The sequence below is a fragment of the Salvelinus namaycush genome, chromosome 2 (genome assembly GCF_016432855.1).
Source record: "Salvelinus namaycush isolate Seneca chromosome 2, SaNama_1.0, whole genome shotgun sequence".
In the NCBI taxonomy this organism is placed as follows: domain Eukaryota; kingdom Metazoa; phylum Chordata; class Actinopteri; order Salmoniformes; family Salmonidae; genus Salvelinus; species Salvelinus namaycush.
In genome coordinates this window covers 21,130,501-21,193,597 of record NC_052308.1, presented here as the reverse complement: position 1 = coordinate 21,193,597, position 63,097 = coordinate 21,130,501, and the positions used below count along the sequence as shown (strand labels likewise).

The following is a 63,097-nucleotide window of genomic DNA, read 5'->3' as shown; positions in this document are numbered from 1 at the left end:
AAAAAATGTGGCAAAGTAATTAACTTCATGTCCTGAATACAAAGCATTGTGTTTGGGGAAAATCCAACACATCACTGAGTACCACTCTTCATATTTTCAAGCATGGTGGTGGCTGCATCATGTTATGGGTATGCTTGTCATCGGCAAGGACCAGGGAGTTTATGATAAAAATAAATGGAATAGAGCTAAGCATAGGCCAAAGCCTAGAGGAAAACCTGTTTTAGTCTGCTTTCCACCAGACACTGGGAGACAAATTCACCTTTCAGCAGGACAATTACCTAAAGCACAAGGCCAAATATACACTGGAGTACCAAGATGACATTGAATGTTCCCGAGTGGCCTAGTTACAGTATTGCTTTAAAATCGGCTTGAAAATCCATGGTAAGACTTGAAAATTTATGTCTAGTTATGATCAAAAACCAACTTCAGAGCTTAAATCATTTTTTAAAGAATCATGTGCAAATATTGTACAATACAGGTGTGCAACGCTCTTAGAGACGTACCCAGAAAGACTCACAGCTGTAATCGTTGCCAAAGCTGATTCTACTATTTAATATATTTTGAATTCAGGCTGTAACACAACAAAATGTGGAATAAGTTAAGGGGTAAAAAACAAATACTAAACTTGGAAACTTTCTAAAGGCAATGTAAATGCCTACTGCCTCAAATATAAAAAATTATGTACCTTTGGAGGATTCTTTTCAGTCCTGACTTTCAAGATTGTCTGAATTGCTTCAAATTGCTTTTCTGATAGGCTGAATGCAAGTTTCACCATTCAATTATTTCAGTCTACAGGAGTGCAAGTTTCCCTATGGCACAGATCATGGCGATACGTTGGCACATGATAATTATTAGAATATGGCAAATAGAAGTTAATTCTTGCATTCTATCCATGTTGGCTTTCACGAGCAACCTGAGACAAGGAAGCATGGTGGTGGCAGCATCATGCTGTGGAGACGTTTTTCCGGACTTGAACCCGATCAAACATCTCTGCAAAGACCTGAAAATAGCTGTGCAGCAACGCTCCCCATCCAAACTGACAAAGCTTGAGGGGATCTGCAGAGAAGCATGGGAGAAACTCTCCAAATACAGGTGTGCCAAGCTTGTAGCGTCATACCCAAGAAGACGATATGCTGTAATCGCTGCCAAAGGTGCCTCAACAAAGTAATGAGTGAAGGGTCTGAATACTTATGTATTTTTAAGTAAATTAGCAAAAATGAGAAAAAAATACTGTTTTTGCTTTGTCATTATGGGATATTGTGTGTATATTGAGGGGAAAAAAACGTTAAATCAATTTTAGAATAAGGCTGTAACGTAACAAAATGTGGAAAAAGTCAAGGGGTCTGAATACTTTCCGAAGGCACTCTATATTAACATGTCTAGTTAGACACTTTGCTTTGAAGTAGCCTACCTTATCCATTTAATCCCTGAGTCATTGAATGAGGGAATAATTTTATAAAGACAAAGATTGTTACGCACGCCTCTAAGAAGAGGGAATGCAACACCCTGCTACAACTCAACTCCCCGTGAAGTGAAAGAGGTATGGGACTGTAGGTGCGAGTAAGGATGGCAAAAGGCAGAGAATTTACCGTTTACTAGGAATTTATTCAATCACACGGTAATATGGGGAAAAGGGGCTGGACAGAACCAAAGCAAAGAAAGTAAATATAAAGCCCCCTCTCCTACCTTACCTGCCTACCCACTACTTACCTAACTTAGCAGACGCTCTTATCCAGAGTAACTAGGGTTAAGTGCCTTGCTCAAGAGCACATCATCAGATTTTTCACCTAGTTGGCTCTGGGATTCAAACCAGCAACCATTCGGTTACCTGCCCAATGCTCTTAACCGCTAGGTTACCTGCCACCCAATGACCTGACAGTATTCATAAAACATAAAGGAAAGTTATATTTACAGCTTGTGCCAGCATAAGGGCTATGAAAGGAATGACAAAAACAGTAGCTAGCTAAAAACAAGGAAAGGGACACTCTACTTCCTGTTTTGTATTTTTCTGCGGTCACAAAAAGCCTGTGTCATCTGGCTGTAGTGTTGTGATACATATTTACTACCAACATCAAATGGTAAAAATCTCTACCTGATTACAACTGGAAACACTACTGTTTTCCTACTGAACACTACAAAACTCTACTTGTGTATATTGAGTAACACTTCAACCACTACAGTTTTCTACAAGTTTTTTAGATTTAAAATGTTTCTTTAGGTGTGAAATGATTACATCCAGCATCCTAGCAGGCAATCATCACATCTATTTTCTATGCAAACTTTTTTTTAAATGTTGACAAAAAAAATCACTGGACAAGTTAAAGCTGCAATATGTCACTTTTTGGGCAACCTGACCAAATTCACATAGATCTGTCATTCTCATTGACAGCAAGTCTAAGAAGTTGTAGATCTGTTTTATGTGCTCTATGCTTCCCGTTCTTAAGTTTCGTTTGTGTATCTTTTACTTTCGGTTTTGTACACCAGCTTCAAACAGCTGAAAATACAATATGTTTGGTATTTCAAACATATTTCACCACGGTTTAGATGGTACAATGATTCTCTACACTAAAAATGGTTTGTTTTGTCACATAAACTTAGATTAGACGAACTATTACAATTTTAGCAACCAGGAAATGGCGGAGCGATTTCTGCATGTTGCAGCTTTAATGTAAACATAGCTACTGATGCATTGTGATGGATGAGTTCACGTTGTGATGTCAAACAAAACTCTTGCACTTCTCTTCTAAAGATTACGGTAAGAGAATATAGAAACTCCCACTGTGATGTTCATGGACGTGGAAAGCTCCTCCTCTTCGCTCTGGGTCATCTGCGGCGCAATGCAACGGAGTAGTAACAGAATGTCAACTCTAGCTGTAATTACGTATTCACAGACATGAAAGAGGAATATTGTGCTCCTCCAAATCATCAGAACAATTTTTCACGATGAGAATTCATTGTAAAATTGTTGTGATCGCTGTCTGTTTTGGAGTTTTTTTACTTTTGTACTTTTTTGGGGGAAATGCTGCAGACGATCCGCCTTTGAAAGAAGTTGAGGAGGATAACTATTTTCCGAAGTTCTCGGGGCTTCGAAACAATGTTGCATCAAAGTTAACAAAAAAAACTCTCGATGAACTTCACATTCCACACAAACAACCACTCACGTACCGAAAAGTATCGAAAGTATCCAGTAGAGGAGGCAATGCGATCGCAAAGAGGTAAGGAATTATCGCACCATTACTCGCTTGCTAATGTTGATGTGATTCATGTTTTTTTTTCTCCACGCCTATTTTTTTCATCAACGTTTTGGAACACATTTAAAGACGCAAGATGTCTCAAAGGTTAGATGGGGATTTTTTTGCGCCTTTATACGGATTGCATGACTATCTGCTTACAGAGGTAGATGGGTTTTATTCCCTGTGGAAGTAATGGAATGAGTCCACACGTATCCTGTCTTTCTCTTTATTCATTCAGGAAGACGTGCCCCCCCCATCAAAAATATACATAGGCTCAATTATGTTCAAGGACGTTGGCACCAAACAATGGCTTGATCAGTCATGAGAGGACCAAACATGCTTTTGTCATTCAAATCCTATTTTTATTATCACATGTATTTTTCTAAATGACTGATGGATGTATGACATTTATTGCAAAGTTATCACCTATTCAGTAAATTGTGTGCCAATTTAATCCCAACATCAGCTCAAAGAAGTGTCTTGGGGTTGTAAAAATATTCTAATTGTGTAGCTTTGTAAACAACGGAATCAATTTGATAGTTTAATCTGACCTTTGTACCCCATGGTCTCTGGGGTTTATCCCTTTTTTAAGTCCTGTGGTTAACAGGTTTAAAGGTCACCTTCAGAGAGTTTAAGATGATGGAACATACATTAGTCCAAGGAGACCCAGTCATTACACTACTGGGGATTGAGGAGCATACATTTTACATATCTTTTAGAACTCTCCACCTTCAAGTCAAGAGGCTGAACTTGTCAATGTGTATAATATGATGTGTGATGCCATGTCCCTTCGAAGTAGACCAATACAGACCAGTATAGATGACCTCAACTGATGGCCATCATCCCCTCTTTCCTGTGCCTTGCAGACAATAGCTAGACAATGGTTTGTCATCATTCACTATTTCTGTCCAGGTGTGTACATTTTGTTATGTCTCCTATTATACTAATTTGGGCCCTGCTCAAATTCTTGCCCAAAACATAACATCCTTCTATTCCCTCTGTCATGGCTGTCACTGATATGATAATAGCCCAGATTTGATAGTCTAAAGGCAATGTTCTAAAGGCAATGCTTTCTGTTGTAAAGCTTGCTTTCACCTACAATGTCCTGTTTGATCAGTGGTCTGGTTGGAAGCATTTATAAAGCATTCAGACTGGACCATAGTGTCCTGGCAGTGACCACACCCACACGCATGTGCTCTCTACTGATAAGAGAAATGGGGTGGAGGCCAATGGTGATGGAGGAAAATAACCAAAGTAGGTTTAGCAAACAAAGCAGTAAGCGCTCTGATAAAAAAAATTAAAAAAACACTGCACATCTCCCTTAGCTTCAGGTACTTTACCATTGGTTCTGGTCAAGGGGAGGGCTGAAAGGGAGGCATAGAATTACCATAAAATATAAGATATGATGTTGTCTTGGTTACTCTTTCCTCTTTTTATCAAACCATTTCCTCTTGATGTATCACTCTGCTTCCTGTGGATAAAAGTAGGGAGAAGAGCTGCTTCCCTAACATATACCATCAGCTGTCCCAGCTCACACTAAATTCTACAGTCATAATATCTTGTTGTAGACAATTACACTGTAATAACACTTACTTTTGGTCAATGTATTCCACTGCTGATGGATGTTTCACATCCAGGCTCAATGTAGCATGTATTTTTCAGTCTGTCTCACACAGTGTGTAAGGAAAGGTCATGCATGATACTGTCGCCATTAAAAAAAAAAAACTTTCCTACCAATGGTTACATCTGATTTAATAAGCCTTTTTAAACTAATTCCTTGCCCCATCATCTGGAATACTGTAAAACAGTGTCCCCCCGAGGCCAACAAGGTATTCCGTTGCACTGACATTATGTAAAGCTATAAAAATGTCATCTTGGATGACTGGAGACTGCTCTCTCTCTTTCTGCAGGGCTTTGAAATCTCCCTGCTTATCCGAGCATCCTGACAAGGTTTGAGAGACTTCTTACGTGGGCCTCATCAGGTGGAAAAAGCTCTCTTTTTGGTAGCTCACTCACTTAAGTACCTCCTGACAGAGGTTGGCGTTGAGTAACTGGGAAATCTGTTAAACAGAATGCATGTAGCTAGGGGTGATGATTCACTCAAAGATAGTTACTTTATTGAAATCAGAGGAGGCTGGTGGGAGGGGCTATAGGAGGACAGGCTCATTGTAATGGCTGGAATGGGGCCTCCCGGGTGGCGCAGTGGTCTAGGGCACTGCATCGCAGTGCTAACTGCGCCACCAGAGTCTCTGGGTTCGCGCCCAGGCTCTGTCGCAGCCGGCCGTGACCGGGAGGTCCGTGGGGCGACGCACAATTGGCATAGTGTCGTCCGGGTTAGGGAGGGTTTGGCCGATAGGGATATCCTTGTCTCATCGCGCTCCAGCGACTCCTGTGGCGGGCCGGGCGCAGTGCGCGCTAACCAAGGGGGCCAGGTACACGGTGTTTCCTCCGACACATTGGTGCGGCTGGCTTCCGGGTTGGAGGCGCGCTGTGTTAAGAAGCAGTGCGGCTTGGTTGGGTTGTGCTTCGGAGGACACATGGCTTTCGACCTTCGTCTCTCCCGAGCCCGTACGGGAGTTGTAGCGATGAGACAAGATAGTAATTACTAGCGATTGGATACCACAAAAATTGGGGAGAAAATGGGATTACATTTTTTTTTTTTTAAAGTAATGGCTGGAATGGAACAGAGTCAAACGTGGTTTCCACATGTTTGATACCGTTCCATTACAGACATAAGCCCATCCTCCTATAACTTTTCCCACCAGCCTCCTCTGTTTGAAATCCATTATGCATAGGGAGGACACATTTTCAGATTTTTCTAAAACTTCTGATAGCATTCCCTTCACACAGGTTTCATCCAAGCCTTCAGCGCATTGCAGTAGTGGCTCGTATCTGATGGAATTTCTAAATAGTTGAAGTAATGTTTGATAGATTTGTTGATTAAGGTAAGCTGTATTGTCACTGTGCTCTTCTAAGCTGTTTTCTCTTTCTTCATGATTTGAAAGAGATTGTTGCGTGCCCAAGGCCACGTAGGCACAGTACTCTCTGTTGTCAATAATTAGTGCAGTCCTTGTATCCCTTTAGAGCTAGTCTTGAGTTTGTCAAAATGTTTCCAGATGGGTGGAAAATAGTTCTAACACTATGTAAGATTACCTCACATGAGCAGCATGTTCTTCTTACAATAAATAATGGGGCTTTGTTTGGTCTAACTAACTGTGTTCACAACATTAATTTCACTGATCCAGGCCATCTATAACGCAATGCAGTATGTATCATAGAACAACACATTTTCTGAGCATTTATGGTTAGGTTGCAGGTTAAAAGACAATATGCCTCTCCCTCAGTATTTTTTTGGTGTATCATTTTCCCCCTAGTAATAATGTACACAGTACATGTTCATAAACACAAATTGTTCTTGAAAGAGCCTCTGCCATCAAAGCCTAGAGGACAGGTTTCTCTGAGCTCTGCCATCCGTTGTAATCTGTGTTGCATGATTGTCCCTCAGCCATGCAGAAAACCAAGTGTCACGCTTGGAGACTGTCCTGCAACCCACCTGTCACATTTCAGTTTCCCCCTTCAGATTGTTAGACTAAAAGACACATTCTTTGCCTACATGAAGCTCTTGGGTAGATGTTGCACTTTCCTCTGGCAGAATAGTATGTTTCCTTTCCAAAATCCTCACACAAATGAGGGATACTTTGGTCCCAAAATCCTTCTTTAGAACATTCTTCCTTTGCGTATGCTAATGTTTACATTTACACGCATCATAAAAACCATCCCATACGGTGTGTACATAAAATGCAACTTGAGGATTTAGGTCTAGTTCTACGTTGAGCTATATGCATTTTTCTTCTTCAGCGTGTGATTTATTCTGCTCTGCTGAATCCATTTGAATTCATTGGCAGTCTCTGTTGCTGTGCAGAGAGCATTTTTATGTCAGCTATAGAAACGACTTGGCCTTGAACATGAGAGAACAAAGCCCAGTGGGTATATACAGACCTACACTACAGGACAGAGAGAAGGGTATAGAGGGAGTGCTGCTCACCCTGAGCATATGACAGGGATGTCTTGTAGGAGGCCTTGAATATGAACATGTTGGTTAGCTGTCTGTCAGTAGAAACAGTGTGATTATGTACTGTCTGGAATATGTGTCTAAGCCATGTCCTGTCATGTTCAGATCTGTTCTCATGGCCGTTGACATGTCCATGAAGAAGTATCAGCGTTGCTATGCAGCGGCACGGCTCTGCCATTCTGTTGATGAGCAAGCCTGAGGAGCCTTCTGTAAGCTGAGAGTCTCATACTTGTTGCCCCTGTGTGTATCCCTGTAGCAGACAGAGGAGTGACATGGGAGTGGGTCGGCCCGCATCGAAGCGCGCCCGTGCTGAGGAGGTCATGCACCTGGCCGTGGTGGCCTGTGGGAACCGCCTGGATGAGACGCTCACCATGGTCAAGTCAGCCCTCCTCTTCAGCATCAAGAGTATCAAATTCCACATCTTTGCAGAGGACCCCTTGACCTCACAGTTTGAAAAGGGGGTAAGTATCCCCTTAACAATGTGCATGATCTAGGCTTTAGGTACGGTATGTTTCTAGAAAAGGACCACTGTAATTCTCAATGAAATATAGGACTATTTGAATATTTTCAAAGACTCTCATGCTTTTCATACTGACAGTATCTTGTTTAATGTTCTTCCATGCTCAGTAATAGATGACATTCACTGCCAGATCGAGGTATTGGCATGTTAAAAAAAAAAACCCAGATCTAACCTTTTTTGATCTCCCTCTCACTTGCCCTCTAACGCCTTACAGGCATCAGACCCTTTTATCTCAAGGTCGGATCATATATCCCCCAGACGTTTGCCTCACCGCATTAACCATGCAAGTTTTCAGTCAATGTTAGTTTATTCACGACTCAAGCTTTACGAAAGTCAATGTCTTATGCTACTGTGTAGCTGTAAACCTGAAGGTATATAGCCTACATTCAGGGCTCTCCAGCCCTGTTCCTGGAGAGCTACCGTGCTGTAGGTTTTAGCTCCAACCCTAATCTAGCACACCCGATTCTAATAATTAGCTGCTTGATAAGCTGAATCAGGTTAGGTAAAACTGGGGTTGGAGTGAACCTACAGGAGGGTAGCTCTCCATAAACAGGGTTGGAGAGCCCTGGCCTACATAAATGAAAACACGGTGCATGCATGGGGCTACATACCCTTTGTGTGTTTATGGGTTATGGTATGTTTACCATCTGAGAACCTCCCCTTTGTAATTGACTTCATGCTAGGCAGGAAGTTGAGTTGGTTAAACCCAAAGGTTAGTCGCATGTGAGCAGGAGATGGAATGCTTCACATCCGGCCTGTGCTGGTGAAAAAGGAATTAGAAGCAAGCTAAAAAGGTTTCTGACCTCTTTGATCTGTGCACCTCGTCAGCAGAAATCCTGCCTGCTCCTCACACTGATCTTTGTCTCATGGCCAAATTGTTTAATAATGTTGATGATTATGGAGGGCTTGAGGGTCTAACAGAGCAGAAAAACGTAGGCTTCTATGTGTGACAGCAGTGTTGACTTTAAGGGGGTAACCCTCAGGCTTGGACAGAATGGGATTCATATTTTCTACCTCCTTTTGTTTAGGTTAGTTTAACTGGGAGTTGGGCGTAGTTATAACAATAACTGGCAGCATTATGGTCAATGTACAACACCGCTGCACTTACTGTAAAGACATTACTTAATTGGTTTACAAGAACTTCCTTAGGTGTTTATGTAGACTTGAACTCTCAGGAGTGTATCATGTGTCATAATAATGAATATTTCCATCAGCTCTCTCAGTGATCCCGTTCCTCTACACCTCTTGACTCAACCTTTTGAAAATGCGCTCAAGTTGTGCTTTTGTTTCTTTGGAAATTAAATGAGACTTCCTGTGATTGCATCTAAAAATGGCTGTGCGACCTCTCACAGCAAATGATGATGTTTAGTAACTTTGTGTAGTTTCTCTTTCAGCTGAGCCAGTGGCCCCATGCTATCACAAACAAGTTCCAGTACAGTATCTACCCAATCACGTTCTCTGTGGGGAATGCAGAGGAATGGAAAAAGCTGTTCAAGCCCTGCGCTGCCCAGAGGCTGTTTCTCCCTGTAAGGCTGCAGCACATCGTCTCTCTTATCGCTCTGTGTACCTAATCATAATTACTACGCTGTTGGAGCTAGAAACATAGGCCTTTCGCTACACCTGCGACATCATCTGCAAATCTGTGTGCGCGACCAATAAACTTTGATTTGAATCATATCTATCAAACATATAAACTGATAAAGCTATATTCATTAGAAAATGTGTTAAGGGAATTGCCCATGTCATCAGTTTTCTTAGTACCATGCCACTCTGGGCTGCATCCCGACCCCAATGCATTTTCTATTAGATACGTTTAGCTTAATTTACGCAGGCAGAAGAATGATATACCCAGGTAATAATAGTATGAATACTTTATGATGGGTTTTACTTGTTGGTATATAATCAGTTACCTCAGTATGATAATATATGGCTTTATTCATACCCATTGACCGTTACTTAACAAACAAGCAATCCCCGGAGATTTAATTCAATAACTTAATTAAAGCATTGCCGTGGCCATTCATTGACTTTTTAATGGACAGTCTTTAAATCATCAAACCGTGTGCACACATTGCTTTGTTTTTGTACACATTGCACCGTTGTAAAAAGTGGTAAGCAATCCATGTCTGCAACTTTATTGATTGGCAGATGATGCAACACAAACCCTATACTTTGCAGGAGCCGAGTGCTATTTGATTCTCATCAGGAACAGATTGCTTTGTGATTAATCTTCCGTCAAGCCATTCTGGCGCAGTGGTCTAAGGCACTGCATCACAGTGCTAGAGGACTACAATAAGAACAAATTCTTATTTACAATGACGGCCTACACCGGCCAAACCCGGACGACGCAAGGCCAACTGTGCGCAGCCCTATGGGACTCCCAATCATGGCAGGTTGTGATACAGCCTTCGACTCCAGGGTGTCTGTAGTCATTGTAAATAAGAATTTGTTCTTAGCTGACTTGCCTAGTTAAATCAAATAAATAATCCCATATACACTACCGTTCAAAAGTTTGGGGTCACTTATAAATGTCAGATTCAAAAAAGTCAATTTAAAATAACATCAAATTTATGATAAATACAGTATAGACATTGTTAATGTTGTAAATGACTATTGTAGATGGAAACGGAATTTAAAAAAAATACACTGCTCAAAAAAATAAAGGGAACACTTAAACAACACAATGTAACTCCAAGTCAATCACACTTCTGTGAAATCAAACTGTCCACTTAGGAAGCAACACTGATTGACAATACATTTCACATGCTGTTGTGCAAATGGAATAGACAACAGGTGGAAATTATAGGCAATTAGCAAGACACCCCCAATAAAGGAGTGGTTCTGCAGGTGGTGACCACAGACCACTTCTCAGTTCCTATGCTTCCTGGCTGATGTTTTGGTTACTTTTGAATGCTGGCGGTGCTTTCACTCTAGTGGTAGCATGAGACGGAGTCTACAACCCACACAAGTGGCTCAGGTAGTGCAGCTCATCCAGGATGGCACATCAATGCGAGCTGTGGCAAGAAGGTTTGCTGTGTCTGTCAGCGTAGTGTCCAGAGCATGGAGGCGCTACCAGGAGACAGGCCAGTACATCAGGAGACGTGGAGGAGGCCGTAGGAGGGCAACAACCCAGCAGCAGGACCGCTACCTCCGCCTTTGTGCAAGGAGGAGCAGGAGGAGCACTGCCAGAGCCCTGCAAAATGACCTCCAGCAGGCCACAAATGTGCATGTGTCTGCTCAAACGGTCAGAAACAGACTCCATGAGGGTGGTATGAGGGCCCGACATCCACAGGTGGGGGTTGTGCTTACAGCCCAACACCGTGCAGGACGTTTGGCATTTGCCAGAGAACACCAAGATTGGCAAATTTGCCACTGGCGCCCTGTGCTCTTCACAGATGAAAGCAGGTTCACACTGAGCACATGTGACAGACGTGACAGAGTCTGGAGACGCCGTGGAGAACGTTCTGCTGCCTGCAACATCCTCCAGCATGACCGGTTTGGCGGTGGGTCAGTCATGGTGTGGGGTGGCATTTCTTTGGGGGGCCGCACAGCCCTCCATGTGCTCGCCAGAGGTAGCCTGACTGCCATTAGGTACCGAGATGAGATCCTCAGACCCCTTGTGAGACCATATGCTGGTGCGGTTGGCCCTGGGTTCCTCCTAATGCAAGACAATGCTAGACCTCATGTGGCTGGAGTGTGTCAGCAGTTCCTGCAAGAGGAAGGCATTGATGCTATGGACTGGCCCGCCCGTTCCCCAGACCTGAATCCAATTGAGCACATCTGGGACAACATGTCTCGCTCCATCCACCAACGCCACGTTTCACCACAGACTGTCCAGGAGTTGGCGGATGCTTTAGTCCAGGTCTGGGAGGAGATCCCTATAGAGACCATCCGCCACCTCATCAGGAGCATGCCCAGGCGTTGTAGGGAGGTCATACAGGCACGTGGCCACACACACTACTGAGCCTCATTTTGACTTGTTTTAAGGACATTACATCAAAGTTGGATCAGCCTGTAGTGTGGTTTTCCACTTTAATTTTGAGTGTGACTCCAAATCCAGACCTCCATGGGTTGATAAATTTGATTTCCATTGATAATTTTTGTGTGATTTTGTTGTCAGCACATTCAACTATGTAAAGAAAAAAGTATTTAATAAGAATATTTAATTCATTCAGATCTAGGATGTGTTATTTTAGTGTTCCCTTTATTTTTTTGAGCAGTGTATATATCTACATGGGCGTACAGAGGCTCATTATCAGCAACCATCACTCCTGTGTTCCAATGTTGTGTTAGCTAATCCAAGTTTATACTTTTAAAAGGCTAATTGAAAACCCTTTTGCAGTTATGTTAGCACAACTGAAAACTGTTGTGCTGATTAAAGAATAAATAAAACTGTCCTTCTTTAGACTAGTTGAGTATCTGGAGCATCAGCATTTGTGGGTTCGATTACAGGCTCAAAATGGCCAGAAACAAAGAACTTTCTTCTGAAACTCATCAGTATATTCTTGTTCTAAGAAATAAAGGCTATTCCACTGGCAGCTTCATTAAATAGTACCCACAAAACACCAGTCTCAATGTCAAGAGTGAGGAGGTGACTCTGGGATGTTGGCCTTCTAGGCAGAGTTGCAGAGAAAAAGCCATATCTCAGACTGGCCAATAAAAAGAAAAGATTAAGATGGGCAAAATAACACAGACACTGGACAGAGGAAGATTGGAAAAAAAGTGTTATGGACAGACAAATCCAAGTTTGATGTGTTCAGATCACAAAGAAGAACATTTGTGAGATGCAGAAAAGATGCTGGAGGAGTGCTTGATGCCATCTGTCAAGCATGATGGAGGCAATGTGATGGTCTGGGGGTGGTAAAGTGGGAGATTTGTACAGGGTTAAAGGGATATTGAAGAAGGAAGGCTGTCACTCCATTTTGCAACGCCAGCCATACCCTGTGGACGGCGCTTAATTGGAGACAATTTCCTCCTCCAACAGGACAATGCCCCAAAGCACAGCTCCAAACAATACAATAACTATTTAGGGTAGAAGCAGTCTGCTGGTATTCTGTCTATAATGGGGTGGCCAGCACAGCCACCGGATCTCAACCCTATTGAGCTGTTGTGGGAGCAGCTTGACCGTATGGTACGTAAGAAGTTCCCATCAAGCCAATCCAACTTGTGGGAGGTGCTTCAGGAAGCATGGGGTGAAATCTTTTCAGATTACCTCAACAAATTGACAACTAGAATGCCGAAGGTCTGCAAGGCTGTAATTGCTGAAAATTGGGGATTCTTTAACAAAAGCAAAGTTTGAAGGACACAATTATTATTTAAATAAAAAATCATTATTTATAACCTTGTCAACGTCTTGACTATATTTCCTATTCATTTTGCAACTCATTTCATAGCCTCCCGGGTGGCGCAGTGGTCTAGAGCACTGCATCGCAGTGCTAGCTGCGCTGCCAGAGTCTCTGGGTTCGCGCCCAGGCTCTGTCGCAGCCGGCCGCAACCGGGAGGTCCGTGGGGCGACGCACAATTGGCATAGCGTCGTCCGGGTTAGGGAGGGTTTGGCCGGTAGGGATATCCTTGTCTCAGTATGTAAAATGTAATAAAATGTATGCACTCTACTGTAAGTCGCTCTGGATAAGAGCGTCTGCTAAATTACTAAAATGTAAAATGTAAATTTCATGTATGTTTTCATGGAAAACAAGGACATTTCTAAGTGACCCCAAACTTTTGAATGGTAATGTGTATGCATTATGTACTATCACTGGAATAAGAGGACATTAATTATTCTGATAGTAACCTACACATGATTATTGTCCTAACAGGTGATCCTAAAGGATGTAGACTCTTTACTCTACGTGGATACAGATGTGCTGTTCCTCAGGCCCATGGATGATATGTGGAGTTTCCTCAAGGCCTTCAACACCACCCAGCTGGCTGCTATGGCCCCAGAGCATGAGATCCCTAAGATAGGCTGGTATAGCCGCTTTGCACGTCATCCCTTCTACGGGGTCACCGGGGTCAACTCAGGAGTCATGCTGATGAACCTCACAAGGATACGAAGCACTCTGTTCAAAGTAAGGAACATCATCAATCATTAAGCCTTTTGGTCATCTCCGTTTGGTATTTTGGTCATGCCTTCCCTGTTTTCCACCTGAAAGCTGCAAGGAGATTGGTTTTATCAATCAATCGTATCTATCTGAACCCAACCAGCAACAGATGTGTCACTTATTGGCAGTCAGCGTCAATAATCTGAGTGCTCAGAGTAGAGTAGACTGAGGCTCTGCGATCGCCACACTCCCTAAGCGGTGGAGTAAAACAGTCCTTGTTCCTATTCCAGAACAGCATGATACCCAGTGGCCTGTCATGGGAGGACCTCCTCCACCCACTCTACCAGAAGTACAAGAATCACATCACCTGGGGTGACCAAGATCTCTTAAATATCATCTTCCACTACAACTCAGGTATACTCGTCCTCCCTCTCTCTTCCACTACAACTCAGGCACACTCTTCCTCCCTCTCTCTTCCACTACAACTCAGGCACACTCTTCCTCCCTCTCTCTTCCACTACAACTCAGGCACACTCTTCCTCCCTCTCTCTTCCACTACAAATCTTGGCCCGGTTCCCCGATAGCGATGGAACTTAGGCTTACGAGTGTTTTTAACGATACATCTTTCCTACAGCTGTAGGTGTAACATGCCTTTCCCAGAACACCATGCAGAGAGAACAGTCGCTAAGTGCGTCATTGGAGCATTTGTCCATACTGATAGGATCGAAAGAAAGGCACCGCTGCTCTCGGGTCAGCTTTCTCAATTCAAATCTTACCTTAACATTCCAATTATTTCACAATACTGACGACGGATCAGCTCCTAGAGAGAGATTTTACCACCTATGGCTGCAAATATTGAGGTGGCTTATTCTAATGCTTAACCAATAAAAATGCATTAAATCACTGATTTGCCACATCATTGCACACACATTATAAAATATGAGACAAATTACAGTCAGTAGCCTACAAGTAGGAAAATAGAACTCAATTTATTGAACATGAAATGTACAGTTGAAGTCGGAAGTTTACATACACCTTAGCCAAATACATTTCAACTCAATTTTTCACAATTCCTGACATTTAATCCAAGTAAAAATTCCCTGTCTTAGGTCAGTTAGGATCACCACTTTATTTTAAGAATGTGAAATGTCAGAATAATAGTAGAGAGAAGGATTTATTTCAGCTTTTATTTCTTTCATCACATTCCCAGTGGGTCAGAAGTTTACATACACTCAATTAGTATTTGGTAGCGTTGCCTTTAAATTGTTTAACTTGTGTCAAACATTTCGGGGCGCCTTCCAAAAGCTTCCCACAATAAGTTGGGTGAATTTTGGCCCATTCCTCCTGACAGAGCTGGTGTAACTGAGTCAGGTTTGTAGGCCTCCTTGCTCACACACGCTTTTTCAGTTCTGCATACAAATTTTCTATAGGATTGAGGTTAGGGCTTTGTGATGGCCACTCCAATACCTTGACTTTGTTGTCCTTAATCCATTTTGCCACAACTTTGGAAGTATACTTGGGGTCATTGTCCATTTGGAAGACCCATTTGCGACCAAGCTTTAACTTCCTGACTGATGTCTTGAGACCAGAGGACATTTCTCCAAAAAGTGCGATCTTTGTCCCCATGTGCAGTTGCAAACCGTTGTCTGGCTTTTTTATTGTGGTTTTGGAGCAGTGGGTTCTTCCTTGCTGAGAGGCCTTTCAGGTTATGTCGATATAGGACTCGTTTTACTGTGGATATAGATATTTTTGTACCTGTTTCCTCCAGCATCTTCACAAGGTCCTTTACTGTTGTTCTGGGATTGATTTGCACTTTTCGCACCAAAGTACGTTCATCTCTAGGAGACAGAACGCGTCTCCTTCCTGAGCGGTATGACGGCTGCATGGTCCCATGGTGTTTATACTTGCGTACTATTGTTTGTACAGATGAACGTGGTACCTTCAGGTGTCTGAAAATTGCTCCCAAGGATGAACCAGACTTCTGAGGTCTTGGCTGATTTTCTCTTGATTTTCACATGATGTCAAGCGAAGAGGCACTGAGTTTGAAGGTAGGCCTTGAAATACACTGCTCAAAAAAATAAAGGGAACACTTAAACAACACAATGTAACTCCAAGTCAATCACACTTCTGTGAAATCAAACTGTACACTTAGGAAGCAACACTGATTGACAATAAATTTCACATGCTGTTGTGCAAATGGAATAGACAAAAGGTGGAAATTATAGGCAATTAGCAAGACACCCCCAAAAAAGGAGTGATTCTGCAGGTGGTGACCACAGACCACTTCTCAGTTCCTATGCTTCCTGGCTGATGTTTTGGTCACTTTTGAATGCTGGCGGTGCTCTCACTCTAGTGGTAGCATGAGACGGAGTCTACAACCCACACAAGTGGCTCAGGTAGTGCAGTTCATCCAGGATGGCACATCAATGCGAGCTGTGGCAAAAAGGTTTGCTGTGTCTGTCAGCGTAGTGTCCAGAGCATGGAGGCGCTACCAGGAGACAGGCCAGTACATCAGGAGACGTGGAGGAGGCCGTAGGAGGGCAACAACCCAGCAGCAGGACCGCTACCTCCGCCTTTGTGCAAGGAGGTGCACTGCCAGCGCCCTGCAAAATGACCTCCAGCAGGCCACAAATGTGCATGTGTCTGCTCAAACGGTCAGAAACAGACTCCATGAGGGTGGTATGAGGGCCCGACGTCCACAGGTGGGGGTTGTGCTTACAGCCCAACACCGTGCAGGACGTTTGGCATTTGCCAGAGAACACCAAGATTGGCAAATTCGCCACTGTGCTCTTCACAGATGAAAGCAGGTTCACACTGAGCACATGAGCACATGTGACAGACGTGACAGAGTCTGGAGACGCCGTGGAGAACGTTCTGCTGCCTGCAACATCCTCCAGCATGACCGGTTTGGCGATGGGTCAGTCATGGTGTGGGGTGGCATTTCTTTGTGGGGCCGCACAGCCCTCCATGTGCTCGCCAGAGGTAGCCTGACTGCCATTAGGTACCGAGATGAGATCCTCAGACCCCTTGTGAGACCATATGCTGACACATGCACATTTGTGGCCTGCTGGAGGTCATTTTGCAGGGCGCTGGCAGTGCACCTCCTTGCACAAAGGCGGAGGTAGCGGTCCTGCTGCTGGGTTGTTGCCCTCCTACGGCCTCCTCCACGTCTCCTGATGTACTGGCCTGTCTCCTGGTAGCGCCTCCATGCTCTGGACACTACGCTGACAGACACAGCAAACCTTTTTGCCACAGCTCGCATTGATGTGCCATCCTGGATGAACTGCACTACCTGAGCCACTTGTGTGGGTTGTAGACTCCGTCTCATGCTACCACTAGAGTGAGAGCACCGCCAGCATTCAAAAGTGACCAAAACATCAGCCAGGAAGCATAGGAACTGAGAAGTGGTCTGTGGTCACCACCTGCAGAATCACTCCTTTTTTGGGGGTGTCTTGCTAATTGCCTATAATTTCCACCTTTTGTCTATTCCATTTGCACAACAGCATGTGAAATTTATTGTCAATCAGTGTTGCTTCCTAAGTGTACAGTTTGATTTCACAGAAGTGTGATTGACTTGGAGTTACATTGTGTTGTTTAAGTGTTCCCTTTATTTTTTTGAGCAGTGTACATCCACAGGTACACCTCCAATTGACTCAAATTATGTCAATTAGCCTATCAGAAGCTTCTAAAGCCGTGACATTTTCTGGAATTTTCCAAGCTGTTTAAAGGCACATTCAACTTAGTGTATGTAAACTCCTGACCCACTGGAATTGTGATACAGTGAATAATAAGTGAAATAATCTCTCTGTAAACAATTGTTGGAAAAATGACTTGCACAAAATAGATGTCCTAACCGACTTGCCAAAACTATAGTTTGTTAACAAGACATTTGTGGAGTGGTTTAAGTTTTAACCTAAGTGTATGTAAACTTCCGACTTCAACTGTATGTACAGTAATGCCTAAAAATCTGCCGTTCTACACTTGAGCAATGCAGTTAATCCCCAACAACAGCTGTTCCCCGGGCGCCGATGACGTCGATTTAGGTAGCCCCCACACCTCTCTGATTCAGGGTTAAATGCGAAAGACACATTTCGGTTGAATGCGTTCAGTTGTGCACCTTACTAGGTATGCCTCTTTCCCTAATGTATTTATATTTTAATGCATTTATCATATGCATTAACATATATGTTGCTTGTTTGTATCAATTGCAAAGATATTGGTAACTTTGTATTTGTAATCCATTTTGTTCTGAAGTTATCAGCGGTCACAGGGAAACGATAAACCATGTTATTGTATGTTTAGCTTAAATCTTTTTTGTAGAAAGTGATGCGGAAGGGCAAGCATCTAACGACGCACTTAGCTGTCTACGAGTGGTCTGAGGCAGGCGTTCGATTACGAGTGCTTTCTAGTGCAACGTCAATAATGATGGTTTTGGGAAACCGCTCCTTTGAAGGTTCTAACGATGAACTTAGCCTTAAGATGCTTTTGGAAAACTGGGCCCTGGTACACTCTGCCTCCCTCTGTCTTCCTCAATGTAGCAGAGTGCTGTCATTGACTTGGAAGAAATTGTCAACTACAAATAGGAAAATAAAGTTGTATATAATGTCACCGCCATTCATGATGACAGCAAGAGCAATAGCTATACTTAGGCCTGTATCAAATTAGAATGTTTCCCCAAAATGTAATTCCAAAGGGTGTTTGCGTGAATGTCAGCTTGTACGGAATTCAATATAATTCCTTCAAGCAGGTGTAGGTATTGGTTTTCTCTAATACATCCACAAGAAATAACTCCTGAATTAAGTCACCGCTGTGGAACTAAACAAGCCTGTGGCTGCAGCAGCAGATTGACACAGGTGCAGTCTGCGAGATGGGTATTAAGTGTTCCAAGCCTTAAGTAGACTTGGCAGGAGCATTGTTTGTCTGACAACATGATTAGAACCTGTCCAGGAAATAACCATTCCCATAGCAGCAACCCCAAATGGAAAAACAGGGCCATGTGGTGGGAGCAGCCAGTCACTGTGTAATATCTGCCTCACCATGGAAACATGTCTGATCTTTCTCTTTGACGTGTACCCATGTTTATGGTTTAAGGGGATACTCTGTTGGTGTTATTCTCCCTTCACAAGCCAGGATTTGATGCAGTTTAAAAGGACTACAATCCTTGTAGTTGTAAAGCAAGCAATTTGATAATTGTTAAATCAGTAAAGCAAAACTTAGAAGGGTCCTGAGCGATTAGCATTGCACGTTGAAGTCATTAGGTTTATTTTTTTCTAAATGCTCTTTGGCAGTAACAATACTTGTATCAGAGAGAGTATACACTGGTAATCTTGGGGACATTGTGCAGAAATCTGATGTAACAGACGTATAACGGTGTGTTTGCAGAGTGTCTGTACACCTTCCCATGCCAGTGGAACTACAGGCCTGATCACTGCATGTATGGGAGCAACTGTAAAGGAGCTGAGGAGGAAGGCGTGTCCATTCTCCATGGGAACCGAGGAGTGTATCACGACGACAAGCAACCAGCCTTTAAAGTCGTTTATGATGCCGTACACGAGGTAAGAATAATCTATTCATTTTAGTGGATTATTGTTTCCTTTGTCCTTTTCTCCTTGGACAGCAAACGCTGTGGACATGTTTACATAAGGAAATCCTTGTCTCACAGCAACATCAGCCCCCTCTGCTGTCCATAGATATGCCTTTTATTAGCCAGATGATATGATTCATATGCATCCCCCTCTACAGTGCCTACAGTAGGCAATGGTACTGTTGATTTCTGTGTGGTTTGATAAGCTACCACTACTGGTATCTAACCCTGAGGCATGCAATGGTTCTGTTTCGTAGTACCCCTTTGAGGACAACTTGTTCCAGTCGCTGTTCTATCCCCTCCAGACCAAGTTTCTGGACACAGTCAACACCCTGTGTGGTCGGATTCCCCAGGTGTTCCTCAAACAGGTGGAAAAGTCCATGAGGACCGTGTACGAGAAGAAAGTGGTCCGTCATGTGAGGCCTCCACCAAAATAATTACAGGAAACTGAACAGAGGAAGTTGTCTCTGACATCACTATGGGAATCTTTCTGTGGAAGATGTGCAATGTCAGAAGTCCCCAGACCAGATGGAATCCGTATGCGTTACACGGTGTTTGTAACACAACAGATCATGGTGTAATGGACATGATGGTGGTATGGATCATGAGCGTGTAGAACACGTGTCAAACTCATTCCACGGCGGGCTGAGTGTTTGCTGGTTTTCGCTCCTCTCTTGTACTTGATTGATGAATTAAGGTCACTGATTTAGTAAGGAACTCCCTCTAGGTCTTAATTGAAAGGGAAAAACAGAAACCAGCAGACAATTTGCCCTCCATGGAATGAGTTTGACACCCCTGGTGTAGGACAGGCATACTGTACAGTGCTGGTCAATGATGCTGTGTTTGGTGTAAACTTGCCTTATCATCCACCCACTAAATGTTTTACAGAACCTGATTTACATGTGAAAATGTGATGATAGACTTCATGTTTTGTTTTTTTACCTTTAAAAAAAGTCCAATGTTTTCTTATGATTAGGATAAGTCCCGGTGGAGTATTAAGAGAGAATTTAAACATGGCAGAGGTTATTTTTGTCAACGTGTTTTTTTCTCTTAAATGGGCAACGAAAATGTCTTCCGTAAGGCCGCTATACCATAGGCTTCTGGAAATGGTTTGAAATGATCTCACTCTGCCTGGAGGTCGCTGCCTAATTGATCCTTTTATGTCATGCAAAGCTAATATGGGTCTTTGCTTAAGCAGAGCTTTCTGTTTATGTTGCATGTTGCAATTGTCCAAAAATAAAGTGAATATGTTACATCAACAAAATCACTTGCATAGCAGCGGCAGTGGTTAAGAGCAGTGGGACGGTAACCGAAAGGTCGCTGGTTCGAATACCTGAGCCGACTAGGTGAAAAAATATTTTGATGTGCCCTTGAGCAAAGCACTTAACCCACATTTTTCCTGTAAGTCGCTCTGGATAACAGTGTCTGCTAAATGACTACAATGTCTATCTGTACAAGAGGGAATATGATTCAACTTGTCCAGTTCTCCAAATGTCAACCGCAGTATTAAACACAGTATGAACAAATCATACACTAAGCAATTACCATTAATATTGTGTACAGAAGATGTGTAGATTAATGCACTTTTGTATTTCTGTAATAGTTCAGCTTGTGCGATTAGGACAGGACGTGCATACCATTTCTCCCCTATTCAATTGTCAAAGCATTGCAAATCCCTATTTGAAAAAGCAGTGTGGTTGTCTCTGAACAAAACTACCAAAGTGCAAGCGCTTATTATAGTGGTACAGTATTTTCAAGACAAAATGTACCATATGTATATTCACAAATGCTCTTAAGTGTTCTGTGTACGAAAAGGACAGCCAACTTAATGAAGAAGTGTCTTAGTGTATTAATGTCACACTATCAGTGATCCAGTATGTGAACTCTGAGACTGTAAATGCAAGCATTTATAATGTGATGTTTGTGTAGTCTACTCCATCAGTTTGATGTTTGTGTAGCCTATCAATTGTCAGGTGTGTTTACCGGTAATAATTTAAACTGGAAACTCCAGATGGTTTTATTTATACATGCTTATGTTTCTCCTTTTTTTAAATGTTTACTCTTTGTTTCTGAATAAAGTTACTGTGCCATCAGTTCTGTTTGTCTTAGGAGGCCTATTGTAATGTATTGATAAAAATACAGTGCATTCAGAAAACAACATTCAGACCCCTTTACTTTAACCAATTTCCTTTACTTTACAGACTTATTTTGAATGTATTAAATAAATGCTTTTCCTCCTCAATCTACACTCAATATCCCATAATGACAATTTTTGCAAATGTATAAAAAATGCAAAACAGAAATACCTTATTTACATAAGTATTCAGGCCATTTGCAATGAGACAAGAAATTGAGCTCAGGTACATGCTGTTTCCATTGATTATCTTTGATGTTTCTGCAACTTGAATTGATTGGACATGATTTGGAAAGGCACACAACTGTCTACGTAAAGGTACCACAGTTGACAGTGCATGTCAGAGCAAAAAACAAGTCATGAGGTTGAAGGAATTGTCTGTAGAGCTCCGAGACAGGATTGTGTCGAGGCACAGATCTGGGGAAGGGTGCCAAAAAATTGCTACAGCATATAAGGTCCCCAAGAAGACAGTGGCCTCCATCATTCTTAAAGAAGAAGTTTGGAACCACGAAGACTTCCTAGAACTGGCTGCCCGGCCAAAATGAGCAATCATTTTTAGGTCCTTCCTCTGACACCGCCTGGTGTAGAGGTCCTGGATGGCAGGAAGCATGGCCCCAGTGATGTACTGGGCCGTACGCACATCCCTCTGTAGTGCCTTGCGGTCGGAGGCCGAGCAGTTGCCATACCAGGCAGTGATGCAACCAGTCAGGATGCTCTCGATGGTACAGCTGTAGAACTTTCTGAGGATCTGAGGACCCATGGCAAAACTTTTCAGTCTCCTGAGGGGGAATAGGTTTTGTCGTGACCCTCTTCACGACTGTCTTGGTGTGCTTGGACCATGTCAGTTTGTTGGTGATGTGGACACCAAGGACCTTGAAGCTCTCAACCTGCTCCAATACAGCCCCGTTGATAATAATGTGTGCGTGCTCGGTCCTCTTTTTCCTGTAGTCCACAATCATCTCCTTTGTCTTGATCACGTTGAGGGAGAGGTAGTTGTCCTGGCACCAGACGGCCAGGTGTCTGACCTCCCTATAGGCTGTCTCATTGTTGTCGGTGATCAGGCCTACCACTATTGTGTCATCGGCAAACTTAATGGTGTTGGAGTCGTGCCTGGCCGTGCAGTCATGAGTGAACAAGGAGTACAGGAGGGAACTGCGCACACACCACTGAGGGGCCCCTGTGTTGAGAATCAGCGTGGCGGATGTGTTGTTACCTACCCTTACCAACTGGGGGCGGCCTGTCAGGAATTCCAGGATCCAGTTGCAGAGGGAGGTGTTTAGTCCCAGGTTCCTTAGCTTAGTGATGATCTTTGATGGTACTATGGTGTTGAACGCTGAGCTGTAGTCAATGAATAGCATTCTCACATAGGTGTTACTTTTGTCCAGCTGGGAAAGGGCAGTGTGGAGTGCAATAGAGATTGCATCATCTGTGGATCTGTTGGGGCGGTATGACAATTAGAGTGGCTCTAGGGTTTCTGGGATAATGGTGTTGATGTGAGCCATGACAAGCCTTTCAAAGCACTTCATGGCTACAGACGTGAGTGCTACGGGTCGGTAGTCATTTAGGCAGGTTACCTTAGTGTTCTTGGGCACAGGGACTATGGTGGTCTCCTTAAAACATGTTGGAATTACAGACTCGGACAGGGAGAGGTTGAACATGTCGGTTAAGACAGAAAATGACTCAAGTGAAAGTCACCCAGTAAAATACTACTTCAATAAAAGTATTTGGTTTTAAATATAATTAAGTATCAAAAGTAAAAGTATAAACCATTTCAAATTCCTTATATTAAGCAAATCAGACGGCACAATTTTATTTACATTTTTATTGAAATAATTTATTGACATACACTCAGACATAATTTACAAACAAAGCATTTGTGTTTAGTCAGTCCGCCAGATCAGAGGCAGTAGGGATGATCTCTTGATAAGTGTGTGAATTGGACCATTTTCCTGTCAAAATGTAATGAGTACTTTTGGGTGTCAGGAAAAATGTATGGAATAAAAAGTACATTATTTTCTTGAGGAATGTAGTGCAGTAAAAGTAAAAGTTGGCAAAAATATAAATAGTTAAGTAAAGTACAGACAAAAAAATGACTTAAGTATTAATTTAAAGTATTTTTACTTAAGTACTTTACACCACTGCAAGTTGAGGGAGCGTACAATTGGCATGCTGACTGCAGGAATGTCCAACAGAGCTGTTGCCAGAGAATTGAACATTCATTTCTCTGCCATAAGCCGTCTCCAACATTGTTTTAGAGAATTTGGCAGTACGTCCAACTGGCCTCTCAACCGCAGAACACATGTATGGGGTCGTGTGGGTGAGCCATTTGCTGATGTCAACATTGTGAACAGAGTGATCCATGGTGGTGGTGGGGTTATGGTATGGGCAGGCATAAGCTACGAACAATGAACACAATTGCATTTTATCGATGGCAATTTGAATGCACAGAGATACCGTGATGAGATATTGAGGTCCATTGTCTCATCCACCGCCATCACCTCATGTTTCAGCATGATAATGCACGGCCCCATGTCACAAGGATCTATCTGTACACAATTCCTAGAAGCTGAAAATGTTCCAGTTCTTCCATGGCCTGCATACTCACCAGACATGTCACCCATTGAGCATCGAGCATGTTTGGGATGTTCTGGATCGACGTGTTTAACAGCATGTTCCAGTTCCCGTCAATATCCAGCAACTTCGCACAGCCATTGAAGAGAATTGGGACAACATTCCACAGGCCACAATCAACAGCCTGATCAACTCTATGCGAAGGAAATGTCAAGCTGCATGAGGCAAATGGTGGTCACACCAAATACTGACTGGTTTTCTGATCCACACCCCTAACTTTTTTGTTTGTTTAGGTATCTGTGACTAATATATGCATATCTGTATTCCTAGTCATGTGAAATCCATAGATTAGGGCTTCATATTTTTTTTTCAATTGACTTATTTCCTTATATCAGCAGTTCCCAAACTTTTTATAGTTGTCATGCCCTGATCTGTTTCACCTGTTCTTGTGATTGTCTCTAGGTGTCACTTATTTTCCCCAGTGTATTTATCCCTGTGTTTCCTGTCTCTCTGTGCCAGTTCGTCTTGTATGTTTTCAAGTCAACCAGCGTGTTTTCCCCGTGCTCCTGGCTTCTATTCTATTTTTCAAGTCTTCCCGATTTTGACCCTTGCCTGTTTTTCTAGACTCCATACCCGCCTAACTGACCCTTCTGCCTGCCCTGACATCGAGCCTGCCTGCCACTCTTTACCTCTTGGACTCAGAACTGGTTTTGACCTTTTGCCTGTCCACTGCCTACTCCTTTTGGATTATAATTAAACAACAAAGACTCTAACCATCTGCCTCCTGTGTCTGCATCTGGGTATTGCCTTGTGCCCTTATAATAGCCACGTACCCCTTCAAACATTCAACCTCCAGCTGCGTACCCCCTCTAGCACCAGGGTCAGCGCACTCTCAAATGTTGTCTTTTGCCATTGTAAACCTGCCAGACACACTATACGATACATTTATTAAACATAAGAATGAGTGAGTTTTTGTCACAACCCGGCTTGTGGGAAGTGACAAAGAGCTCTTATAGGACCAGGGCAAAAATAATACTATAATAATCAATAATTTTGCTCTTCATTTAGCCATCTTACATATACAACCTTATTTGTTCATCAAAAATTGTGAATAACTCACCACAGGTTAATTAGAAGGTTGTGCTTGAAAGGATAGACATTTTTTTTAAACTTTATTTAACTAAGCAAGTCAGTTAAGAACAAATTCTTATTTTTAATGACAGCCTAGGAACAGTGGGTTAACTGCCTTGTTCAGAACTATAGATTTTTACCTTGTCAGCTCAGGGATTTGATCTTGCAACCTTCCGGTTACTAGTCCAACGCTCTAACCACTAGGCTACCCTGCCACCCCACATAAATTTGCAATGTTGGGTTGTACTGGAGAGTCTCAGTCTTAAATTTTTGTTCCACACAGTCTGTGCCTGTATTTAGTTTTCATGCTAGTGAGGGCTGAGAATCCACTCTCACATAGGTACGTGGTTGCAAAGGGCATCAGTGTCTTAACAGTGTAATTTGCCAAGGCAAGAAACTCTGAGCGAAGCCCTATCCAGAAATCTGGCAGTGCCTTCTGATTAAATTCAATTTTCAGAGAACCGCTTGTTGCTATTTCGATGAGGCTCTCTCGTTCAAATATCGGTAAGTGGACTGGAGGCAGGGCATGAAAGGGATGACGAATTCAGTTGTTTGTGTTGTCCGTTTCGGTAAAGTAATTGCGCACCCAGCTCACTCAGCTTCACTATATCACATTTGACATTGTCTGTAAGCTTGAGTTAATTTGCACACAAATCATACAATGATGGAAAGACCTGTGTGTTGTCCTTGTTAACGGAGACAGAAAAGATCTCCAACTTCTTAATCATAGCCTCAATTTTGTCCGGCATATTGAATATAGTTGTGGAGAGTCCCTGTAATCCTAGATTCAGATCATTCAGGTGAGGAAAAAATATCACTCAGATAGGCCAGTCGTGTGGGAAACTTGTCATCATGCAAGTGGTCAGACAAGGGAAAATTATGGTCAGTAAAGAGAACTTTAAGATTGTCTCTCAATTTAAGAAAAATGTGTCAATACTTTGCCCCTTGATAACCAGTGCACTTCTGTATGTTGTAAAAGCGTGACATGGCCATATCATTGCATAATGCAGAAAATACACGAGAGTTCAGGGGCCTTGCTTTAACAAAGTTAACCATTTTCACTGTCGTGTCCAAATATCTTTCAAGCTGTCAGGCATTCCCTTGGCAGCAAGAGCCTCTCGGTGGATGCTGCAGTGTATCCAACTGCTTGCACACGTGTTACCACTCCACTATGTCTGTCTGTCATGGCTTTTGCGGCATCAGTACAGATACCAACAAATCTTGACAACCAAAGTCCATTTGATGTCAAAGTTGTCCAGTACTTTAAAAATATCCTCTCATGTTGGCCTGGTTTCCAGTGGTTTGCAGAAGAGGATGTCTTCCTTAATTGCCCCCTCATAAACGTAACGGACATATACCAGGAGCTGTGCCAGGCCTGCCACGTCTGACTCATCCAGCTGTAACACATATAATTCACTGACTTTTTGTATGCGAAACAGTACTTGTTAGAAAACATATCCTGCCATGTCACTGATGCGTCGTGGAACAGTGTTGTTTGATGAAGGCATTGTCTGTATAGTTTTTTGGGCCTTTTCCCCCAGCGTTGTCCCAGCCATATCTGCCGCATTAGGAAGAATTTAGTCCTCCACGATAGAATGGGGCTTGCCTGTCCAAGCCACTCAGTAGCTCACCATTTAAGAGCTTTTAGCCCCTTCTTATTAATGGTATCTGCTGCTTTTATACATGTCTTACTACTCGAAAATCGTCTGTATTCCTACCCATGTGAGAGACGCAGACTCGGTCTCAACCTTTAAGTCTTTACTGAAGACTTATCTCTTCAGTAGGTCATATGATTGAGTGTAGTCTGGCCCAGGAGTGTGAAGGTGAACGGAAAGGCTCTGGAGCAACGAACCGCCCTTGCTGTCTCTGCCTGGCCGGTTCCCCTCTCTCCACTGGGATTCTCTGCCTCTAACCCTATTACAGGGGCTGAGTCACTGGCTTACTGGTGCTCTTTCATGCCGTCCCTAGGAGGGGTGCGTCACTTGAGTGGGTTGAGTTACTGACGTGATCTTCCTGTCTGGGTTGGCGCCCCCCCTTGGTTTGTGCTGTGGTGGAGATCTTTGTGGGCTATACTCGGCCTTGTCTCAGGATTGTAAGTTGGTGGTTGAAGGTATCCCTCTAGTGGTGCGGGGGCTGTGCTTTGGCAAAGTGGGTGGGGTTATATCCTTCCTGTTTGGCCCTGTCTGGGGGTATCATCGGATGGGGCCACAGTGTCTCCTGACCCCTCCTGTCTCAGCCTCCAGTATTTATGCTGCAGTAGTTTATGTGTCGGGGGGCTAGGGTCAGTTGGTTATACCTGGAGTACTTCTCCTGTCTTATCCAGTGTCCTGTGTGAATTTAAGTATGCTCTCTCTAATTCTCTCGTTCTCTCTTTCTTTCTCTCTCTCTGAGAACCTGAGCCCTAGGACCATACGTCACGGCAAACCGGGCATGATGACTCCTTGCTGTCCCCAGTCCACCTGGCCTTGCTGCTGTTCCAGTTTCAACTGCTCTGCCTGTGGTTATGGAACCCCTACCTGTCCCAGACCTGCTGCTTTCAACTCTTAATGATCGGCTATGAAAAGCCAACTGACTTTTATTCCTGATTATTATTTGACCATGCTTGTCATTTATGAACATTTTGAAAATCTTGGCTCTCTCTAATTCTCTCCTTCTCTCTTTCTTTCTCTCTCTCGGAGGACCTGAGCCCTAGGACCATACGTCAGGACTACCGGGCATGATGACTCCTTGCTGTCCCCAGTCCGCCTGGCCTTGCTGCTATTCCAGTTTCAACTGTTCTGCCTGCGGTTACGGAACCCCTACCTGTCCCAGACCTGCTGTTTTCAACTCTTAATGATCGGCTATGAAAAGCCAACTGACATTTATTCCTGATTATTATTTGACCATGCTTGTCATTTATGAACATTTTGAAAATCTTGGCTCTCTCTAATTCTCTCCTTCTCTCTTTCTTTCTCTCTCTCGGAGGACCTGAGCCCTAGGACCATACGTCAGGACTACCGGGCATGATGACTCCTTGCTGTCCCCAGTCCACCTGGCCTTGCTGCTATTCCAGTTTCAACTGTTCTGCCTGCGGTTATGGAACCGCCACCTGTCCCAGACCTGCTGTTTTCAACTCTTAATGATCGGCTATGAAAAGCCAACTGAAAATTATTCATGATTATTATTTGACCATGCTTGTCACTTATGAACATTTTGAACATCTTGGCATAGTTCTGTTATAATCTCCACCCGGCACAGCCAGAAGAGGACTGGCCACCCCTCATAGCCTGGTTCCTCTCTAGGTTTCTTCCTAGGTTTTGGCCTTTCTAGGGAGTTTTTCCTAGCCACCGTGCTTCTACACCTGCATTGCTTGCTGTTTGGGGTTTTAGGCTGGGTTTCTGTACAGCACTTCGAGATATTAGCTGATGTACGAAGGGCTATATAAAATAAACTTGATTTGAGTTGTTTCTCGCTCAAACTCCATTGGCTTATTTTTCTAATTGTCATGTTTCATTTCTAAATGTCTGCGCAAAAGTGAAGGTTTCGGTTAATGTGAATGGATGTTAATTATTTGACTAGGCTACCTGTATTTGACATTGTGGTGTTTCGCTGAACACTAGATGGTTAAAAACAAAAATAACGGTAGTGAAACGAGGCTACTCAGGCGAGAAAAAACCTCACCCAAATGTATAGCCCCGTTGGAAAATATACATGTACTGTTTCAAAATGTGAAGAAAAATGTGAATCACATTTTTATTTGGCGTACCCCACAGTTTGGGAATACCTACCTTATATGAACTGTAACTCAGTAAAATCTTTGAAAGTGTTTCATGTTGCGTTTATATTTTTGTTCAGTATCATTCTGGATGGCCAGCCATAATGAATGTTCAAAGTACAGATAGATCAGCTATCTGAAAGTTTTGACAACTTTCAAAACTATTAAGGCAGGCCACTTTTCAGATGAGGATGGTACAGTAGTAGTCTGTTACTCTCGTTGAATCTCAAGTGTTCTTTTTTCCCTCCAGTGTTCCCATTGTGCAACTTGTTGAACAGCAGCGTACTCCCTGTACTTTCTGAATCTGATCCGCCTGTCTACCAACAGGCAGTGACCTCACGAGCGCCATATTAAAATGCTTCTTCTTCCCTACTTTTTTGTGTTGAGAACGTAGCCACCATCAGTCTGCCTCTTGGTTTCAAGAGATTGACAGAGAACATGATGGAAATTAACTCACTCCAAGAGGCGCTCAAAGGTTATTTGGGTTCTTATAAATAGCGTAATACTTCGATTGAAAGGCAGACGTTTTGTTTACTTGATTCCACAGTGGTTAGCTAGTTATATCGCCAGGTGTTGAATGTAGCTAGCTAGCTATAAGCTAATGTTAGCAAGTCAGCTAGCTAATGCTAAAATTCGGAAGAAGAAGCAACGTTGCTTAGCTAGTTACAGTAGCTATCAATTCTCAAACCTCCAGAAAAGCTATCAAGCGAGCTACGTTATTTAATTGTTATCTACGTGTATTTCTGGATTCAACAATGTAGCTAGCTAGTTAACCATGATGGTTTTGACAACTCCATCGCCACATAGCTAACGTTAGCTAGCTTGACACCCAGCTAGCTGAGCTAATGAACTGATTAGCTACCGGTAGTTAGCTGGCTAGTTACCGGTACGTTAGTTATCTAGATAAGACATTGGCATGAAGTTAAGCCTAACTAGCTAGCTAATTGTTATGTAAATGGGATCCTAGCTAGTGTTAGTTAGGTGGCTAGTGAGCTAGTTTTGTGTTCACTTGTAGTTGTCCAATTGCCACAACTATCTGTAAAGGACAGCCTTTTATGCGAACACTCAATTAAATTCGCAGTTGGTGTCATTAACTTGATCATCCTCATTTGGCAGGTGCTTGTCTGAAGTTGGCTAGCTAGCTAGTTGAATGGTTAAAACACACTGACAGTGTTGTAGCCACACATCCCCTTCATTAGATAGTAATAAGCAAGCGAATCACTAAGTGTCCTTATCTGTTGTGCTCACTGATTTGATATCACTGTTCTCTGCAGACTTTGACAAGAAAGGGACGCAAGAAGTGGCTCCCCTGCTGGATCAGTTTCTGTGTCATGTTGCCAAGACTGGAGAAACCATGTAAGTAATGTTCCTGTTGACAAGCTTGGAACTACAGATTTCATGCATATGAGAGGATGAAGCATGTTCAGTGGGAAAACTTGAACACCACTGGTCCAAATGATGGAATATGCCAAGGCCATGCCAAGTCTTTTCTGAATGTGGTGTATAACTAAATAACACATTTTACATGTTGCTAGCTAAGTTATTATAATGTTGAAATGCAAAAAATGTGTATGCATCATATATTCTCACATTTTGCTTTATTTAACAAGTTAAATCATAGGAATGTGGATTATTCCTTTTAAGAAATGTGTACTCTTTCTCCAGGGTTCAGTGGTCCCAGTTTAAAAGCTATTTCCTCTTCAAACTGGAGAAGGTGATGGATGACTTCATAGCCTCAGCACCCGATCAAAGGGGGGTAGCCAATCCCAATGTGGAGTCCATTCCATTTGAGGACATGAAGGAGAGGATACTGAAGATTGTGAATGGATACAATGGGTAGGTACCAGCATAACCTTTAGGCAACTGTTTTCCTACAATCATGTGATGCCATCTGGAGTTCACTATTGCTGATTTTGTGGTGGTTATACAATGGCGCCATCTACTGGATAGGCATTTCTAGATGTCACATGTACTGTAGCAGGGCTTGACATTCACTTTTTTAGCCACTTGTCCCTCAGCCAAGTAGGACTGTTCAATATTTTTGTTTAACTTCTCAACAAAAAAAACATGTTCCTAACACAATTTTTACATTATTGTATGATGCAAGGAACCAATTTACAAAATAAAATGCATTACTATGTTTACCATAGAGAATCAGACAAAAAATGTGACTACACACAATTGGCTTCTTTGCATATTCAATCAAGACCGTCTCAAAATGCTCCTTTAGTTCTCTGCTGGAGGATGGTAGCCTGGTACCCTATAAAATGTTGCAACATTACAATTACTACCAAATACTTTTTTATGTCTTTATAAAATAATTCCCCCCAGGGCTCAAACAGGTTAAAACCTGACTCGGAGACAGTTCTTGGCCGACAGATCCTAAATTCATTCAAACACTGCACATTAAACATGTAAAAAGGAAATAAGACTGATGCAACAGATCAGACCATTTAGCTTAAAACTGTAATATTTATTTCTTCATATCATAAGCTCAACAATGCACACATGGCTGTAGGCTATGTGCGAATGCAATTAGAGGAAAACACTTCTCAGAAGCTCACCGCACGCGCAAGTGGACCGAGATGAAAATATCCATTAGAAATAGGGATGCGTGATATCAGTAAGCATATTGGAATCGGACGATATTAGCTAAAAATGCCAACATCGGCCCGATGTCTGTCTAGTTTAACACCGATGTGCAAAACCGATGTCAAAGCTGATGTGCATATTTATATAACATAGGTAGATGACGTAATGATGCCACAAAAATACAGCGCTACACAGAACAAATGCAGAAAAATACTAAGCGCACACTTCCAACAACTAAACAAGTTCAAGTACAGCAGTCATTTGAATGAGTAAGAACATTTCAGCGAGACAACTCAAAGGCGAAACCCATTAACGCCAAGATAATGGAATTCATTGCCCTTGACAATCAACCGTTCTCTGTTGTGGATGATGTTGGCTTTCGCCGACTGGTCGAGCACCTTGAGCCCTGGTACACACTACCATGTAGGCGCTATTTTTCAGATGTTGCCCTACCGGAGTTACACAGTATTGTTGAAACGCACATCCATGAGCTACTTGCTATGTGCGTCACTGCTATTAGCGTCACGACTGACATTTGTACCAGCGATGTCAGGCCCATGAGCGTGCTGAGTCTGACAGCACAGTTGGTCGACAGCCGTATTGCATGCTCAAGAATGTGCCGGTTCTCATACCGCTACTGCCATTTCAATGGCATTTGAGAACATGTTTGAAACATGAACACGCTCCTAGCTCCACAACTGACTCGAGAAATAAGCTCATCAACTGCGTCTGCTGCAGACATTTTACACTCCTGTCATGGCATAGAAACACCTGCTCAACAAAACTGCCGACACAGACCGTGGGGTTAAAACTTGCAAAAGTACTCGTGGCTGTGAACAAGCGATTCGGTGGCATTCTCTCTGAGCCTCTTTACTGTGTTGCCACCATGTTCGATGCTAGGTACAAGGACCGCTACTTTGATGCAGACAAGAAACAGGGTTTATGTGAAATGTTAGCCACAGCTGGACAAGATGGAAACGGACACGGTGACAGTGGGCATCGAGGAAGAGAGGCCACAGAGCTGAAACTTCACTGCTTGACATGTATGATGAAATCCTGGTTGAGACTGAAAAAATTAACAATGAAACAGCAAGTGAGTGAAAAAAGGTTTTTGATTATATCAAATCAAACTTTATTTGTCACATGCGCCGAATACAACAAGTATAGACTTGATCGTGAAATGCTTACTTACAAGCCCTTTACCAACAGTGCAGTTTTACTGATAATGGGGACATACGTAAATGCCAACAAAATAACTTTGTGTGTTTCAACTATTTAACTGTACTAGTCCGCAAACATGTTAAATATCGGTATCATTTTTTGGGGCAAGGAAAATATTGGATATTGGACAAAAATGTAATCTGTGCATCCCTAATTAGAATTAAGAGGGGAAATCTAAAGATGCAGCAACTAGCAAGGGTTACTAATATGACTAGGATTATGCCTTTGGCTGCTGGACAATATAATAAAGTTTATTTGAAAACCAGTAGAACATGAGAAAATTGCTGGTTTCAATGGCATATTAAGTATTTGTAAAATAATTGCCTCAACATTTCTATGGTAGCTTTTTTGGCTAGGCTACTTTGAAACAAGGTAAAGTATGCTTCATAAAATTACCTAAAATATCCAGGTTTTAAGCAGGTAAGTTTATGGTTAAATTGTTTCTAAATGCTCACCACCTCCGCTCAGATTCAAGGTGGATGGTGTGCGGTGCGCAACAAGCACTGTCCTTCACTCTGGTCTTGTGACCATTTGATCTGAACAAACCGTGCTTCAAGTATGTCGACAGAATCAAGCCTTTAGACGTTAATGTTAATTATCCTTCATTTTATTTGTCAAACATGACTGGCCACTTAGCCTATATTTATGTAATTAAAAGTCTCATTAAAGTTTGGCTACATTTTCTGGACTTTTTCCACATTTTGTTGCTACAGCCTGAAAATTGATTAAATTGAGATATTGTCATTGGCCTACACACAATACCCCATAATGTCTAAGTGGAATTGTTTTTCTAAACATTTTTTTTATTGAAAATGAACAGCTGAAATGTCTTGAGTCTAAGTATTCAACCCCTTTAAGTTCAGGAGTAAAAATGTGTTTAACAAGTAACATAAGTTGCATGGACTCACTCTGTGTGCAATAATAGTGGTTAACATGATTTTTTAATGACTACCTCATCTCTGTACCCCACACACACAATTATCTCTAAGGCCCCTCAGTCGAGCAGTGAATTCCAAACACCGATTCAACCACAAAGACCAGAGACGTTTTCCAATGCCTCGCAAAGAATGGCACCTATTGGTGGGGGGGTAAATAAATAAATAAGCAGACATTGAATAGCCTTTGAGCATGGTGAAGTTATTAGTTACACTTTGGATGGTGTATAAAAATCCTTCCTAACTCAGTTGCTGAAGAGGAAGTAAATCGCTCAGGGATTTCACCATGAGGCCAATAGTGACGTTAAAACAGTTAGAGTTTAATGCCTGTGACAGGAGAGAACCGAGGATGGATCAACAACGTTGTAGTAACTCCACAATACTAACCTAAATGACCGTGAAAAGGAGCCTGTACAGAATACAAACGTGCATCCTTTTTGCAACAAGGCATTAAAGTTAAACTGGAGAAAATGTGACACAAATTCACTTTAAGTCCTGAATACATAGCAGTATGTTTGGGGAAAGTACAACACATCACTGAGTACCACTCTTCATATTTTCAAACATGGTGGTGGCTGCATCATGTTATGGGTATGCTTGTCATCGACTAGGAGTTTTTTAGGATCAAAAGAAACTGAATAGAGTTAAGCACAGCCAAAATCCTAGAGAAACCTGGTTCAGTCTGCTTTCTAACAAACACAGGGAGACAAATTCACCTTTCAGCAGGATAATAACTTAAAACACAAGGCCAAATATACACTGGAGTTGCTTACCAAGATAACATTGACTGTTCCTGAGTGGTGTAGTTAGTTTTGGCTTAAATCTAAGGCAAGACTTGCCAGAGCTTGACACATTTAAATGAATGTGCAAATATTGTACAATACAGGTGTGCAAAACTCTTAGACTTACCCAGAAAGACTCACAGCTGTAATTGATGTCAAAGGTAATTTTAACACGTATTGACTCAGTGGTGTGAATACTTGTGTAAATTAGATATTTCTTTCATTTTCAATAATTTAGCAAACATTTCTAAAAACATGTTTTCACTGTCGTTATGGGGTATTCTGTGTAGATGGGTGAGAAATCATTTTTGAATTCAGGCAGTAACACAACAAAATGTGGAATAAGTCAAGTGGTATGAATACTTTCTGAAGGCACTATCTAATATCATCACATTTTATTTTTCTTTAGCTAGGTTCAGAGGACAAAGTCTTTGTTTTTCACTTTAGTTTTTACATTCATTTATATATACATATATTTTTTTTAATACACATTACATTTAATTAAATAAATAGTACTGACATCTCCGGTATACATTATATGTAGTGTTTTCCAGTAATGACCATTACCGATCATGAGCTCTCTAATCCCACCCCTGAGCTACTCGCAGCCCATCTCACCCATCACCCTCTTTTGATTTCCATGTGCCATATCATTTTCAACTGTGCTGTGATCTCTTATATGAATTTGAAACCTTTCTAATTGCATAGTATCCACAGAGCTAAAGATGAAAACCTTTCCTACGAGTATTATTATATTGTTGATTGACTATGGCTTTCCAAATCACCCAACACTGCTGTTTGTAGTGTTAATTTTAAATCAATGTTTTTTCAGCCACTCTTGAACCTGTGACCAGAAACAAGCTACATGGGGGCAATACCAGAATAAATTATCTAATTATTCTCTCTTCGCAGCAAAATTGGGTTTGTTTTAATAAACTCCTTACCATCGTTCCCTCAGAATTCCATTTACGATCCAGCGTTTGTGTGAGCTGCTTACAGAACCCAAGAGGAATTACACAGGAACAGAGAAATTCCTCAGAGGTGTTGAGAAGGTGAGTGGAGTGCCACATTTGATAGGATTTTTATAGTGTGTGTAATATATATATATATATATATGTATGTGTATCTCTCTCGTATGTATGTGTGTGTGTGTGTGTGTGTGTATATATATATATATATATATATATATATATATACACACACACACATACATGAGAGAGAGATACACATATTTATATATATATATATATATATGAGAGAGAGATATACACATATATCTATCATTAACAGTACCAGTCAAAAGTTTGGAAACTTAAACATTCAAGGGTTTTTATTTATTTTTACTATTTTCTACATTGTAATATAATAGTGACATCAAAACTATGAAATAACACAATAATAATCATATAGTAACCCAAAAAAGTGTTAAACAAATTCAAATATATTTTAGATTCTTCAAAGTAGCCACCCTTTGCCTTGACAGCTTTGCACACTCTTGGCATTCTCTCAACCAACTTCATGAGGTAGTCAACTGAAATGCATTTCAATTAACAGGTGTGCCTTGTTAAAGTTAATTTGTAGAATTTCTTTCCTTCTTAATGCGTTTGAGCCAATCAGTTGTGTTGTGACAAGGTAAGGGTGGTATACAGAAGATAGCCCTATTTGGTAAAAGACCAAGTCTATATTATGACAGTCCATCATTACTTTAAGACATGGAGGTCAGTCAATGCAGAAAATGTCAAGAACTTTGAAAGTTCAAGTGTAGTCGCAAAAACCATCAAGGATCTCAAATCTAAAATATTTTTTGATTTGTTGAACACTTTTGGTTACTACATGATTCCATGTGTTATTTCATAGTTTTGATGCCTTCACCATTATTCTACAATATAGAAAATAGTAAAAATAAAGAAAAGCCTTGAATGAGTAGGTGTGTCCAAACTTTTGACTGGCTGTGTGTGTGTGTGTATATATGTATATATATATCTCAATAAAATAGTATTTATATATTGCAGTGTTTGTAATAAAGGGTTTTTCTTCTCCCAGAATGTGATGGTGGTCAGCTGTGTGCATCCTACCTCAGAGTAAGCGTTGTTTTTTCCTTATTGTTATACATTATAGCAATGAAACATTTTTACAGAGGTTTGTTTTATTAAGTTTATATGATGTTCGGAATTGTCATTGTTATGTTTCTCTCTGTCATGAAGGAAAAACGGATGCAGTGGTGTGAATAGAATTAATGGTGTTATGTTGCCTGGAAACTCATCTGCTTTTACAGAGAGGTAAAGCGCATAGGACAGGTTCTCATTCTCCCATCCTAGTTTCACGTCAGTGATAATTGCCTAAAGGTAAATGCAGAAAGTAAACCTCACTTTTCTTAGTCTCCTATTATTTTCTTGCAGGAAAGTTAATGGCCCAGGGACCCCCAGGCCGCTGAACAGACCAAAACTCTCTCTAGCCAGCTCACTAGCGACAAACGGACTACCGGACAGTACAGAAAACAAAGACCCTACCACAGAGCAGGGACATGACACACATTCCAGGTACTTCAGTTGCTACCCAACAGACCATGTGATACTCACTTCCTACCGTTCTTTTATGAATTTAATGCGTGTTGAATCTTCTTTCTCAGTGAGGTGTCAGCATCGGATACGCTAGGGAGCTCTGTGAAGAACAAGCACTATGACGACCAGGAGGTTATGGAGGCGGAGCAGCATGAGGTGAAGAGGCTCAAGTTCAACAAAGATGAAGAGGAGGAGCAGGAGGTGGACACCCTCAGCTCCTGCCATGCTGACAGCTTGTCAGAAGAGACAGAGTCCATGGTCCAGGAGAAGGAGGAGAAGGAGGACGACGAGGAGGACAGTGAGGCTGCCAGTACTGCTGGGACTTGTGAAGACCAAGGTAGGACTGAATTTTCACCTCTTTTTCCATCATGCCGGTATACATCGCTGGTGAAGTCGTTTGTGGATATTAGTTAGTAAGTGTATGAGCAGAACCAGGAGTTGCCTGAATTCTGAGGTGTTCATCGCAAGTTCAGCTTATCTGTGTGCTAGATCTACGAGAACCCTGATGCAGTTAACATTGCTTACTCCGTTTTTGTGTCCTTGCCTGTCCCACAGAGCCATCGAGCACACAGTCGGAGCCATCAGCAGGGCCCGGGGCGGATAAGCAGGCAGAGGGGGAGGTACCTTGTGGCTCCCAAGAGGAAGGTAATGACATGGACCAGTCAGAACAGCAGGCCACTGCTGGCGTCCTGAAGAACCCTGAGGCCCGGCACAGCGATGAGGGCAGTGACCCAGTCAGCAGCAGTAGCGCCAGCAGCTGTAACAGTGCGGAGAATGAATCCAGGGAAGAGGCAGCCCCTGCTCCCTCCAGCAGTACTCCTGAGCCAGCTGCAGAGGGTGCCATGGAGAGTGGCAGCCAGGACACTGGGACCAGTGAAGAGCCCATGGAGCAGGACTAACAGCACCTCAGGATCAATCTATTGACCATTAAGAACATCTGTCCTCAAGTTTAGCTTGAGTGTCACCGGTGAAGGGGCAACTCCATCCTGGTCCCCTAGATACTTTACGCCTTGTCTACATTTTGGCTACTCCTCAAAATGACCACCTGTCATTGATGTGGACATCCACATTTTATTCTCAATTGAAGATTTTTTTAACTGGATTTTTTTCTTCTTCCCCTACACTCTATTTAAGAGTTTCCTTTTAAGGCTTGTGGTCTCCAGAGGTCTTTGTTTCAGCCTTGGTCAGTCTTTTGGGTTGCATATGATGTTTGTTCAAGCTGTGCTGATTGGACGGTGTGTTCACCTGGGTATTGTTTTCTCATCAGTTTGAGCATTTGACAGGTAAAGCAGGCCCAGTTTTGTTCCTGTAGCCAGTTGTTTTTCTCTGTGGATTATCACCCCTGCCAAACCACCAGAGTCAGGACAGAGCTAACCCTGCTAACTAACTTCCTCATTATTTATGCCGTCAGTTACTTACTCCAGAGATGAGCTAGCTAGCATTTCTGTTTGACTGAAGCTCGAGCCTCAGCATCCAGCCCATACCACTGTTTTTACTCATGTGCCGCCACCTTGGCTGTTGAGGAAAAAGTATCTTTCTATGTTATTTAAAAAAATCTATTTTCCTCGTGAGATGGAGTATTGTATTAGATTTTCCATGTGAGACCATATTCTCCTTTTTAAAATGCGTCTGTTGTCTTTGCTATGATGCACTACCGACCCAACTCGAAGAGTAATGTAACATGCTACTTTTACCTTCAGATATAAGATTATATCATTTTGGGGGCACCATAATTTATATAAACATTTCAACTCAACTACTTATTTTGTAAAATGTTATTTTGTGGCAGCCAGTTTAGTTTCCAAAACCAGCTGTAAGTACAAGATTACTTCCAATTTGGATTGTGATGTCACCAAGTTGTTTGACTGACAGATATCCAGAGCAGTTACTGGTTTCTTTCTATAGCTGTACTTTTGATATTTAGAATTTTAAATTTCTGTAAAGTAGACTTTTGTAGATTGTAATACAGTATGTGTTCACTTCCTTTGTGAAACCATATAATTGTATAATTTCTGTGTATACTCTGAATGATTTTGCTTTCAATGCAGTATTCAGATAAAGCAATAAATGTTCACATTTTTGTGTGGTCATGCTTTCTTACCCGTGAGGCATCTCGTTTAGTCCACTGAGCTGCTTTAAAAGGCTTATGCATGTTAACCCGACTGGTATCAGATGACCTCTTATGTCACAACCTCAACACCTCTGCAGAATTAAAAAAAAAAAATACATGTGTTGAAAGCAACGTGAACTTATGGCCATTTAGCCATTAAATCCTCAGTTCAAGACTATTCCTCGGTCACATTTTGTCATGTATTTGAACATGTTGTACGATGTGTCCCTTGCCTGAGCTCTTAAGAGCTGAAGACTAATGTCTAGGCTTTGGCTCAAAGGGCCAATGCAGTCATGCAGACAACCTGCTCGGTTACTTATGTATTCTTGAAATCCTCAAACTGCAGTCAGTTTAAGACCAAGCACAAGATGTATGAGAATTGTTAAGTTATACACAGTGTATAACTATTTTAACACCTTCCTAATACTGAGTTGCACCCCCTTTTGCCCTCAGAACAGCCTCAATTCGTCGGGGCAGGGACTCTACAAGGTGTTGAAAGCATTCCACAGGGATGCTAGCCCATGTTGGCCCCAATGCTTCCCACAGTTGTGTCAAGTTGGCTGGATGTCCTTTGGGTGGTGGACCATTCTTGATACACACAGGAAACTGTTGAGCATGAAAAACCCAGCAGGGTTGCAGTTCTTGACACACACAGACTGGTGCGCATGGCACGTACAGTGCATTCGGAAAGTATTCAGACCCCTTTTTCCACATGTTACATTACAGCCTTATTCTAAAATGGATTACATTGGTTTCCCCCTCATCTACACACAATACCCCAAAATGACAAAGCAAAAACAGGTTTAGGCATTTTAGCAAGTTTATTAAAAATATCACATTTACGTAAATATTCCAGACCCTTTACTCAGTACTTTGTTGAAGCACCTTTGGCAGCAATTACAGCCTCAAGTCTTGGGTATGACGCTACAAGCTGGGCACCTGTATTTGGGGTATTTCTCCCATTCTTCTCAGCAGATCCTATCAAACTTTGTCAGATTATATGGGGAGCGTTGCTGCACAGCTATTTTCAGGTCTCCAGAGATATTTGACCGGGTTCAAGTCCGGGCTCTGGCTGGGCCACTCAAGGACGTTTAGAGACTTGTCCCGAGGCCACTCCTGCATTGTCTTGGCTGTGTGTTTAGGGTCGTTGTCCTGTTGGAAGGTGAACCTTCACCCCAGTCAGGCAAAAGATTTCAATCGTGGTTTCAACAGACCAGAGAATCTTGTTTCTCATGGTCAGAGTCCTTTAGATGCCTTTTGGCAAACTCCAAGGAGTGGCTTCCGTCTGGCCACTACCATAAAGGCCTGATTGGTGGAGTGCTGCTGAGATGGTTGTCCTTCTGGAAGGTTCTCATCTCCACAGAAGAACTCTGGAGCTCTGTCAGAGTGACCATCGGGTTCTTGGTCACCTCCCTGACCAAGGCCCTTCTCCCCCGATTGCTCAGTTTGGCCAGGCGGACAGCTCTAGGTAGAGTCTTTGTGGTTCCAAACTTCCTCCATTTAAAAATGATGGAGGCCACTGTGTTCTTGGGGACCTTCAATCCTGCAGAAATGTTTTGGTACCCTTCCCAAGATCTGTGCCTTGACACAATCCTGTCTCGGATTTCTACGAACAATTTCTTTGACCTCATGGCTGGGTTTTTGCTCTGACATGCACTGTCAACTGTTGGACCTTTACATAGACAGGTGTGTGCCTTTCCAAATCATGTCCAATCAATTAAATTTACCACAGGTGGACTTCAATAAAGTTGTAAAATCATCTCAAGGATGATTAATGGAAACAGAACGCATCTGAGCACAATTTGTAGTCTCAGCAAAGGGTCTGAATACTTAAGGTTTTTCTGTTTTTTATTTGTATTAAATTCACAATTTATAAACCCTGTTTTTGCTTTGTCATTATGGGATATTGAGTGTAGATTGATGACGTTTTTTAAAATTATTTCAGAGTAAGTCTGTGACGTAAAACAAATTTTGAAAAAGTCAGGGGGTCTGAATTCTTTCTGAATGCACTGTACTACCGTACCCTTTACAAAGGCACTTAAATGTTTTGTCTTGCCCATTCACCCTCTGAATGGCACACATACACAAGCCATGTCTCAAGGCTTAAAAATCGTTCTTTAACCTGTCTCCTCCCCTTCATCTACACTGATTGAAGTGGATTTAACAGGTGACATCAATCAGGATCATAGCTTTCACCTGGATTCACCTGGTCAGTCTGTCATGGAAAGGTCTGTCATGTTTTGTTCACTCAGTGTATTTGTGAAGGCTCACTGGTACCTTAAGTTTGTACGCCTTGACCAAACACTTATCCATTCTGAACATATGTCTTTCTCATGAGAATAAAAGTTAACTAGGGGATCATAGTCTGGGGTTGGAAGAGCCTTTGTTACCACCCTGGCACCCAACTTTTTAATATTTTAATAATCACAAATTCTTGCATGTCTTGTTTTTACACGGGGGCCTGCAAAGGTGCTTTTGTGGGTTGTCTTACAGTGTGCGACATGTCTGTCTCTTGGCTGCTGAAATTTATCCAGGCTCTCTAAGGAAATAAATAGTGGATTGTATGAATCCGAGTAGCAGTGCTGTTCTGTGGGATGGGAGACAGCGTTAAACTGTAGTCTTTAAAAAGGCACCTCCAGGGAAATAAATGCCAGGCCAACCGAGGAATAAAGAGGAGCTCTCAATCAAATGAGCTATAATTTCATCCCTCCAGAAATGGTAGAGGTTATTATAGAGTGACAACACTGTATTTCATTTGGGCTTCTTTTAAAAGTTTATTTGTTTCATACTAAACGTTAGTTCATGCTCAGGACCAGGGCCCTCTAACCCTGTTCTTGGAGACCTACCATCCTGTAGGTTTTCATTCCAATCCTAATCTAGCACATCTAATTCTAATAATTAGCTGGTTGATAAGATTAGTCAGGTTAGTTACAATTGGGGTTGGGGTGAATACTTACAGGAGGGTAGTGCTCCAAGAACAGGATGGGAGAGACCTGCTCATTACTTTACCCCTAATGTTGCTAATTGCAGAAGGCCTTCAACCCATCATTTGGAATACTATATGATGGGTTGAACAAAAAATATAAATGCAACAATTTCAACGATTTTACTGAGTTAGAGTTCATATAAGGAAATCAGAAATAAATGAATTAGGCCCTAATCTATGGATTTCACATGACTGGGCAGTTGCCCAGGCCCACCCACTTGGGAGGCATAGGCCCACCCACTTGGGAGACTGCCTACCCACTGGGAAGCAAGGCCCATACAATCAGAATGAGTTTTTCCCCACAAAAGGGCTTTATTACAGACAGAAATACTCCTCAGTTTCATCAGGTGACGATCCCAGACGATCCCGCAGGTGAATAAGCTGCATGTGGAGGTCCTGGGCTGGCGTGGTTACACGTGGTTTTCAGCTGTGAGGCTGGTTGGACGTACTGCCAAATTCTTTCAAATTACTTTGGAGGTGGCTTATGGTAGAGAAAGTAACATTAAATTCTCTGGCAACAGCTCTGGTGGACATTCCTGCAGTCCACATGCCAATTGCACAAGACATCTGTGGCATTGTGTTGTGACAAAACTGAAATTTTTTAGAGTGGCCTTTTATTGTCCCCAGCACAAGGTGCACCTGTTTAATGATCACGCTGTTTAATCAGCTTCTTGATATGCCACACCTGTCAGGTGGATGGATTATCTTGGTAAAGGAGAAACGCTCACTAACAGGGATGCAATCAAATTTGTGCACACAATTTGAGAGGAATAAGCTTTTTGTGTGTATGGAACATTTCTGGGATATTATATTTCAGCTCATGAAACATGGGACCAACACTACGTGTTGCATTTATATTTTTGTTCAGTGTATATATGTAAGTTAAATTAGTGCCAAAGAGCTGGGTTAATTTAAAATGTAAACAGATTGCTGTGTTTTCTGTCTCATAGAAGTTTACACACTGGTGTATGCTGCTGAAGGAGCCTCATTATTTCTCAACTGTGTTTGAAAGACTGTCTTTGATATAAACTCTATTGTTTGATCCTAGGGGACCTGGCTTCATTACTTGGGGATCAAAGAAGGCTAAATAAGGTAAATATCCAGGCAGCCCATGGTCAGGTCTATATGTAGAGTAGGGTCATTATCTGCCTCTCATAACATCACAAAGGTAACACATGGTACAAAGACCAACAGCAACCCTTTCTTTAGGCTTGCCAAATTTAAGAAATGTAGTAATTTAAGGAAATACAGTGTGAAATGAACGACTTGCACATAGTTGGCTTAGCTTTTTTATGCATTTCTAATTATCCTTAATGGGAGTTCATTGTTCTTGGCACTTTTGTAGTCTAACTTAAACTTGGATGAAATGTAAATTTAAGTGGCTCAATATAGCTTTAATTAATTAATCGCTGCCCAGGTGACGGTGCCAACTTTTACTCCTTGGCACTGGGCTCCAGTACAACCCAATGGAGTTCTGTGTGTGCTTTGGATCTGAAGCAAGCTTTTATGGTAGAGGCTTTTGAAAAAAGTATTGGTTTATACAAACACAGTTTGAGTGGTTTGAAATCATTTTTATGAATTTGACTAATGTAAGTGATCTTTGTTTTCCTAGTCACTGAGAATCAAAGATAAACATTTGGCTCTCTCAAGGACATCAGATAGTCTGCTCCAAAACCTCCATTTCCATAAACAAAGCCTAACTGTAGCCTTACTGTTTCAGTCGACAACAACCCTTCAGTATCTACGTCACACAATTTGTGATTTATTGGATAAGTCCCCAAGTGTTCTCCTACATTCCAAAATGGAAAATATTGCCCTTCTGAGAAAGAAGCTGAGTTGCCTATCTCCACAGCTGTTTCACAATGTCAGATCTGTATGTCTATAGTAGCCTACTTTCATATGTCCTGAATCTTCTGTCCCAAGACACCAAACCCTGAATCTAAATTCAGTAGAACTTTGGCTTGCTCCAGTGCGTAACACAAGGTTGAGCAAACTACTACAAACGTTTTAGGGGGATGATTATTTGGGGTTGAAAAAACAACACTCCAGGCCACACTTGAACATCTAAAACTAGACAGAAATGATAATGGACCTATATATTTTTAAACAACTGCCACTTTTCTGGTCCGCAAATAGATTTTGACAAAACATGTCGTCTGTGCAGCCCTCTGTTGAGTTTCGAATCCCAATGTGGCCCTCGCGCCAAATAGTTTGCCCACCCCTAGCATAACCAATCAAGCTAACTGCTTTTGACTTCTCTTTACAGTTTAATTATGAGTTCCTTGGATCAGGAGCCATGCCTAATTTCCATATTACTTATAATTTATTACAACAGGTGATGCTTATTAAAACTCAGTGATTGTTTGCGAGTGTTCATGATTCTCTACTGTAATGCTAGCTTTTGTTTTAGAACTAGTAGATTGATTGTTTGCTTGCACAGTACCATGAATCCCAAATGTACAGTTTAAGTCGGAAGTCTTACACTTATGTTGGAGTCATTACAACTTGTTTTTCAACCACTCCAAATCAAATCAAGTTTATTTTATATAGCCCTTCGTACATCAGCTAATATTTCGAAGTGCTGTACAGAAACCCAGCCTAAAACCCCAAACAGCAAGCAATGCAGGTGTAGAAGCACGGTGGCTAGGAAAAACTCCCTAGAAAGGCCAAAACCTAGGAAGAAACCTAGAGAGGAACCAGGCTATGAGGGGTGGCCAGTCCTCTTCTGGCTGTGCCGGGTGGAGATTATAACAGAACATGGCCAAGATGTTCAAAATGTTCATAAGTGACAAGCATGGTCAAATAATAATCATGAATAAATGTCAGTTGGCTTTTCATAGCCGATCATTAAGAGTTGAAAACAGCAGGTCTGGGACAGGTAGGGGTTCCATAACCGCAGGCAGAACAGTTGAAACTGGAATAGCAGCAAGGCCAGGTGGACTGGGGACAGCAAGGAGTCATCATGCCCGGTAGTCCTGACGTATGGTCCTAGGGCTCAGGTCCTCCGAGAGAGAGAAAGAAAGAGAGAAGGAGAGAATTAGAGAGAGCCAAGATTTTCAAAATGTTCATAAATGACAAGCATGGTCAAATAATAATCAGGAATAAATGTCAGTTGGCTTTTCATAGCCGATCATTAAGAGTTGAAAACAGCAGATGTCCACAAATGTCTTGTTAACAAACTATAGTTTTGGCAAGTCGGTTAGGACATCTACTTTAAGCATGACACAAGTAATTTTTCCAACAATTGTTTACAGACAGATTATTTCACTTATAATTCACTGTATCACAATTCCAGTGGGTCAGAAGTTTACATACACTAAATTGACTGTGCCTTTAAAACAGCTTGGAAAATTACAGGTAATTATGTAATGGCTTTAGAAGCTTCTGATATGATAATTGACATAATTTTAGTCAATTGGAGGTGTACCTGATGATGTATTTCAAGGCCTAGCTTCAAACTCAGAGCCTCTTTGCTTGACATCATGGGAAAATCAAAAGAAAATCAGCCAAGACCTCCACAAGTCTGGTTCATTCTTGGGAACAATTTCCAAACGCTTATAGGTACCACGTTCATCTGTACAAAAAATAGTATGCAAGTATAAACACCATGGCATCACGCAGCCGTCATACCGCTCAAGAAGGAGATGCATTCTGTCCCCTAGAGTTGAACGTACTTTGGTGCGAAAAGTGCAAATCAATCCCAGAACAACAGTAAAGGACCTTGTGACGATGCTGGAGGAAACAGGTACAAAAATTACTATATCCACAGTAAAACGAGTCCTATATCGACATAACCTGAAAGGCCTCTCAGCAAGGTAGAACCCACTGCTCCAAAACCACAATAAAAAAGCCAGACAACGGTTTGCAACTGCACATGGGGACAAAGATCGCACTTTTTGGAGAAATGTCCTCTGGTCTCAAGACATCAGTCAGGAAGTTAAAGCTTGGTCGCAAATGGGTCTTCCAAATGGACAATGACCCCAAGTATACTTCCAAAGTTGTGGCAAAATGGCTTAAGGACAACAACGTTAAGGTATTGGAGTGGCCATCACAAAGCCCTGACCTCAATCCTGTAGAAAATTTCTGGGCAGAACTGAAAAAGCTTGTGCGAGCAAGGAGGCCTACAAACCTGACACAGTTACACCAGCTCTGTCAGGAGGAATGGGCCAAAATTCCCCCAACTTATTGTGGGAAGCTTGTACAAGGCTACCCGAAACATTTGACCCAAGTTAAACAATTTAAAGGCAATGCTACCAAATACAAATTGAGTGTATGTTAACATCTGACCCACTGGGAATGTGATGAAAGAAATAAAAGCTGAAGTAAATAATTCTCTCTACTATTATTCTGACATTTCACATTCTTAAAATAAGGTGGTGATCCTAACTGACCTAAAACAGGTCATTTTTACTAGGATTAAATGTCAGGAATTGTGAAAAACTGAGTTTAAATGTATTTGGCTAAGGTGTATGTAAACTTCCGACTTCAACTGCAGCTTGGTCGGTGGTAGAAATCATGAGGGCTTTTATGTGTCTTTCTAATATGGCTTAATAATCACAAGTCATTTTTTGACCTTGCATTATTCATAGAAGACAATTCCCTATATCTGTGTTTCCCGAACCTGGTCCTCCAGTACCCCCAACAATACACCGACCCTGGTCCTCCAGTACCCCCAACAATACACCGACCCTGGTCCTCCAGTACCCCCAACAATACACAAACCCTGGTCCTCCAGTACCCCCAACAATACACAGACCCTGGTCCTCCAGTACCCCCAACAATACACGTTGTTGTAGCCCTGGACAAACACCTCATTCAGCTCATTGAGGGCTTGATGATTACAAGTTGAATCAGGTGTGCTTGTCCAGGGTTACAATAAAAATGTGTACTGTTGGGGGCACTGGAGGACCAGAGTCAGGAAACACTGCCCTATATCATATAATGTATTATCTATACATCACAACACAGGGGCCAAAGCTACAGTATACTGTGAATTAGTTCTGTGTGTTGGTCATGTCAAGTGCTGGGGGAGGATTGAAAGTTCAGAAGGGCACAGCGTCTGGACTTTTAAGTGTAGCAGCATCTGAACTATCAGTAGGCATGTTCCTCTGTCGGGGTCAGGCATCCCGGTGCACAATCTCTGTGCCATCCAATAGAGGGTACTGTTTAGTTTCCCAGTCAGATTTAACTTGATAGTCCTGGCCTGAAATGAAGGCGCAGACCCAATACTGCCTGCAGCTGCTGATAGGAGCTGTGACACATTTCTCCCCACCATGTTGTCACACTCCCCCACATCATAGGGACCACTCCACCTCCTGGGGCTACTGCATCCAATGCAGTGAATTCCTCCACATGAAGTCATGCACTGAATGTGCATCATTTTCTTTTCATATAGGCAAAGGCTAGAGCCTATTACTAGGATGATGTTAAATGTGTTGTAGATGTCTGTGAATTGATCTGATCCATAGGTCACCTATTTGATAGTAACCTATGTCAATTCTCCAGTACCCCCAACAATACATGCCATCCCTAGGAGGGGTGCGTCACTTGAGTGGGTTGAGTCACTGACGTGATCTTCCTGTCTGGGTTGGCGCCCCCCCTTGGGTTGTGCCGTGGCGGAGATCTTTGTGGGCTATACTCGGCCTTGTCTCAGGATGGTAAGTTGGTGGTTGAAGATATCCCGCTAGTGGTGTGGGGGCTGTGCTTTGGCAAAGTGGGTGGGGTTATATCCTTCCTGTTTGGCCCTATCCGGGGGTATCATCGGATGGGGCCACAGTGTCTCCTGACCCCTCCTGTCTCAGCCTCCAGTATTTATGCTGCAGTAGTTTACGTGTCGGGTGGCTAGGGTCAGTTTGTTATATCTGGAGTACTTCTCCTGTCTTATCCGGTGTCCTGTGTGAATTTAAGTATGCTCTCTCTAATTCTCTCTTTCTCTCTTTCTTTCTCTCTCTCGGAGGACCTGAGCCCTAGGACCATGCCTCAGGACTACCTGGCATGATGACTCCTTGCTGTCCCCAGTCCACCTGGCCGTGCTGCTGCTCCAGTTTCAACTGTTCTGCCTGCGGCTATGGAACCCTGACCTGTTCACCGGACGTGCTACCTGTCCCAGACCTGCTGTTTTCAACTCTCTAGATACCGCAGGAGCGGTAGAGATACTCTTAAGGATCGGCTATGAAAAGCCAACTGACATTTACTCCTAAGGTGCTGACTTGCTGCACCCTCGACAACTACTGTGATTATTATTATTTGACCATGCTGGTCATTTATGAACATTTGAACATCTTGGCCATGTTCTGTTATAATCTCCACCCGGCACAGCCAGAAGAGGACTGGCCACCCCTCATAGCCTGGTTCCTCTCCAGGTTTCTTCCTAGGTTTTGGCCTTTCTAGGGAGTTTTTCCTAGCCACCGTGCTTCTACACCTGCATTGCTTGCTGTTTGGGGTTTTAGGCTGGGTTTCTGTACAGCACTTTGAGATATCAGCTGATGTAAGAAGGGCTATATAAATAAATTTGATTTGATTTGAATTCTGTACACCATTGTGTGTATTTGGTTAGGAAAATTGCATAATAAAAAAATAAACAAACAAAAAACATGTATGTTTAAAAACAAAATGATGCTACAGAGGTTTTGTATTCATTTCATATGATATTTTACATCCTGCAACAACAACAACAATATATATATATACAGTGGGGCAAAAAAGTATTTAGTCAGCCACCAATTGTGCAAGTTCTCCCACTTAAAAAGATGAGAGAGGCCTGTAATTTTCATCATAGGTACACTTCAACTATGACAGACAAAATGAGGAGAAAAAAAATCCAGAAAATCACATTGTAGGAAATAAGTATTTGGTCAATAACAAAAGTTTCTCAATACTTTGTTATATACCCTTTGTTGGCAATGACAGAGGTCAAACGTTTTCTGTAAGTCTTCACAAGGTTCACACACACTGTTGCTGGTATTTTGGCCCATTCCTCCATGCAGATCTCCTCTAGAGCAGTGATGTTTTGGGGCTGTTGCTGGGCAACACGGACTTTCAACTCCCTCCAAAGATTTTCTATGGGGTTGAGATCTGGAGACTGGCTAGGCCACTCCAGGACCTTGAAATGCTTCACTCCACTCCTTCGTTGCCCGGGCGGTGTGTTTGGGATCATTGTCATGCTGAAAGACCCAGCCACGTTTCATCTTCAATGCCCTTGCTGATGGTAGGCTTTGTTACTTTGGTCCCAGCTCTCTGCAGGTCATTCACTAGGTCCCCCCGTGTGGTTCTGGGATTTTTGCTCACCGTTCTTGTGATCATTTTGACCCCACGGGGTGAGATCTTGCATGGAGCCCCAGATCGAGGGAGATTATCAGTGGTCTTGTATGTCTTCCATTTCCTAATAATTGCTCCCACAGTTGATTTCTTCAAACCAAGCTGCTTACCTATTGCAGATTCAGTCTTCCCAGCCTGGTGCAGGTCTACAATTTTGTTTCTGGTGTCCTTTGACAGCTCTTTGGTCTTGGCCATAGTGGAGTTTGGAGTGTGACTGTTTGAGGTTGTGGACAGGTGTCTTTTATACTGATAACAAGTTCAAACAGGTGCCATTAATACAGGTAACGAGTGGAGGACAGAGGAGCCTCTTAAAGAAGAAGTTACAGGTCTGTGAGAGCCAGAAATCTTGCTTGTTTGTAGGTGACCAAATACTTATTTTCCACCATAATTTGCAAATAAATTAATAAAAAATCCTACAATGTGATTTTCTGGATTTTTTTTTCTCATTTTGTCTGTCATAGTTGAAGTGTACCTATGATGAAAATTACAGGCCTCTCATCTTTTTAAGTGGGAGAACTTGCACAATTGGTGGCTGACTAAATACTTTTTTTGCCCCACTGTACACAGTATCATATATATACAGTACCGGTCAAAAGTTTGGACGCACCTATTCATTCCAGGGTTTTTCTTTATTTTGATTATTTTCTACACTCTAGAATAGTAGTCAAGGCATCAAAACTATAAATAACACATATGGAATCATGTAGTAACCAAAAAAGTGTTAAACAAATCGAAATATATTTTATATTTGAGATTCTTCAAAGTAGCCACCCTTTGCCTTGATGACAGCTTTGCACACTCTTTCCTTCAATATCAAGTTCTGTAGTCTGGCATACAGCAAGTTCAAACATTCTGCACTGCTCTGACAAATGGCAAGCATTACTAGTGGGTGGGTGCCAGGTGCTGTCCACTCTGTTTGTAGACCATACAGTACAGGAGTGAGAAAAGAGCTTGTCTTTCTCCTGTTGCCCTGCGACCCAGCGGCTGGAATACTGAACCTGAAAGCCCAGGGCCAACATTGGAAGAAGCACCAGACATGCTACACTTTATGACTCCATTAGAGCCACCTAGTGGAGAGGAGACTACTGAGGAATACTGTGTAATGTCTTCGAATATTCGGAGGAAAAGGGACTGGAAGTTGTCCTAGCTTTAGGCCCTGGGGTGTTGAGGTTTGCCTTGTGCTGCTTACTGCATGGCTGTAAGTCCAAGCGGGCGCCATTCTCAGCTAACTGTTATTTGAACTGCCACTTACCTGTCAGACTGACATCAGAGAGAGATGTAGAACAATTCCATTGAGTTTTCCTCTGTCTGCACATCTCTATTAAAGAGAGGAACCAGTAAAATAAGGAATTGTATGTAAAACTACACAAATGTATTTTACACATGTAAATGTATGAAAAAATACACAGCTATAAAGGACTCTTGACTAAATGGAAAGCCTTCATATCATTAGTCTATTTGACACGTTCCTTATCATCTGCTCTCCCATATGGACAGTCAGGTGAGGGAGCATGTCCGAGCACTGCTCTTAAACCCCAGTTTCTTGGCCTTCTCTATAGTCGTGGTACTTATTATTCACACCTGAATGCTTACACTGGTTTCAACTGAATGCTAACAAGCTTAGACACTGCAGTGTAATAAAATTGGTTAATTGTTTATGAAATAATCAGGCTTGCGTAACAAACAAAAAATCCTCATGTCCCTGCCCCGGTTATTTATGCAGTTAAAGATAAGCCCCAAGGTTTTGTCTCAACAGACTGTGTTGGCGTGCGTGCATGTCCAGTCATGTTCCAGTTCATCTCCTTTCTATTCTCTTTTCCTCCCACCAAATCAACTCCCACACCACTTTGTGGCATTTATTTTATTTTTGTGCTGAACTTTTATTTTATTTTTATTTTTTTGTGAGGTGTTCAGATCACAGACAGGCAGTAATACTCAAAAATGACTTAGATCCACCCTCCCCCTCTCTTCCCAGCTTCCAGAGAAACCCTCACCATACCATCCCTTCCCTGTGGGCCTGAAAGCATATATTTAGTTTGTATGTACTGTATGTGTTGGGCTTTATGAATTGTTTATTTGTATGTGTTGGGATTTAGCTGAGATTATTCTTTACAGAGTCAAGTGTATTTGTCCAGGCCTCAATTGTTCCTTGACTAGTACCATTACTTCTCGCTGTTGATAATTCTAATGTTATAACTTCTAATAGTAACTATATTCACTGGCGAATTGGGAGAGAGTGGGATGATTGCCATCTTAGACCAAACATCTTTTTTTGCAGCAGTGCTGCCTGCCAGTAGTAATCATCTCTGATTGATTGAGAGATTCAATGAGCTATCATTGTTAAATAACATAGCAGATGCAATGCATTGAATAATTACATTCATGCACTTCAAAATAAATGTAACTTTGTCCCAGAAGCATTTAACTGCAGGTCACTCCCACATCATATTATGGAATGTTGCATTTGAGTGATTCTCTTTTTTCTACCAAGTTTATGTTAGATGGTAAAAGCGCTCGGTGCCTGGTACTAGGAGGTGATATTACAGGATCATGAAATTATAGTACTTCAGGCCCCAATCCCTGGCCTATTATGAGGCTATTGATGATGGTAAAACCTGTAAGTATGGTGAATGACGCAAATGGAGACAAAGTAACTCTCGCCAGAATTCATTTGAAAAAAAAAAATGTCCAGAAATAATAAAACTACTGAGTGGGAAGAGTCAGTTTTAACCTTACATAAAATGTGTTGCAGCTGTTTGCAAATGAGCACAAATTAAATCAAGCATGTCTTTCCTTGTTTTGTTTTATATAATCTGTGAGTTTGCCTAGTCATCATGTTTGTTGCAACACGTTTTACAACATAAATTAGGTGTCAAAATGTAATTTTGTATGTACGATCTGACTAAGAAGAGAACAGTACTGAGATAATAGAATGTCTTCCTTTGGAGTAAGGAGACAGGGTTTATGTTGATGACGTCTGTACAGTTCATGCTACAACCATGATGGAATTTCATCACTAGTTGCATCACTGGAGCCAACTGTAAGTCAGTGGAAAGTATGATGCAGGTATGAGTACAACCATAGGGTAACTGTTTGGATCTTGCACTGGCATAGCACTCTGTTACAAAACAAGGAGTGGGTACTTATCTTAGACCAGTGGCTCTATTTTGTGCTGATTTTGATGGCTAGCATTGCCAGGGTTGTCACCAGGTTGCTGTATAGGAGTACAACAGTGTAATGAAGAGCATTAATTGTCTGCACATTGGCCCCTCTGTGCTTCTCATCCAGGCACTCCAGCTAATGGAACTGAAGGGTCTTGTTTCTTACAGGGCTTTTATGGGCATTTTGTAAGAGGCGTGCTGATCTTGGCATTGGGCTGTACAAGTGTGACTGGGAGCTAAATCTGAGCCAAATCTGTCCGTGACGTTGGTAGTAAGAGCGTGTAGACACTGGTGTGTGTGTGTCCTGTTGTTGAATTAGCCTGGCTAGCTGTTGCGTAACTGTAAGTGCTCGTTAGGCCACATTGGAGAGACAGGGATGAGAGAGCTCAAAAGGAGAACATCACTTCACCAGGAGCATACTCCCCCTATGGTTCTAGCACTCTGCCTGTACTAGGCACTCCACACTGTTATAGCGGGCATCGTATGAAGCACAAAGCAACAAAATGAACAGACTGTATTCAGACGATACACCACACCATTTCCTTTATCAAAGTGCCACAACGACACAGATGCCGTGATCATTAGGAGTTGAATTAGATAAAACGTGGTTGATCAGTCCACTGAGCCATATTGTCTTCACTCGTACTCTAGTCCTTCATCACATAGGTAGTAGTTTGATGAACAAATATCTTGTAAACACAGACTGACAAATGCAATGCATTGATTGGACTGTTGCTTGTGCAAACATGTCTCCAAGAAGAATGTGCACAATGAGCAGTGGTCATTTACTGCTACAATCGATCTTGAGTCACATTTAGGGTTGCTGGTAGTATCCTAAATCAACGGCAGGAAATAACGCTTCTCCTGACTGCACACTGAGCACATCACACGAGAGGGGGTTGGTGGCATCTTAATTGGGGAGGATGGGCTCGTGGTAACGGCTGGACGGAATAAGCGGAATGGTATCAAACATGGTTTCACCCCACTACCAAGAACATCATCAAGGACCTCGGGGGTTTGGTGTCTGAGGAATTTGAAGTTATTGATACGCTGCATTACCACTTGTCTATCTGGATAAATCTCTCCTTTATAGTGTGACCATGGCAAGGAGCACGAAATGATCAAGCACAAAGCCAGTGACAGAGTCCTCCATTGAGCATGACAGCAAAGACAGGATTCATGCTGCGGAAGCATATCACCCCATGGGTGGACTCTTGGATTAACATTTGAATCTTGTCTTTGCTGTCATGCTCAATGGAGGGCTATATGTCTTCTAGGCTCAGCAACCAGAAATGGTTGAAATAAATGAAATGAGATATTCTCAACAGGCATTGTGAAGTTGTTGAAAAACTATACTTATTCAAGGCATTGTCATTGGGAAGTGCCAAAAGTTATTGTCACAACTCTGTGGAGGTGGTGATACTGTTTGAAATATGACCATATACTGTAACTTTGTTTTCCACCACAATACCTGGATGGGTGGGGGCATCCTTTGACCTAAATAATATGCTTCTCTTCATCATGTAATTATTTAGTTTATGCTTTGCTCCATTACATGAGACACGTCATCATAAATGAAAGATGTCTGGGCTACACCATTGAATGACTGAAAACGTACATTCTGATATTGGCACACCTGACTTACCCATAAACAATGCTTTTTACGTTTATTGAAATGCCAACATACAATAAGTCATTGATATCATCTGATGGACAGTGGGCTGTGCCGTTTGAGATTGAATTATAGAACCTTTCAACAGCCAACCACTCATTAATATATGGTGGAGGCTTGTACACATTTCCATCTAATCTTGTAAAAGTACAAGGCCCTTCCTCATATTATTTTAGGTCATTAATCTTGGTCGTGTCTCCTGTCGCTCCACCTTTTGTTTGTGATAAAGCTTATTAGGGTTCAAGTTTTATTATTCATTTTATGTATGTGATGCATTTAGGTATTGTATGTCCTCTATCCTCATTGTCGAGGATAATATTTATAGTGATAGTAGGCCTATGTTTTTGCCAGATAAAAAGAATACTCATTACATTAAGTGTAATAGCAAAATCACCAAATGAAAAAGTAATATATTTGTAAATACTGTGTGCAGTTTCAGTGAATAATGTTTGTCTAGTGATTGAAGGAAGGTGGCCAATCAACAGTATACATCTTGTTATCAGCCACGTCTGTGTGAAATGATAAAGACTAACTCACCTTTGGAAATGGCAGTTGGAAATCGTTCCCAGCACTTCAAATGGACAGGCTCTGATTCTGGCCATTTTGCATGATTGAACAAGGTTGGATGAAGAAAAATGTACTCGAGACAGTATTTATTGATTTGGTTCCTTTAAAACATTCATAGAAATGGAACATAATTGGTGTCTTACTACATACTAACAATCCCTAGTATAGAGCTCCCTATAATTGGAAGGCTCTTTAGCTTGGGGGCTTTTATTTTTGGCAGACATTGTCTATGTAAAAAGGAATGAATGTCTGATTCACATGGAAATAGGATACGAAAAGTGTTATTATTAAAAATATGCAGCATATGTAACCCTTCATCTCCCTTCTGATGTGGACTCTCCAGTGTGCACAAGGCTTCTCAGATATTACTCAGGATATTTGATATCATAAAGCCAGGGTAAATGAAGGGTCCTTTAAGACATAGTAAATCCTTACCTGTCAACACCGCAGACATACAGGCAATCCCACTAATTCCAGGGATTGTTTTCACTGTTTACTAACACGTGATTAAGCCAAGGTCATGGTCAATTATCTACTGTATGCATAGTGACTTTACAAATTACCTCGGCTAACCTGTACCCCCGCACATTGACTCGGTACCGGTAGCCCCCCGTATATAGCATCGTTATTGATATGTAATTTTATTGTGTTACTTTTTGAGTACATTTTTTAACTTTCATTTTTTTGGTAAATATTTTATTAACTCTATTTATTGAACTGCATTGTTGGTTAAGGGCTTGTAAGTAAGCATTTCACGGCAAGGTCTACACTTGTTGTATTTGGTGCATGTGACAAATTTAGATTTTGATTTGAAATAAAATTTGATTTGAGGTGAAAATACTACACCTGAAAGTACATCAATAATGAATGCATAGTAATATAATTTCAAAGAAAATGAAATGGCTTTACTGCTAAATATTTTTCACTACAGAAAATGTTTCTAGATGGACAAGGTAGGCCTGCCAGTGATAGGGTGTGAATATTTATGCGTCTCCCTGATCAGCTTTGCAGTTAGTTACAGCACCTTTGTGTTGTGATGTAAATAACAAAAAAGTGGGTCAGACAGCATTCCTTGCAGCATGTATCAAGCAGCTTGTTGTTTTTAATCCAACACTCGGGATCAGCTAATACGTTTTTCTCCACCTGCTAAATTCTTGTTTCTTTTTGCTTACTACCAATCCCTGTGCTTCCCCCGAAGGCCAGCACCAACTGCAAAATATGCAATTAATTTAGGTCACATTGTTTCAGCAAAGGAACTCAACTCAGATAAAGTGAAATAAACAGCACCTAAACTCAGCAAAAAAAGAATCGTCCCTTTTTCAGGACCCTGTCTTTCAAAGATAATTCGTAAAGATCCAAATAACTTCACAGATCTTCATTGTAAAGGGTTTAAACACTGTTTCCCATGCTTGTTCAATGAACCATAAATAATTAATGATCATGCACCTGTGGAATGGTCGTTAAGACACTAACAGCTTACAGACGGTAGGCAATTAAGGTCACAGTTATGAAAACTTAGGACACCAAAGAGGCCTTTCTACTGACTCTGAAAAACACCAAAAGAAAGATGCCCAGTGTCCCTGCTCATCTGTGTGAATGTGCCTTAGGCATGCTGCGAGGGGGCATGAGGACTGCAGATGTGGCCAGGGCAATAAATTGCAATGTCCGTACTGTGAGATGCCTAAGACAGCGTTACAGGGAGACAGGACGGACAGCTGATCGTCCTTGCAGTGGCAGACCACGTGTAACAACACCTGCAAAGGATCGGTACATCCGAACATCACACCTGCGGGACAGGTACAGGTCGCCTATGGGCACAAACCCACCGTCGCTGGACCAGACAGGACTGGTAAAAAGTGCTCTTCACTGACAAGTTGCGGTTTTGTCTCACCAGGGGTGATAGTCTGATTCGCGTTTATCGTCGAAGAAATGAGCGTTACACCGAGGCCTGTACTCTGGAGCAGGATCGAGGTGGAGGGTCCGTCATGGTCTGGGGCGGTGTGTCACAGCATCATCGGACTGAGCTTGTTGTCATTGCAGACAATCTCAATGCTGTGCGTTACAGGGAAGACATCCTCCTCCCTCATGTGGTACCCTTCCTGCTGGCTCATCCTGACATGACCCTCCAGCATGACAATGCCACCAGCCATACTGCTCGTTCTGTGCGTGATTTCCTGCAAGACAGGAATGTCAGTGTTCTGCCATGGCCAGCGAAGAGCCCGGATCTCAATCCCATTGAGCACATCTGGGACCTGTTGGATCGGAGGGTGAGGGCTAGGGCCATTCCCCCCAGAAATGTCCGGGAACTTGCAGGTGCCTTGGTGGATGAGTGGGGTTACATCTCGCATCAAGAACTGGCAAGTCTGGTGCAGTCCATGAGGAGGAGATGCACTGCAGTACTTAATGCAGCTGGTGGCCACACCAGATACTGACTGTTACTTTTGATTTTGACCCCCCCCTTGTTCAGGGACACATTATTCAATTTCTGTTAATCACATGTCTGTGGGACTTGTTCAGTTTATGGTCTCAGTTGTTGAATGTTGTTATGTTCATACAAATAATGTTAAGTTTGCTGAAAATAAACAGTTGACAGTGAGATGGCCTTTCACACACACACAACTGTATTATCTCAATTACCTCAACTACCTCGTACCCCTGCACATTGACTTGGTACTGGTAGTCCCATATAGCCTCATTATTGTTTTTATTGTGTTACGATTTACGTTTTTATTTATCAAATATTTGTCTAATTTAGACTGTTCAGATAAATAGAGGGATATCATACTCAATATAAAACCACATAACAAAACACACCCATCCTTTAGTTAGTAGTTGTCCTTTCACATAATGTGGGTCACTCAAATGCCCACCTGGGAAGGAATTAAGAAAATGTCCATAGCATTTTCATAGTCTTATATCCACCTGCAGTAAGTAAATAAATAGTCAGACCAAAAAGGCCACCAGAAACTCCAGTATGTATGCTCTGGTCTAACTGCCGTTGTTTCAGTAAGACCATTCCTCTCACCCTGAAGAATTTAAACAGCAGCCTCAGCAGCACCACCAGCCAGCCAGGCAATAGAGCACCAGCCTTATCACTTAATGGATGATTACATTGGAATGTCAGCCTTTCTCTTCGCTGCCATTTAAACGGAACAGAGCAAGCAGTTCTCCAGCTCAAACAGGGGAGGACAACCAACGAATGAATAACGGAACACTTTCACTCATTCTGAAGAAAAAAACCCATAAAAACACAGGGGCAACAAAGCCAAGTGTGTGATGGAATAATCTCCCTGCATCAAGAGGGGACGGCCCAGAATTGATTGTAAGAGCTTTTTGTTTGCCTTGCATGCCAAATTGTTATCTCCCATTAAAGGAGTGTGTACACAGCCTTGTACCCAGACATAAATCATAGAGCTTGGGCTCTCTGAGGCTTAAGGAGGAGCAATCCATTACATTCCAGTTGACATAGAGGAAGTGCCTGAGCCTGCTCCCTGGGCTACTCTTATCATCATAATCATCCCCCTTAAGTGATGCAGTCTGGGACATAGACACCAACCCGTGGCGCACTGAGATGCACTCAAACATCCAAGACAGTGTGACAATAAGGCTCATGGAGACATGGATAGACAAGCACACAGAGTCAGATCAGTGTCCACAGGCTTGACTTTAGTGTCTGTATCAACATAGAATATTTCTCCAGTATCTTAATCTATCACTGGTCTGTGACGGTCAAAGGTATTTTACAGACCAAATAATCTCTGATAGACAGATGTATTATTGTAAAGTTGTATATCATCCATGCACTGACACATTTCATACGCCTCGGTTCTGTTTTCTAATTGACAGCGGTAACTCAAGAGACTCTGTTAACTTCTCTGGGAGTTGGGTTCTTTCTGGGAGGATTGTGTGTGAGAAGTGTAGTGGAGAAGTGTGGGGGAGAAGTGTGGGGGAGATAGGGGTCAGGGTGAGTCAGTCACTGGCCCCTGGGTGGAACGGTCAGTCTGTGGGGGAGAAGTGTGGGGGAGATGAGGGTCAGGGTGGGTCAGTCAGTGGCCCCTGGGTGGAGTTGTCAGTCTGTGGGGGAGAAGTGTGGGGTAGATGGGGGTCAGGGTGGGTCAGTCAGTGGCTCCTGGGTGGAGTGGTCAGTCAAGTGTGGACACCACTCAGCTATGATTCCTCAGACTTTATGCCCCCCTAGACAATGGTGATTCAGTAACAAGGACAAATCCCCCTTGCCGATATTGGTTAATGACATTTCAAGACGGGATGAGTTGGCTTGTATCCCTATAAGCAGATAAGGACTGTAGTACTATTCTTTCAAATCAAATATCATCTCTTCCTCTGAATCTGCTCAGCAGTCTGTGGACAAGTGCAGGGCATCTCCGACGGCAGGTTCAATCCACACCATGACTATTATTAGTAATAGGGTGTTGTTAGACTGGGGGCATAACAGCAGTGCAGTGGCAGGACAACATTGCCTTTTGGACAATAGTTTAGCTGCATTTAAACTGAGGAAAAGTATGAAAACGGGAATAAATAAAAAAAGTCCTTATAGTTCTTTGCAATTCTTACTCATTCGGCAGGTAGCCTAGTGGTTAGAGCGTTAGGCCAGTAACCGAAAGGTTGCTACATTGAATCCCCAAGCTGGCAAGGTAAAAATCTGTCGTTCTGCCCCTGAACAAGGCAGTTAACCCACTGTTCCTAGGCCGTCATTGTACATAAGAATTTGTTCTTAACTGACTTGCCTAGTCAAATAAAGGTAAAAAAATAAATAACCAAATTGAGACCCTACTCCGTATCCTTCCTCCTCTGTTCAAACGAATGGCCCTCATCTGTCTGGGATGGTGAGGGAGTTTAGCCTTATTATGGACCTCAGCTGAGATTATAGTCAGTAGCTGAAAAGAACAATGCCATGAATTGTCAGGCTATTGTATGTTCGCTAATACTCCATCAAATTTTTCATTTTGTATTGAAATCCTGAATTTTGAATGTAGGATACCATTTCCCATAGCACATTAGACATGTACTAAGGCATCTTCAGAGCTTCTACAGCAGGCTGATGCTGTATATGAGTTGTTCTCTCCTTTACTCACCTGCCATCTACCCACACTGACTCAGTAGGTCAATTAACAATCCCACACCAGTGTTTGAAAGCTCATCAAATATAAAACAATAATTTATTATTTCTCTCATTTTACAAGACATCAAATTGGGTGGCTAAGTAAGGATTTGTTAAGCTGTGTCATTTGGAGTCCTACGAAGGTAAGGCGACTACAATGTGCTTCAACAATAACACAGAAAGATTTTGATTTAAAAAAATGCGTGACAGTTTACCTCTATCCTGATACATACACAATATCACTTCTTGAAGGTAGAATATGTAACAGATGATACCCACTGGTTGTATAACTTTTTAAAAACAGCACCCATTGAGATCTTCAATAACTAAAAAGTGTTTTGTAAAAAAAAAAAAACTGAGGTTGAGTTACATTTACAAAAGTATTTTGCGGATTATGTGCTGACCTTGAAGCTAAATATTTATGTATTTATTTCAATAAGCAGAAGTTATGTACACTACATTCCCAAAAGTATGTGGACACCTGCTTGACGAACATCTCATTCCAAAATCTTGGGCATTAATATGGAGTTGCTGTAATAACAGCATCCACTCTTCTGGGAAGGCTTTCCACTAGATGTTGGAACATTGCTGCGGGGACTTGCTTCCATTCAGCCATAAGAGCATTAGTGAGGTCGGGCACTGATGTTGGGCGATTAGGCCAGGCTCGCAGTCAGCGTTCCAATTCCTCCCAAAGGTGTTCGATTGGGTTGAGGTCAGGGCTCTGTGCAGGTCAGTCAAGTTCTTCCACACCGATCTCGACAAACCATTTCTTTATGGACCTCGCTTTGTGCACGGGGGCATTGTCATGCTGAAACAGGAAAAGGCCTTCCCCAAACTGTTGCCACAAAGTTGGAAGCACAGAATCATATAGAATGTCAAAATATGCTGTTGTGTTAAGATTTCCCTTCACTGGAACTAAGGGGCCTAGTTCAAACCATGAAAAACAGCCCCAGACCATTATTCCTCCTCCACCAAACTTTACAGTTGGCACTATGCATTGGGGCAGGTAGCGTTCTCCTGGCATCTGACAATCGCAGATTTGTCCGTTGGACTGCCAGATGGAGAAGCATGATTCATCACTCCAGAGAACGTGTTTACACTGCTCCAGAGTCCAATGGCGACGAGCTTTACATCACTCCAGCTGACACTTATCATTGCACATGGTGATCTTAGGCTTGTGTGGGGCTGCACGGCCATGGAAACCCATTTAATGAAGCTCCCGACGAACAGTTATTGTGCTGACGTTGCTTCCAGAGGCAGTTTGGAATTTGGTAGTGATTGTTACAACCGTGGACAGACGATTTTTGCGCGCCACGCGCTTCAGCACTCGGCGGTACCGTTCCGTGAGCTTGTGTGGCCTTCCACTTCACGGCTGAGCCGTTGTTGCTCCTAGACGTTTCCACTTCATTATCACAGCACTTACAGTTGACCGGGGCAGCTCTAGCAGGGCAGAAATTTGATAAACTGGCTTGTTGGAAAGGTGGCATCCTATGACTGTGCCACATTGAAAGTCACTGAGCTCTTCAGTATGGGCCATTGTCCTGCCAATGTTTGTCTATAGAGATTGCATGTCTGTGTGCTCAATTTTATACACCTATCAGCAACGGGTGTGGCTGATATAGCCGAATCCACTCATTTGAAAGGGTGTCCCCATACTTTTGCATACACAGTGACTTCGGAAAGTATTCAGACGCCTTGACTTTTTCCACATTTTGTTACGTTACAGCCTTATTCTAAAATTGATTAAAAAAATATATAATCCTCAGCAATCTACACAGAATACCCCATAATGACAAAGCGAAAAAAACATAAATACCTTATTTACATAAGTATTCAGACACTTTGCTATAAGTCTCAAAATTGAGCTCAGGTGCATCCTGTTTCCATTGACGTTTGTACAACTTGATTGAAGTATACCTGTGGTAAATTCAATTGAATTGACATGATTTGGAAGGGCACACACCTGTCTATATAAGGTCCCACAGTTGACAGTGCATGTCAGACAAAAACCAAGCCATGAGGTCGAAGGAACTGTCCCTAGAGCTCCAAGACAGGATTGTGTTGAGGCACAGATCTGGGGAAGGGTATCAAAACATTTCTGCAGCATTGAAGGTCCCCAAGAAAACCGTGGCCTCCATAATTCTTAAATGGAAGAAGTTTGGAACGACTAAGACTCTTCCTAGAGCTGGCTGCCTAGGCAAACTAAGCAATCGGGGGAGAAGGGCCTTGGTCAGGGAGGTGACCAAGAACCCAATGGTCACTGACAGAGCTCCAGAGTTCCCCTGTGGAGATGGGAGAACCTTCCAGAAGGACAACCATATCTGCAGCACTCCACCAATCAGGCCTTTGTGCTAGAGTGGCCAGACGGAAGCCACTCCTCAGTAAAAGGCACATGACAGCCCGCTTGGAGTTTGCCAAAAGGCACATAAAGACTCTCCGACCACGAGAAACAAGATTCTCTGGTCTGATGAAACCAAGACTGAACTCTTTGGTCTGAATGCCAAGCATCACGTCTGGAGGAAACCTGGCACCATCTCTACGGTGAAGCATGGTGGTGGCAGCATCATAGTGTGGGGATGTTTTTCAGGGACTGGGAGACTAGTCAGGATTGAGGCAAAGCTGAACGGAGCAAAGTACAGAGAGATCCTTGATGAAAACCTTCTCCAGAGCATTCAGGACCTCAGACTGGGGCGATGGTTCACCTTCCAACAGAACAATGACCCTAAGCACACAGCCAGGACAATGCAGGAGTAGCTTCGGGACAAGTCTCTGAATGTCCTTGAGTGGCCCAGCCAGAGCCCGGACTTGAACCCAATCGAACATCTCTGGAGAGACCTTAAAATAGCTGTGCAGCGACGCTCCCCATCTAACCTGACAGAGCTTGAGAGGATCTGCAGAGAAGAATGGGAAGCACTCCCCAAATACAGGTGTGCCAAACTTGTAGCATCATATCCAAGAAGACTCGAGGCTGTAATTGCTCCCAAAGGTGCTTCAACAAAGTACTGAGTAAAGGGTCTGAATACTTATGTAAATG

General features: G+C 42.3%; 2 protein-coding genes across 5 annotated transcripts; both read left to right on the top strand.

Moving 5' to 3' along the window:
- Positions 1-2,811: 2,811 nt before the first annotated feature.
- On the top strand, positions 2,812-21,543 carry LOC120060041 (glucoside xylosyltransferase 2-like). 4 transcript variants are annotated; one of them, XM_039009114.1, is made up of 7 exons: positions 2,812-3,215; positions 7,565-7,766; positions 9,208-9,351; positions 13,642-13,893; positions 14,157-14,280; positions 19,249-19,421; positions 19,708-21,543. In XM_039009114.1, the coding sequence occupies exons 1-7, from the start codon at positions 2,944-2,946 to the stop codon at positions 19,885-19,887; spliced, it is 1,347 nt and encodes a 448-aa protein (XP_038865042.1). In that variant the 5' UTR covers positions 2,812-2,943; the 3' UTR covers positions 19,888-21,543. The 4 variants fall into 4 exon arrangements, with proteins under 4 accessions (XP_038865042.1, XP_038865049.1, XP_038865034.1 ...); XM_039009121.1 differs by having other exon boundaries at positions 2,813-3,215; positions 7,562-7,766; positions 9,220-9,351; XM_039009106.1 differs by having other exon boundaries at positions 2,813-3,215; positions 7,562-7,766.
- A 7,842-nt stretch (positions 21,544-29,385) lies between these two features.
- Positions 29,386-39,219, top strand: LOC120060032 (serine/threonine-protein phosphatase 4 regulatory subunit 2-B-like). The gene is made up of 9 exons (XM_039009100.1): positions 29,386-29,515; positions 30,315-30,396; positions 30,706-30,876; positions 35,529-35,622; positions 36,614-36,651; positions 36,775-36,849; positions 36,970-37,110; positions 37,200-37,468; positions 37,687-39,219. Exons 1-9 carry the CDS (start codon positions 29,479-29,481, stop codon positions 38,028-38,030), a joined length of 1,251 nt encoding a protein of 416 aa, XP_038865028.1. The 5' UTR covers positions 29,386-29,478; the 3' UTR covers positions 38,031-39,219.
- Positions 39,220-63,097: the final 23,878 nt, after the last annotated feature.

Excerpts from the sequence above, each read along its gene's own strand:
- LOC120060041 (XM_039009106.1), top strand. The coding sequence starts at position 2,944 with ATGAGAATTCATTGTAAAATTGTTGTGATCGCTGTCTGTTTTGGAGTT. Across the intron at positions 3,216-7,561 it reads GGCAATGCGATCGCAAAGAG|CAGACAGAGGAGTGACATGG; the intron begins GTAAGGAATTAT and ends GTATCCCTGTAG. Across the intron at positions 9,352-13,641 it reads CCCAGAGGCTGTTTCTCCCT|GTGATCCTAAAGGATGTAGA; the intron begins GTAAGGCTGCAG and ends TTGTCCTAACAG.
- LOC120060032 (XM_039009100.1), top strand. The coding sequence starts at position 29,479 with ATGATGGAAATTAACTCACTCCAAGAGGCGCTCAAAG. Across the intron at positions 30,877-35,528 it reads ATTGTGAATGGATACAATGG|AATTCCATTTACGATCCAGC; the intron begins GTAGGTACCAGC and ends TCGTTCCCTCAG. Across the intron at positions 36,652-36,774 it reads TGTGTGCATCCTACCTCAGA|GAAAAACGGATGCAGTGGTG; the intron begins GTAAGCGTTGTT and ends TCTGTCATGAAG.